The sequence below is a fragment of the Rhinoraja longicauda genome, chromosome 29, assembly GCF_053455715.1.
Source record: "Rhinoraja longicauda isolate Sanriku21f chromosome 29, sRhiLon1.1, whole genome shotgun sequence".
Taxonomy (NCBI): domain Eukaryota; kingdom Metazoa; phylum Chordata; class Chondrichthyes; order Rajiformes; family Arhynchobatidae; genus Rhinoraja; species Rhinoraja longicauda.
In genome coordinates this window covers 15,023,084-15,080,627 of record NC_135981.1, presented here as the reverse complement: position 1 = coordinate 15,080,627, position 57,544 = coordinate 15,023,084, and the positions used below count along the sequence as shown (strand labels likewise).

The 57,544-nt window shown below is 44.0% G+C and overlaps 1 protein-coding gene across 4 annotated transcripts; it reads left to right on the top strand.

Moving 5' to 3' along the window:
• Window positions 1-6,815: 6,815 nt before the first annotated feature.
• On the top strand, window positions 6,816-39,114 carry aarsd1 (alanyl-tRNA synthetase domain containing 1). Of its 4 annotated transcripts, none has more exons than XM_078424526.1 (12): window positions 6,816-6,904; window positions 14,680-14,808; window positions 16,841-16,996; window positions 19,768-19,825; window positions 21,812-21,968; window positions 26,509-26,625; window positions 27,391-27,521; window positions 28,511-28,577; window positions 29,826-29,917; window positions 32,626-32,680; window positions 33,994-34,088; window positions 35,133-39,114. In XM_078424526.1, exons 2-12 carry the CDS (start codon window positions 14,727-14,729, stop codon window positions 35,269-35,271), a joined length of 1,149 nt encoding a protein of 382 aa, XP_078280652.1. In that variant the 5' UTR covers window positions 6,816-6,904; window positions 14,680-14,726; the 3' UTR covers window positions 35,272-39,114. The 4 variants fall into 4 exon arrangements, with proteins under 4 accessions (XP_078280652.1, XP_078280650.1, XP_078280649.1 ...); XM_078424524.1 differs by lacking the exon at window positions 6,816-6,904 and adding an exon at window positions 9,643-9,734; XM_078424523.1 differs by lacking the exon at window positions 6,816-6,904 and adding an exon at window positions 9,649-9,734 and having other exon boundaries at window positions 16,837-16,996.
• The last annotated feature ends 18,430 nt before the right edge of the window (window positions 39,115-57,544 follow it).

Here is a 57,544-nt window from a genome sequence, read left to right as displayed (position 1 = left end):
TGCAGCACCGGAGACTCAGGTTTGATCCTGACTACGGGTGCTGCACTGTAAGGAGTTTGTACGTTCTCCCCGTGACCTGCGTGGGTTTTCTCCGAGATCTTCGGTTTCCTCCCACACTCCAAAGATGTACAGGTATGTAGGTTAATTGGCTGGGTAAATGTTAAAAAAAATTTTTGTCCCTAGTGGGTGTAGGATAGTGTTAATGTACGGGGATCGCTGGGCGGCACGGACTTGGTGGGCCGAAAAGGCCTGTTTCTGGCTGTATATATATGATGATATGATAGGCCCATCCTTCGCAACACAGGGGACAGGTAGAACCTCAGCAGGTAGTGGCATTTGGTGCCCACGTGTCTTGGCTCTATGCTCCGCCTGATGCAGTCACACACGAAGGTGGCCATCAGAATGAGGGCGACGTTGGGCACACTTTTACCCCCGTTGTCTGCCGACTTGTGCATTGTGGCTCGTCGTACCCGGTCCATCGCCGACCCCCAGATGAAGCAGAAAACGGCCCGGGTGATCCCCTTGGCGTAGGAGGGAGGGACGGGCCACACTTGCGCCAAGTACAACAGCCCCGAGAGCACCTCACACCTGATGACCAGGTTTTTCCCCGTGATGGAGAGGGAGCGCTGCTTCCACAGCTCCAGCTTCTTCCCCACCTTGGCTATCCGCTCCAGCCAATTTTTGTTACATGCCTCAGCCTTCCCGAACCAGATCCCCAGCACCTTCAGGAAGTCAGGCTTGATGGTGAAGGGGATGGAAGATCGGTCAGGCCAGTTGCCAAAGAGCATGGCCTCGCTCTTCCTGCGGTTTACTCTGGCCCCCGTGGCCAACTCAAACTGGTCGCAGATGCTGATCAGTCTGCGGACCGACCCTGGATCCGAGCAGAAGACGGCGACATCGTCCATGTACAGGGAGGCCTTGACCTGAGTGCCCCCACTGCCTGGCAATGTCACTCCTCTTATGCTCGCATCCTTCCTGATGGATTCGGCAAAGGGTTCAATGCAACAGACGAACAAGACAGGGGAGAGAGGGCAACCCTGCCTGACTCCAGACCTGACGGGGAAGCTGTCTGATTCCCACCCATTAATTTGGACTGCACTACAGATATCGGTGTAGAGCAGTTGTATCCACTTCCTGATTCCCTCCCCAAAGCCCATTTTGGAGAGCACGTCACTCATGTACGTGTGCGATATCCTGTCGAAGGCCTTCTCCTGGTCCAAGCTGACCAGGCAGGCATCCACCCGTCTGTCCTGCACGTTGGCAATGGTATCTCTCAGCAGCACCAGGCTGTCTGAGATTTTCCTGCCAGGTACAGCACAGGTTTGGTCCGGGTGGATCACCTGTCCCAGAGCAGACTTGACCCGGTTGGCGATGGCCTTAGACAGGATCTTGTAGTCTACATTTAACAATGTGATGGGTCTGCAATTCCTTATGTCATTCATCTCCCCCTTCTGCTTGTAGATCAGGGTGATGCTGCCCTTCCTCATAGAGTCTGACATGCTGCCGGCTAGAAGTATGTCGTTGTACACTTCCAGCAGGTCCGGGCCCACCCAGTCCCACAGAGCCGAGTACAACTCTGCTGGTAAGCCATCGCCTCCGGGAGTTTTACTCGAGTCAAAGGAACGGATGGAGCCAGTCAGCTCCTCCAGGGTCAGTGGTTGGTCCAGACTCTCCCGCTTGCTGTCGTCCAAGACTTCCGTGATGGAGGACAGGAAGTTCTGGGAGGCGGTGCTGTCTGTGGTCTTTTTATCGTACAGATCCTTATAAAAGGATCTGCAGATCTTTAGCATGTCTGTCTGCGAGGATGTTACCGAGCCGTTTCGCTGAACACTTTTTTTTTTTTTTTTTATATCAAAAAATACTTTATTCAAGTAATAAATATCATTTACAAAACATCATTTTTAAACAAACCCATCCGACATTTCCGGAGGTTACATATTCAATACAGGCATTTACTTAGACATTTACATACATATCCCTTATTTGGAGGGGCGTCTCTCTCCACCACACCCTGCCCCCCATGTCCAGCAGCGGAAGGGCCCTAGACTGTGGTCCTCCCCCACAATGCCTTGGCGTTGGCTGCACCGAGCTTCAGAGCGTCCCTCAGCACGTACTCCTGCAGTCTGCAGTGGGCCAGTCGGCAACATTCCTTGACGGACAGCTCGCTCCGCTGGGAGGTCAACAAGGATCGGGCAGACCAAAGAGCGTCTTTCACCGAGTTGATGACCTTCCAGCAGCACTCGATGTCAGTCTCGGAATGCGTCCCTGGGAACAGTCCGTAGAGCACAGAGTCCTCTGTGACGGAGCTGCTCGGAATGAATCGTGACAGGGACCCCTGCAGACCTCTCCAGACTCTCCTGGCAAATCCACACTCTTTGAAGAGGTGGGCCACCGTTTCCTCTCCGTAGCAGCCGTCCCGAGGGCAGCGTGCGCTGGTAGTGAGGTTCCGGCGGTGCAGGAAGGATCTGACTGGGAGGGCTCCCCTCACCGCCAGCCAAGCCAGGTCTTGGTGCTTGTTGGTGAGTACTGGCGATGAGGCATTTTGCCAGACAAGCTGGGCTGTCTGTTCTGGGAACCACGCCACAGGATCCATGGAGTCATTCCCCTGCAGTGCCTGCAGGACGTTCCGTGCTGACCACTGCCCGATGGACTTGTGGTCAAAGGTGTTGGTCCGGAAGAACCTGTCCACAAACGACAGATGGTTTGGCAATGTCCAGCTGACTGGCACATTGCGTGGCATCTGCGCCAGGCCCATCCTTCGCAACAGCGGGGACAGGTAGAACCTCAGCAGGTAGTGGCATTTGGTGCCCACGTGCCTTGGCTCTATGCTCCGCCTGATGCAGCCACACACGAAAGTGGCCATCAGAATGAGGGCGACGTTGGGCACGTCTTTACCCCCGTTGTCTGCCGACTTGTGCATTGTGGCTCGTCGCACCCGGTCCATCGCCGACCCCCAGATGAAGCGGAAGACGGCCCGGGTGATCCCCGTGGCGTAGGAGGGAGGGACGGGCCACACTTGCGCCAAGTACAGCAGCCCCGAGAGCACCTCACACCTGATGACCAGGTTTTTCCCCGTGATGGAGAGGGAGCGCTGTTTCCACAGCTCCAGCTTCTTCCCCACCTTGGCTATCCACTCCAGCCAATTTTTGTTACATGCCCCAGCCTTCCCGAACCAGATCCCCAGCACCTTCAGGAAGTCAGGCTTGATGGTGAAGGGGATGGAAGATCGGTCGGGCCAGTTGCCAAAGAGCATGGCCTCGCTCTTCCTGCGGTTTACCCTGGCCCCCGTGGCCAACTCAAACTGGTCGCAGACGCTGATCAGTCTGCGGACCGACCCTGGATCTGAGCAGAAGACGGCGACATCGTCCATGTACAGGGAGGCCTTGACCTGAGTGCCCCCACTGCCTGGCAGTGTCACTCCTCTTATGCTCGCATCCTTCCTGATGGATTCGGCAAAGGGTTCAATGCAACAGACGAACAAGACAGGGGAAAGAGGGCAACCCTGCCTGACTCCAGACCTGACGGGGAAGCTGTCTGATTCCCACCCATTAATTTGGACTGCACTACAGATATCAGAGTAGAGCAGTTGTATCCACTTCCTGATTCCCTCCCCAAAGCCCATTTTGGAGAGCACGTCCCTCATGTACGTGTGCGATATCCTGTCGAAGGCCTTCTCCTGGTCTAAGCTGACCAGGCAGGCATCCACCCGTCTGTCCTGCACGTAGGCAATGGTATCTCTCAGCAGCACCAGGCTGTCTGAGATTTTCCTGCCAGGTACAGCACAGGTTTGGTCCGGGTGGATCACCTGTCCCAGAGCAGACTTGACCCGGTTGGCGATGGCCTTAGACAGGATCTTGTAGTCTACATTCAACAATGTGATGGGTCTCCAATTCCTTAAGTCATTCATCTCCCCCTTCTGCTTGTAGATCAGGGTGATGTTGCCCTTCCTCATAGAGTCTGACATGCTGCCTGCTAGGAGTATATCGTTGTACACTTCCAGCAGGTCCGGGCCCACCCAGTCCCACAGAGCCGAGTACAACTCTGCCGGTAAGCCATCGCCTCCGGGAGTTTTACTCGAGTCAAAGGAACGGATGGAGCCAGTCAGCTCCTCCAGGGTCAGTGGTTGGTCCAGACTCTCCCGCTTGCTGTCGTCCAAGACTTCCGTGATGGAGGACAGGAAGTTCTGGGAGGCGGTGCTGTCTGTGGTCTTTTTATCGTACAGATCCTTATAAAAGGATCTGCAGATCTTTAGCATGTCTGTCTGCGAGGATGTTACCGAGCCGTTTCGCTGAACACCTTCTCTCAGTCCACTGGAACCTACCTCATCTCCCAGTTGCTAAACACTTTAATTCTCCTTCCCATTCCCACACAGACCTTTCTGTCCTAGGACGCCTCCATTGTCAGAGTGAGGCTAAATGCAAATTAGAGGAACAGCATCTCATATTTCGCTTGGGCAGCTTACAGCCCAGTAGTATGAATATTGATTTCTCTAAAGTCAGGTAGCCCCAGCATTCCCTCTCTCACTATCCCTCCCCCACCCAAGTCGCACTAGCTTCTCATTTCACCCAACAAACAGTTAACAATGTGTAAGACCCGTCAGAACAGCGAATAATGGCCTGTTTCCTTTATCATCATTACTTTTTTGCATATCTTTCATTCATTGTTCTTTATCTCCCTACATCATCGTCTTTATCTCTCGTTTCCCTCATCCCTAACCAGTCTGAAGAAGGGTCTCGACCCGAAACGTCACACATTCCTTCTCTCCAGAGACGCTGAGTTACTCCAGCGTTTTGCGTCTTTCTTCGGTTTAAACCAGCATCTGCAGTTCTTTCCTACACATACAGAATTTATAAAGGCCAATTAACCTACAAACCCGCACATCTTTGGGATGTGGGAGGAAAACAGAGCACCCGGGGAAACCCACCTGGTGACGGAGTAATCGTACAAACTCCACGCAGACAACGTGTAGGGTCAAGATCGAACCCGGGTCACTGGCGTGAGGCAGCAGCTCTACTAGCTGCACTACTGTTCCAGTCGTAGAAGGATGAAGGGAAACCGATATAAAACTTTATGAAAGACATGCAAGGAGGTATAAGAAAAAGGAATCACTATTGAAAGTCATTAGGAGTTAGACTTCAGTGTGTTGATGTAGTGGATACAAAACCAATCAGTCCCTTCAAAAGAGTACTGTATAAACAGTTGGAAGAAAGTAATTTGCTGGGCGGTGTGAAAAGGACAGGAGACTAGAACTGCTCTCCTGGGAGCTAGCATGGAGTCAATGTGTTGAATGACTACCTGCTGTAACAATCTTGAATAGATGCTTGAGTTTGTGGGCACTGAATTGGGAGTTGGAGTGACAGCAAAAGTCAGACTGGAAATCTGAAATAAGTGCTGGAGACATTCAGCAGATGACGGCAGTACAGAAGCTGCCTGATCTGCTGAGTGTTTCAGGCATTTTATGCTTTTTCCCGCTATTGTCTCCCTGACATCTTTTCTGATCACCGTCAACCCCAATTACCGGTATGATGTTCTTGTATCTTTCTAATAATCTGCTTTGGCTAGCACCATTTCTCAGCAAGGATTTATTGCTCCATGTGCACACTGGGGGAAGCAAAGGAACAGCATTTGTGACTGGTTCAGACCAAACAAATAAAAATAAATCCTCACCTAACTATGGCAGGAGAAATCTGTCCCTGAAAAACTTGGATAACAATTAGAATTGAGCATTACCATTGTTTAATTCATCGGCAGTAGAGTGAATGGTTGGCAGCAATGGACTGTCTTGATCTGCTTCTTCCATTCATGGCTTTCTGGTACAAAACACCCCAATCACTAGTTTAAACATTCACCTCCCCTCAAATATGTCTTACCTATAATATAAGGAAATAACTGCAGATGCTGGTACAAATCGATTTATTCACAAAATGCTGGAGTAACTCAGCAGGTCAGGCAGCATCTCGGTCTGAAGAAGGGTCTCGACCCGAAACGTCACCCATTCCTTCTCTCCCGAGATGTCTTGCCTATAAATTGCACAACCTCTTTGACACTACCTCCCAAACCCAAGACTTGTTTAAAAAACATTTGGAATTGATATATGGATACAAAGGTTTTAGAGGGCTGTGGACCAGATGCAGGAAAATGGGACTAGCCCAACTTGGTTGGCATGGTAATGTGGTCCAAAGGGCCTGTCTCTAGACTGTGCAGCGCGATAACTCTACCATCTGGAAAGATAAGGAAGGGGAAACCTGCGGATTCAGATCAAGTTACAGAGCTTGGATACACAATCACCATGCCATTATTGTCAATGGGTCAAGATGTTGGAACTACCCAATTTACAAAGCTGCTGGGTGATCTCCATCAACACATTAAAATTATGCTCCCTGAATACAATGATTGATTAGGAGAGCAACGTTTCCAGTCAATGAGATAAACACATGATTGCAAACTGGAAACTTGCACCTGTCAGCATTAATTGCATGTCTCGCTGGAAAATAATCAATCCATTGGCTGCAGTTGTCATCTCTCAGTAATTGTCTCAACATTATGTGCATGTACCCCTTGTTGATGTACATCAGGAGCTGATGGGCCTTAAATGTGCACTTCTGTTAACATCTTGTTTTTCATTAATGTTGTTGATACAGTTGAGAAAGGTGTAAACACGAATGTGCACGTCAGTGCCATCACTTTCCATAACAAGTTCTTAATATTCTCCTGGAGTGGCGCTGATTGCTATCGGCACACGTCATGTAATTCAGAATGTAATTTGAGGCTGCAGCTGGAATGAATTGCGCACGATCTGTGTCGCCAGCTATTCCCTGAGGAGTGACAAGTTCCCTGGGTCTGAGCTCACCAGGTCTGGCCAAGAAACTCAGCAACTGAACTGACTGACTCTTGGAACCATAAGGCAAGTGAATGAGGCAATCTCGTTGCGAATAATCTGGTTTTAAAATCCAGCCTCAGCTGGAGGCTATCAGCCTTGACATTAACCCCCTCGACTCCACAGAAAGACAAGAATTTGTAAATTAAGAAACAGTACCCAAAAATGTACGAACCAGCTGCCATTTTCGGAGCAGTTGGTTTTGTGGTCTTAAATCTCCACCCTTGGAAAATGTGGATGCTTCAGTAGTTAAATCCAGAGCAAAACACAAAGTGCGGAAGAGACTCAGGCAGCATCTGTGGAGAGAATGAACGGTCGTCCTTTTGGGTCAGGATCCTTCTCTAGAATGTGCAGTTTTATTTATGTCTCTCTGCTTAAATCCGGCATTGATTGAAAGTTTGATTTAAATTCTAGGATTCCTGAGCAAGTTGAGAAACTCTGCAGTAAAATGGAAGCAGAAACCCGTGATTTCACAAGCTACTGACTTTCCATCAGTCTCTGTGGACAGCGGCAGTAGAAGTGTTTCCCCTCAGTCCTTAGCCTTCCCTTGTCAATCACAGCCCATCTCCCCCAACCCCATAGACACAAAAAGCTGGAGTAGCTCAGACAGCATCTCTGGAGAAAAGGAATAGGAATAGGTGACGTTTGCCGTTATCCATTGACTTTATCGTTATACAAAAATACCGTTATGCATTGCTTTTCACAGCTGCTATGCTGCAGGAAATGACTGGATAAATACTCCAGCAATTCCTAACAAGGAAGAGATGTGGTGAGAGGCACTTGAAGGCAATGATAGACACAAAAAGCTGGAGTAACTCAGTGGGTCTGACAGCATCTCTGGAGAAAAGGAATAGGTGACATTTCGGGTCTTTTCTTCTATTCCTTTTCTCCAGAGATGCTATCTGACCCGCTGAGTTACTTCAGATTTTTGTATCTTATCATCAGTTTAAACCAGCATCTGCAGTTCCTTTCTCCCAGCCCATGATGGTTTCCCCTAACTTCCCAACAGGCATGTGGGCATGTGGGACCTCCTTCCCTCCTCCATCAGTTGCCCAGGACCAGCCATTGCCTCCCATTGCTGGTTTTCCTTCCCAATGTCTGAACAGGTATTATTTTTTGTCGCTTCTGGCCTTTGTATATAATGATCATGCCATTATAGCCCGGCAACATCTACAGGCCCTCGGACTTTACTGTGTCTCTGAGCTTTTTCTCCAAGGGAAAGTTATTTGTTCTCCGTGATGTTAAATTCATCAAAGAGCAGGAAGAGAAAAAGTAATCCACATTGCTTGTAGACACAGCAAACTCTGTATGATAATTCTTCAGCTAGTGAAAAGGAAATCTCTCCAAACCATTGTACTTTAAAATGGACATATTTAAAAATAATAAGGAAGTCTTAGCATCTATAAGGCATTTACATGACCCATGTCAACCTAAAGTGCTTAACAAATAATTAAATACTCCGTCAATATTTAAACCTTGAAAATCTGACGGGAGATTTGCACACAGGAACTCCCACAAGCAGCATTGCATCAGTGATCTGATAATCTGCTCCAATGATGTTAGTGAAGGGAAAACTATTGGCATTAACTCGCTTTTCTTTTAAATAGCATCTTGGGACATTCTCAGTCCAGCCAAGCAGAAGATGGGAACGTAGTTTAAAATCTTGTCCACAGGGCACAGGATGGCAGTGGTGCAGCTGGTAGAGCTACTGCCTCACAGCACCAGAGGTTCAATCCTGACCTTGGGCGCTGTCTATGTGAAGTTTGCACGTTTTCCCTGTGACCTGAGGGTTTCCTCTGCGTGTTCAGCTTTCCTCCCACATCCCAAAGACGGGGTTTGTATGTTAATTGGCCACTGGGTAGGAGTGGATGAGAGTGTGGGATAACAGGGAACTAGTGTGAATGGGTGGTCGGCGTGGACTCGATGGTCTGAAGAACCTGTCGCTAAAACAAAATTAAACTAAAGCCTAATTTCTAAGCTTGGAATTTTGTGCTCTCGAGAGGGTTATGAACTCCTCCTCCGACTCAGGCAAGGACACTTTTAATCATGAACAGATGATATTTGAACAATACAGTTTTGTGTTTGGATGGCTACTATTTTTTACGTTCTGAACAATCATATCAGTCATAAATAGAGCTTAAAGTGGTTATTGGTTTTGCACCATATCCTCATGCTGATTGTCATTGTACAAGCAGTTTACCTCTTTCACTCATACTAGGTGCAATAGTGTTCAGCTTTTAATTGAACTGCAAACAAAACAAATTGAATGTGTAGGAAAGAACTGCAGATGATTGAAGATAATCAGCCATGATCACAATGAATGGCGGTGCTGGCTCGAAGGGCCAAATGGCCTCCTCCTGTACCCATTTTCTGTTTCTATGCTGGTTTAAAGAAGCCAAGACACAAAATTCTGGAGTAAGAGTTACTCCAGCTTTTGGTGTCTATCTAAAATAAATCGAATGTTTAATTACAATGAGTGTCCCATGAAACATTGTCACACTGAAATATTACAACACAAGAGGCCATTCAGCCCATCAGACCCTTGCAAGTTCCCAGCCGAGCAATACCCATCAGTCCTCTATCCTTATTTCCCCATACTCCTGTAACCCGAGCCCAGTAACTCCCCAGGGGTTCCAGCACCACTCACTCACTCGCCCACACACACACACACACACACACACACACACACACACCCACACACACGCCCACACTGAGCTGCTTCACTCAATGGCAAAGGCAAAACCCAGGCTGCAGCTAGTCCGCGCGGCGACCCGTAGCCGGGGCCGCGCCTGCGCCCTGTCGCTCAGTGAGCGGCGCCATGGCGTTTGTGTGTCAGAGAGACAGCTACCTGCGGGAGGTAGGCGGACGGGGGAGGGGGAGGGGGAAGGGAGGGGAGATGGGGGGGAGGGGGAAGGGAGGGGAGATGGGGGGGAGGGGGAAGGGAGGGGAGATGGGGGGGAAGGGAGGGGAGATGGGGGGGAGGGGGAAGGGAGGGGAGATGGGGGGGAGGGAGACGAGGGGAGATGGGAGGGTGAGAAAGACAGGGAGGGAGGAGGGAGGGAGATTGAAGATGGAGGGAGGGAGATTGGGGGGGTGAATGGAGGGGGAGGGAGATGGGGGCACATGGGGGGAGGAATGGAGGGGGAGGGAGATGAGGGAGATATGGGGGGGAGGGATTTGAGGGGGAGAGATGGGGGGAGGGCAGATGGGGAGGGAGATGGGGAGAGGGAGACAAATAGGGAGGGAAGGGAACAGGTGGGGGAGTGGGGATGGGGGAGTGAGTGAGGATTTGGGGGAGTGGGGATGGGGGAGTGAGTGGGGATGGGGGAGTGAGTGAGGATTTGGGGGAGTGGGGATGGGGGAGTGAGTGGGGATGGGGGAGTGAGTGAGGATTTGGGGGAGTGGGGATGGGGGAGTGAATGAAGATTCGGGGGAGGAGAGGGGATGGGAGTGCAGAGAATGGATTAGGGGGAGGGAAGCAGGGAGGAGGGACAATAAATACTTGGAAAGAATGGATCGAGGCATAGGGGAGGAACAAGAGAAATGTGCAGGGGCTGTGTTGGAGCCAGTATCTACAATTATCACGACCTGGTCCGTCATAGTTATATAATGAAGGTGTTGCTGTGACTGGATCAATAATCCACTGCACACACATGCTAATCTCAATATTGGAGGGAATGAGACCACTCAACACCTATTACCTCACACTTTTGTGGATTAAACTTCATTTGCCACTTTTCTGCCCAATTGATCCTGCCTCTGCATATTTCTATCAAAACGTCCCTATTTGCCAGTCTATAGTGTTTGCAACTCTTGTTGATTTCTTGTTTCTAATTCCCAAGAAACGTACGAAAAATTTGAGGGACAGGAAAAGAAGGTTTGGGTATAGGGCCGGAGCTGGGAGCTTGTAGCACATCCTGGCCTAGGAGATGAGACCGTTGCGAGAATTGTGCAGAATGGAAGGACGTACCTTTAGAAAGACGATGAGGAATTTCTTTAGTCAGAGGGTGGTAAATCTGTGGAATTCATTGCCACAGACGACCGTGAAGGCCATGTCTGGGTATTTTTAAGGTGGAGATTGACAGATTTTTGATTAGTAAGGTTGTCAAGGGTTATGGGGAGAAGGCAGGAGAATGGGGTTCAGAAGAAATGATAGATCACCCATGATTGAATGGCAGAGTGGACTCGATGGCATATTATGGTGGAAAGGCATGAGTCTACCCCTATGACTTATGAATTTATGAACCTCTTATTCTTGCAGTGGATGAGCGGTCAATAAAAATCTATTTTTAAACGATTAATACTACAAATATAAAGCAAATCTATTACCATCTTTAGAGAAGAAATGATTTAATGAGTGGAGGCCTTTATCCAAATAGAAATGTTTGCCAGGAAGGCAAACAAAAATATCAATGCATTGTATCAAAAGAGTCAACATTCCAGTACTTGGAGTACTGTACAAAGGAGGATTGGCTGCTGTTCATCATCCCAGCCACAGCACATCAGTACAGGAATTTCTTGAGGCAGTGTCCCAGGCAGTTATCTTTGACTGCTTCAGCAATGAATAGCATTCAGCTATAAGGTCAAGGGTGAGGACTTTGCTGATGATTGCACAATGATCACGTCTATTTGCAGCGATTTACCAAATCCAGCTGTCCATGCCTGCAGGCCTGCAGGCATGGACAGAGCGTTCAGGCGTGGGTTCATAAGTGGCATGTAATAATAACGTCACAGAAATGCCAGGCGAGGATCATTTTCAGCAGGGAAGAGTCTAGCCACCTAGCCTCGACATTCAATAGCATTACTGAAACAGGCATATTAGAATGTGCTCCACTTGCTCAGCGAGTGTAACTCCTTTAGCCTTCACGAAGCTTGACAGCAAAGGAGCTGTATTCATACAGCACGGAAGTAGGCCCTTCAGCCCAACATGTCCATGCCGACCAAGATGCTCCACCTAAGGTAGTCCCATTTGCCCACATTTGGTCCATATCCCTCTAAACCTTTCCTATCCATGTACCTATCCAAGTGAATGTTGTTAAATATTGTTATAGTACCGGCCTCGACTACCTCCTCTTTCATTGCATTGTATCATTGCATAAAGCCAGTGCCCTCTGAGTGAAAATGTAGCCCCTCAGCATTCCTATTTAATCTTTCCCCTGTCATCTTAAACCTATGCCCTCTGGTTCTTGATTCCTCTATCCTAGGTAAAAGACTATGTACATTCACTCTCTAAATTCCCCTCTTGATCGTCTCTATAAGATCACACAGCCTCCTGCACTCCAAGGAATAAAGTCATAGCTTGCTCAATCTCTCCCTGGCAATATGCTTGTACACCTCCTCTACACTTAACAACGTCTTTCCTGTAGCAGGGTGACTAAAACTGAACACAATACTAGCCCCAACAATGTCCTGTACAACAGTAACACAACATCCCAACTTCTACACTCAGTACCCTGACTGATGAAGACTAATATACTAAAATCCATCTTTCCCACCCTATCTTCCTGTGACACCACTTTTCAGGAAATTATGCAGCTGTACTCGTGGATCCCTCTGCTTGACAATACTCCCAAGGGCCTACTACCTTTCCTGAGTCATCGGTGCCGGCTCTGATTTGTTCTGAACTTTTCATACCTTTAGTTTCCCTTTCCCCTGACTCTCAGTCTGAAGAAGAGTCTCGACCTGAAAGGTCGCCTATTCCTTTACTCCAGAGACGCTGCCTGACTCGCTGAGTTACTTCAGCATTTTGTGTCTATCTTTGGTGTAAACCAGCATCTGCAGTTCCTTCCTGCATACCAAATGATGCTGAGTTACTCCACCATTGAGTGTTACGAGCACTTTCTTTTACAGATATTCAGCATCTGCAACATTTTTCTTTTGTAACAATCTTGCAATTCTGCATGTTTGTGAGGCAATATTCTGTCTACCTGCATTTTTTAAAAAGCTTTACGTTTAATCGTACTGCTTCTCAAAAAAAAGGGAAAGTTTTCAGTTGCCGGATAACTATTCTTCACATGAGAAATGTGCGGGTATGGGGAAGGTGGTTTGAACACTCCATTTTCCCCGAAGGTTTGTAGGTTAATTGGCCTCTGTAAGTTGCCCCGATTGCGTAAGGAGTGGATGAGAAAGTGGGATAATATAGGAACTAGTGTGAATGGGTGATCGATAGTCGGCATGGAGTTGGTGGACTAAGGGGCCTGTTTCTGTGCTGTCAATCTAAATCTATGATTCAAGTTATGGTGTACCTCTTCCCGTGTGTGAGATGTGTTTAAATAAAAAAATCGAGGTTCTACTCATGTTGTACAATGTTGATCGTTCAATTGTAATCAACAAGGCCATGGGGTGCCAGCCTATCCCAATTTTCCAGGTTTAGGTAGTATCACTGTAATTGTGTAGGAGATTCCTAGGGTTTCTAAGGAAAGGTGGCATTCATCTTTCTTATTTATCTTTTGTTGGGGTCCTTAAAAAAACCTTGGCTTGATTTCAATCACATCTTCGCCCTCCTCCCACCCCTCTTCTCAACACACCTACAACATAAAGAATGCTTCCACCTCCCCTCCCTGATCTCTCTCCCCATGGACTGACTTCACATGTGCACTAACTGCAACATCATTCTAGGGCTGATATATAAAGCTCACCTATGGTGCTATTGTTGGAATTCCCTTTTAAAATGGGGCCTAAAAGTGATTAGCAGACAGGGCAAGCAGCGGGAGGAGAGGGTGGTTAGATCACCTACTGTAAAATTATAAAACTTGTCTCACACCGGGGTTTATGCTTCCACAATTTGTAGAGCTATCATGTTACACTTTCCGATAGTAATTTCATGTAATAATCTGCAACCGAGCATCTGAAGTCGTTCTTGTAGATTACCATACAATTTGGCTGCATTTGGACCGAAGTAATAAAAATATATTATTGAAGATCTCCAGGTTTGGTGTGGGTGGAGACGCATTACACAGTCCACTTTGACTATCTTTCCTATGGCTACTGTAGATGCAGAGCAGCAACTGTAATTTTATATTTAGATGTTTATGCACGATGATTGTATTATGATGGCAGATTGTTTTGCTACAATCCCTCTGTCATGTACGTGTCTGTTCGAGGTAACTACAGCCACACGTGGAGAAGTTTAAATTGTGCATCGTGTGGTCATATCTAACATGATTCCTGCGGATTCAGTTTAGGGAAGTCCATAACCTACATGGAAGATCGAACCCAGGGACCTTCAGCATCGGATGATGCCTTTTCCTGAGCTCCAGTCAGCTTTCGGGGCTTCGTTTGAATTGAACTTGCCTTACTGGAAGTTAAGCATATGGGTCGAGAAATTTGATGCAACTTCAAATAATGGCACTTCTGAGCTCCTGTTGATTCTACTTGATTTGTTGGGGCCTTGCTGAAATTGTCACCATTACAACAGATGGAGTGATGCTTGCAAGCAGGTGCAGCCAGTCTGTAAGGAATATACTTCATAGTTCCATCACAATGGCACTATTTTATGTCCTATTTGTCTCCATTTTCTCATAGATCTTTTACAGTTTGCCAAAATACAGCTCCTTAATGATGCTCCAGCTTTTCTCACTTTTCCAACTGCATCAAATGCCTGTTGGCTGATAGTTTAATGGACTGGACGGGCGAAAGTTTTTATTTCGCAAATGGTGAATGAGAAGAACTTTAAACATTTTTCAAATTTCAGGTTTTTGTCTGCAGATTAATCTCATTTTTACTTCACTAGTCATTGTACTGCTGTACCTTCCCAACTTCCCTTGTTCCATGTTTTGTTTATGCAATGCCTTTCATTGCAGTTTGAGACCACTGTGGTGTCGTGTACTCCAGCAGAATTGAAAACCTTATGTCATGGGAAAAAGGAAACTCTGAAAGGTTTCGACGTGATCCTGGAGGACACGGTGCTATTCCCGGAGGGAGGTGGGCAGGTCAGAATGGTTTGTTCCTCAAAGAGTTACATTGTTTATGCGGATTTAATGTTACATTGATGTGTGTGAACACTCGAAAGAAACAGGTCACACAACTATATTTGATGCTTTTTTGGAGATTGTATTAAATGTGCACAAGATTATTGTATTCTCCATTATCACCAAGTTCTCTGCCAACGTTTCATCTTAGAAACGTAGAAACATAGAAAATAGTTGCAGGAGTAGGCCATTCTGCCCGTCAAGCAAGCACTGCCATTCAATATGATCATAGACAATAGACAATAGGTGCAGGAAGAGGCCATTCGGCCCTTCGAGCCAGCACCGCCATTCAATGTGATCATGGCTGATCATTCTCAATCAGTACCCCGTTCCTGCCTTCTCCCCATACCCCCTGACCGCTATCCTTAAGAGCTCTATCTAGCTCTCTCTTGAATGCATTCAGAGAAATGGCCTCCACTGCCTTCTGAGGCAGAGAATTCCACAGATTCATAACTCTCTGCCTGAAAAAGTTTTTCCTCATCTCAGTTCTAAATGGCCTACCCCTTATTCTTAAACTGTGGCCCCTTGTTCTGGACTCCCCCAACATTGGGAACATGTTTCCTGCCTCTAGCCTGTCCAATCCTTTAAGAATTTTATACAATGCATTCAGAAAGTATTCAGACCCCTTCACTTTTTCCACATTTTGCTACGTTACAGCCTTATTTTAAAATGGATTAAATTAATTTCTTTATTCATCAATCTACACACAGTACCCCATAATAAAAAAATGAAAACAGGTGTTTAGAAATTTTTACAAAGTAATTAAAAAGAAATAACTGAAATATCACATTTACATAAGTAATCAGACCCCTTTCAGTTTCTTAAACTTGTCCATGATAATACTGCACCCTGAGTCTGAAGAACCGTCCCAACCTGAAGCTTCATCTGTCCATTTCCCCCCTAGATGCTGCCTGACATGCTTAAGTTCCTCCAGCGGTTTGTGTATTGCTCAATAAACCCAGCTCCAATAGGCTCATACAGTGTAGAAACTGGCCCTTCAGCCCAACTTGCCCACACCGTCCAGCATGTCCCATCTACACCAGTCCCACCTGCCTGCGTTTGGCCCATTTCCCTCTAACCTGTCCCATCCATGTACCAGTCTAGGCATTTCATAACATTCCTTAAAGTTTCTTAAAATTATGAAATGTTTTCCTATATCATTCCAATATGACAATTATTGTTGAGTCAGACAATTTATTGTAATTCCAATATATTTTGGTTTTGGGAGAGTTACGAACTCGTTTTGAAGTGTGCAGTCATCTAATGGTACTCTAATCTCTTGAAGTTTAGGTGATATGAAAATTTTGTATGATTGCTGACATTCCACTTCACAACATTATAAATTCATATTAAAATTACATCCTGTTTATTCAACGCAGGTTTTTAAATGTTATATTTTCGGTCGAGCATTGATCTTTCGATATTTGGCTGTGTCACCATACTGATCTTAACCGCTAGAGCTAAATTTGGAGTTGCTGAACACCACTTTGATATAATCCACTCAGATCAGTATATCCAGTGTTAACTGGTCTAAACATATCGTCATTGAGGTTACGGTTCACAAATTTGATTTGCTCTCGAACAAGTATGAACAGATTATCTTGAACAGATAACAAATGGCTGGTTTGAAACCAGCAGGTGGATGAATTTTATTTCATCGAATAAACTAAAGGCAGAGCCAGGAATGGAAAATCTGACTGCCATGACCTAATTGAAATGTGGATAACATGAACCAATTTTTCCCTCGGAGTAATATAATGTGCACCAATCTGCAAAATAGAATTTCACCACTGTGTTAAGGACATTTAATTATGTGAATAAATTAGCTTGATTTTATATATTATTAAAAGTATCAATCCGAACTGCAGGTGCTGCCTGTACGGAGTTTGTACATTCTCCCTGTGAACACGTGATGTATCGGTGGAATTGAAGATATTTGAACCCAGTGAAGACATTTTTCACTGAACTACTATGATCTATTTCTTAAAGCCAGATGACCATGGGTTCATTAATGATATCCCTGTGTTAAAAGTGATGCGGAATGGAGCTGAGGCAGTTCACTTTGTGCAGTCACCCTTGGAGCCGTTGTCCAAGGTTCAGCTGAAGGTCGACTGGGAGAGGAGATTCGACCATATGCAGCAACACTCAGGTACTCATGTTAAACCCTCTCTAATATTTTAAAGGTATTTATGTTTTTCTGAAATAAGCCATTACATTTTTCACTACTAAAATTTTCATATGATTTTACCAATTATAGAGATTGCTTGAAAATCAAAAATTGTCGATTAACTATTTTGTCATGTGTTAAAACACACAATATTAAATTTTAAGTTTAGTTCAGAAATGTTGTTTAATCTTCAAGTCCATGTATCAAGGGAGGGTGATTTACAGCTCCATAATTTCAGGGAAAGATGGCAAGCAGGACAATAAAGAAATTTATTGCAAAAACACAAAGTGCTGGAGGATCTCAGTGGGTCAGGTGGCATCTATGGAGGGACCGTATGTGATATTTCGGGTTAGGATCCTTACCTCCAGTATCTTCACATTGTGTAGGAAAATAACTGCAGATGCTGGTACAAATTGAAGGTATCACAAAATGTTGGAGTAACTCTGTAGGTCAGGCAGCATCGAGGCGAGAGGGAATGGTTGACGTTTCGGGTCGAGGAAGGGTCAGTCTGAGGAAGGGTCTCGACCCGAAATGTCACCCATTCCCTCTCTCCTCGATGCTGCCTGACCTGCTGAGTTACTCCAGCATTTTGTGATACCTTCCAGTATTTTCACAGATATACATTCTATCCATTACCTTCACAGATGCTCCCTGACCCGCTGAGTTCCTCCAGCACTTTGTGTTTCGCTATACGTTACTGTCTTGGAGCACCCAAACTTTAGAATTGTCTTCTAAGGAGTCCAGTGAGGCATTGGCAGTTTAAGGGAACTCCTACTGGAGTTCTGATGTACCAAATTTCTTTTCAGGCCCATTTTCACATAGTTGCCCACACTCCTCTTTATGCATACCATCTGCTTGCCTCAGGTGGAGACACAAGAGACTGCAGATGCCGTTATCTGGAGCAAAAACCTTAGCAGGCTGAGCAGCATCTGTGGAGGGAGAGAAAACATCGGCATTTCACATCGAGATCCTGCATCAGCTTCAGGGTCTTGACCAAAAACTTTGACAATTCTGTTCCATCCATGGACACTGCTTGACCCGCACCAGATATACACTTACGATTGTAAGGGTCATTGGAGAATTAATTGTCTGGGATACAATAAAAATATTGTTTGCATTCTATCGAGGTAAAACATAGAATAGTACAGCAGACGAACAGGCCCTTCACCGCTCAATGTCTGTGCTGAGCATGATGCCAAGACCAACTCTATAGAACATAGAACAGTACAGCACAAGAACAGGCCCTTTGGCCCACCCTAACCCAAACATAATGCCGAGACCAAACACTTTAGTTTTGGCCCAGTGAGTCCGCACCGACCAGCGATCCCTGCGCACGAGCACTATCCTACACACTCGGGACAATTTACATTTATGCTGTCAATTAACCTACATACCTGTATGTCGGAGAAAACCCATGCAGATCACAAGGAGAACTCTGCATAGACACCCATAGTCAGGATCGAACATGGGTCTCTGGCGCAGTAAGGCAGAAACTTTACCACTGCACCACCGTGCTATCCACTTACAGGAGGCGACACCCATGGTTGTCACCAAGCTGCGGCATGGACCGGGTGTGACGCAAGCCATTCTGTGATGGGACTGTCTCCGCCTGCCCCGCTGCACCCCGTGACAGGCAATCAGCAACCCACACCAGTAAATCCAGCTGCCCAGCAGAGGGTGGGGACCATTCAGGAGGGGGAAATGCTCGCAGCTATGGCAGCTGGATGGAGAAAGAGCACAGAAGGGTGGGTAACCCAGATACAACGGAGGCCTATCTAAATATAAATATGAAATAAATCATATCATATTTGAGAGGATATTCAAGACGTACACAAATACACCACTGCTTGGGCTAAAAGAAAAATAGCAGAGGGCAGAATCTAGTGTTACAACATGTAATACCCTCATGGCAAGACCCCATTTTACCAGTCAGTCTTTAGAAGTTGGAGTTTTCCCTAACACCAGAGGGTAGGTTAGAGTTTTCTGAAACCTTTGACATCTCAAGATCAGGCGCTATTTCTGGGATCTTTAACAAATTTACAACGGGGGTCTGGGCAGGCTCTTCTCTCCAATTACATCTTGAAAGCTTCACCCTCTAGACGTTGGGACCTATTTCTTAAATACATGACCTTTGATTACTAATTTTTCATTTCATATGTTGAAAGACTGGAGCGACTAGGCTTGTATACACTGGAATTTAGAAGGATGAGAGGAGATCTTATCGAAACGTATAAGATTATTAAGGGGTTGGATACGTTAGAGGCAGGAAACATGTTCCCAATGTTGGGGGATTCCAGAACAAGGGGCCACAGTTTAAGAATAAGGGGTAGGCCATTTAGAACTGAGATGAGGAAAAACTTTTTCAGTCAGAGAGTTGTGAATCTGTGGAATTCTCTGCCTCAGAAGGCAGTGGAGGCCAATTCTCTGAATGCATTCAAGAGAGAGCTGGATAGAGCTCTTAAGGATAGCGGAGTCAGGGGGTATGGGGAGAAGGCAGGAACGGGGTACTGATTGAGAATGATCAGCCATGATCACATTGAATGGCGGTGCTGGCTCGAAGGGCCGAATGGCCTCCTCCTGCGTCTATTGTCTATTGTCACTGCACATTTATGTGTATGTGACGAATAAATGACTATTGACTATTGATCAAGTGTGACAGTTAATGTTTTATTTTAACTTGGTCATTTTTGTACAGAATTAAGAGTAACATATTGTAATAATGCTTGTGATTTTTTTATTGTGTTATGTTTTAGGGCAACATTTAATTACACCCCTAGCGGAGTCGATGTTTGGGTGTAAAACAACCTCATGGTAAGCACAAGCTGATAAATTGTAACTGTGCATCAAACAAACAGCTGGAGGAACTCAGTGGGTCAGGCTGCATCCATGGAGGGAATGGACAGATGATGTTTCGGGTTGGGACCAGGGCCGTTTTTACAGCATTATGGGTCCCCGGGCAAAGCAGTGTACTGGGGCCCCTACCGTTACTCTCCCCCACCCCCCTTTCCCTACCAGCCCCCCCCCCGTCGTGCCGGCGAAAAGCACTTACCTGAAAAGCACTTAACGATGGACTTAGGGTGCTACATTGTTGTGAAAAGCACTTACAGATCGCTGTGAGAAGCACTTAGGGATGGAAAATGTTGCGAAAAAAGCACTTATTGAACCTACATTTTTAAAGTAGTATTTATTTATTGCAAGTCACTTAACATACACAGATCAGCATGGGGCCCCTATGCTCGTGGGGCCCCGGGCAAGTGCCCATCAGGCCCATGCGTTAAGACGGTCCTGGTTGGGACCCTCCAGTTTGACGAAGTCCCGGAGCAAAAAAAACATTTCCTCCACAGATGCTGCCTGACCCACTGAGTTCCTCCAGCTCTTTGCTTTTTCGCTTTTTCTTGCATCTGCAGTTTCTGTGTCTTCATTAAATTGTCAATGTGGACAGAAGCAATTTCTTGATCGCTCCTAACTTGTTTATATGGTGAACCGTTTAATATCCCTTTTTTTAAGATTGGCATGAAGAAACCCATTCACCTTGCTCATCATATTATTGTGTATCAATGTGGTAAATGCAGGGTCAATGTCTGAAGCTAAGATGGCCTTTATTCTGATCCCATTTGTTGTTCCCATATTTTGAGGAGCTCCCTGTTCCTTCTCCAGCTTCCCTGCATAAAATCGAGCTGTGTTGCAAATATTTTATTCCTCAAAAGTTGTTGATACTGATCCCTTTTTAAACACACCAAGGTAATTCTGAGCTAGCTCCCAATATGCTCTATTGGAATAATGGTCATTTTTCTATTCTTTCTCCTTGGTTATGAATTGTCATTCGATTTTTACTAGCAATAATAGATAGGAAGTATTCATTAATTCACTAGGACATTCAGGAGAAACATGTATTTAAAATATGTAACTTTTTTTGCTACGGTGTGGTTGGAGTAGATAAACTAAATGTTTTAAAGGGAATCTGGATAAACCACGAGGGAAAAATGGGTAAGAAGGATATGTACAATGTCTTACATAAAGAGGTATGGAAGGAAGATCATATTTTTCTATATTTCAAAAATAAACTGAAATCAGAATTAAAAATATATACAAGACAAGAACTGTGCAAAAACTATTCTGCCACTCTCAGCGGCTACACATACATTCATTAGCCGGTAGTTGGTAGTTGGTATTTGGTAGTGTTCACAGAATTATCATTATACTTGGCCTTTGCCACCCACGTGCCCCCTGGGGTAATATCCCTTTCTCAACAGCCAGCAGCGACAGGTTGGACGGTATGACATGCATCTGTTTTTGCATTCTGTTTAAATCCATGAACATTCGTTTGCTGTGTCAGACTTTCCTAAACCTCATTCACGCCATTCATTATTTACAGACTTGAGTCATGCCTTTTTTCAATCTTTTCTCCTGATGTAAATAACAATCTTTGGGGTTTTTTGTTTGCAACACCAAGGACTGAAACTATTCATGTGTGTCTGGGATTTGTATTTTTTAATTTTTTTCCTGAAAGGAGCAAAAAATTGTAAAGTAAAGCATCAGATAAGAGAACGAATAAAAACATGGAAAGGTTTCTGTTTGCTGCTTTCAGGCGATCATTTGGACTATGCATTTGCTATCATAAGTTTGCATACCTTCTATTTGATATTTCTTCTTCTGTCCTGCATTAGTCTTGATTTGTTCAGTTGATAGATAATCTGTTAACAAAATCTCCAGTGATTTTGGTGAAGGCAACAGAGGTGCTTCATTTTCCATTGCTGGTAATTGTGAGAGAATAGCTCTGTGATCTGTGTTCTGCAGGGAGCTGGGTCGGCAGCGTGGTTACATTGAACTGGACACACCTTCAATGTCCGCCGAGCAGATCGAAGCTCTGGAGAAGGCAGTAAATGAGAAAATAAGACAGCACATTCCTGTCAATGTACGAGTCCTATCTTTGGATGATCCAGAGTTAGAACAGGTAAATGATTGAGAAAGATTTTGGTCGTCGTTGTTGCTGCTTTGCTTGCTTCACCGGTGCCAGGTCCAGTTTAATCCCTGCTATTGTGTAATTTTGATTCCATAACGGCCTGCACCTTGAACAAGGGGCGACAGTTTAAGAATAAGGGGTAGGCCATTTAGAACTGAGATGAGGAAAAACTTTTTCAGTCAGAGAGTTGTGAATCTGTGGAATTCTCTGCCTCAGAAGGCAGTGGAGGCCAATTCTCTGAATGCATTCAAGAGAGAGCTGGATAGAGCTCATAAGGATAGCGGAGTCAGGGGGTATGGGGAGAAGGCAGGAACGGGGTACTGATTGAGAATGATCAGCCATGATCACATTGAATGGCGGTGCTGGCTCGAAGGGCCGAATGGCCTCCTCCTGCACCTATTGTCTATTGTCTATTGATGAAGTGACATTTTTCACATACTCGCTTGTCTCTGGATTGAGTATTGCCAGGCTTCTGTAAAGAGTAGGAATGCCCACATTTTTGTGCTGTTTGGGACGTTTTCACATCAGACATTTCTCACCCTTTTGTCAAATTTCTACAAGCCAGGTGCTTGAATTTTTTGTTACCTGCACTGCACTAATATTTGCTTTAACAGAAATGTTATAATATATTAAAATAAACAAAACAGATAAAATTTGGGTGAATTGGTTTCTGTAAATTGTGCCCAGTATATTCGGGTGATAAGAGATTTGGGCCTATGTGAGAGAAAAGGTGATAGGAAGAAAAGATGGGGAAATGGGATTGATAGGACTGTTCTGACTGACTACTGGTGTAAACTCGATGGGCCAAATGGTCTCCTCCTATACCATGATGGAAGTCAGAGATGGAGTTTGTTTTTGCCAGGCAGTGATTTATTTTAACATTTGTATAGAAATCATTGTGGAAATGCAGACCACAACTATCTGGAAAGTGGATGACCCTGTCAATAGGATACTCTTCTCACTGTTTCTCCCTTTGATCACACTAACTAGACTTCCACACATGCTCAGACTAACAACTTGTAACTATTATTTAATAAATCCAGGGAAATAAAACTACAATACCACAAATTATATTCTAAAAATGTTTTGGCAAACAAGCTTTATTTTAAATGTGGCTTTATAGTTATTTTTAGGAGCGTATGCCCTCACCACTCCAAGCCACATGTTGTGCTGGGTCAGAGTTGAAGGGATGTGCTTGATGTAGGGAATCACCACCAAGTTTAATTCTGAACTTTACAAGGCGGAGAATTGGTAGAAACGGGAACAGAAACCCCGGTTATTTTTCTCTTTCCTTGCCAAGTCAATCCCTGCTTGTGTTGCCGCCAAGTATTGTTCTCAATTGTTGCAGTCACTTGGAACTATAATCTCTGGGAATTGAACCCCTGACGTCTCGGGGTGCATGGTTTGGTGGAGGAACGTCTGGTAGATAGTAATTGAGGGCCCTCTGTCGGTAACATGCCTCGGCTCCAGAAGGTACTAACTTTGCAATGTTGTGTAAACAATGAGGTCACTGAGTTACTTCATTATTCAGGACACACACATCTCAAATATTATCTGCCATTGGTATACAATGGTGTACACTAACCTAATGCCGTATGCCACTTAGAAAGTGGTATAAATTCACAATATGTTTATTCAAGTAGTTACTAAGAGGTAAATTCGTTAAATCATTCAAGCAAACATATTAATTTCCGTGTTTATAACATGCATTTTTAAAATGCCCCTTTTAAAAGCAGTCAAATTTAATTCCCTGCCAGTGCAATTTCAGATACTATTTTAAGGTGGGGGACCATACCGAAGAAGTTATGGCACAACTTTAACTCTCGATTGTATTACAGTTGTCGACTCATTCCAGATTGGTTACACCTGGTAATATAAGATATGGTGCTGCAATGTCTCTTGCCATTTCTGGATGTCCCACTGCATTGATCTGGTTGCTTAATCAGTTAACGAGTTCCGCATCAATTGTGATGAAGTTCTTCATTTCTATCTGGTTGTATCTTGAAGAATGATTAGTGTAGTAGCAACTTACTGCACTGACAATGGAATGACCAGAACGGTGGCGCAGCGGCAGAGTTGCTGCTTTACGGTGCCAGAGACCCGGGTTCGATCCTGACTATGCATGCTGTCAGTACGGAGTTTGTACATTCTCCCCGTGACCTGCATGGGTTTCTCCGGGATAGCGTTAGTGCGCCGGGATCACTGGTAGGCGTGGACTCAAGTGGGCCGAAGGGCCTGTTTCCGTGCTGTCTCTCTAAAACTAAAACTAAAACTAAGAATTATATTACTTACCAATATTATAAAGGAGGCCATTTAGCATTTATACGGTAGACACAAAATGCTGGAGTAACTCAGCAGGTCAGGCAGCATCTCTGGAGAGAAGGAATGGGTGACGTTTCGGGTCGAGACCCTTCTTCAGACATTTCTTCCTAACATTTATACCGGATAGTTGTAAGTGCAATTTATTTGTGCACCATTCTAATTGTAGCCGAACCATTCTCAGCACATGTACCTTTGTCCTTGACTTTATACACTTAGTGTGGACAGATTTATTTGTGCAGGAGAAACAGGTGTTGTCAGTTTTGCATCTTGCTCTTGTATTAACTATAATATGTAAGGTGCAGTTGGAGAAAATTGTCATTGAATAGCCAAATAACATTGAGAATGAAGAGGGAAAAGATCTCAATGTTGCCAACATTTTATAAATCTTCAGTTCTTATGAAGAGGTGGATTGGAAGGAATTTTAGCTCTTGCTTTACTGAAGGAGATTGGTGTTGTATGGTTGGTGGGAGTATTTATCGCACTGAATATGGATAATATGTCACTGGGTCAAGACTGTGACAATTCACTGTTTGTGTGGTGTACTACTGATTAAAGTCTAGACAGTGGGGGAGGAGCTGATATGGGCAATACTGTATTCAAGATAGCTCCATCAGTGAAGCAAAGGGGAGATGAAAGCATTTTTGTAGTGATAAATAGCTGAGGGAGAAAAAGAATAAAATAATAAACAAAATAATATCAGTGTAGTGGGAGGTGGGATGTTACAATTCCACGAACTGTATAAGAGAAGTGAAATGTGAATAGAAATACAGTTCTTACATTTGTGCCTCTGAGCACATAGAGACAAATCAGGGGGTGTACATTTAAAATAGGTACATAAAAATTTCCTCCTGCAGAATATGGGGAATCTCTGGACTTTATCCACCTCTTTATAAGAACTGAAGATTTATAAAATGTTGGCAGAATTGAGATATTTTAACTAACATTCTTTTGTATTTGAAGAGGAGTAGATAGATTTTTTGAAAGATCGTTGTATTGTGGCCCATGGGTAGGTGGTGGGGAAGAGCTCGAGGGAAGGTCAGCCGTGATCGTGTTGAGAGGAGAGACAGGCCTGGGGGCCAGCCGGCTTAATCTTTTGATCAAGTGCTTCTTTCACTTCCAGCAAGTTGAGTAATATAAGAAAATAACTGCAGATGCTGGTACAAATCGAAGGTATTTATTCACAAAATGCTGGAGTAACTCAGCAGGTCAGGCAGCATTTCGGGAGAGAAGGAATGGGTGATGTTTCGGGCTGAAACGTCACCCATTCCTTCTCTCCCGAGATGCTGCCTGACCTGCTGAGTTACTCCAGCATTTTGTGAATAAATACCTTCAAGTCGAGTAATATGGTTAGTTTTTGTTAAATGTACCAAAAACCTTTTTGGTAGAAAGAAGCTGAGTATTTGTCATGCTTTAAAGCTATAAGAAGATAGACACAAAATGCTGGAATAACTCGGTGGGACAGGCAGCATCTCGAGAAAAGGAATGGCCGATGTTGAGACCCTTCTTCAGACTGAGAGTCAGGGGAGAGCGAAACTCAAGATGTAAGAAGGCGTCGGTGAAGCTGCATTTGGAGTATTATGTTCAGTTTTGGTCACCCTGATATAGGAAGGACATCATTCGTTGGAAGGAGTGCGGAGAAAATTTACAAAGATGTTGCCTGGACTCAAGGGCCTTGGCTATAGGGCAGGCTAGGAATTTATTCCTTGGGTGCAGGAGGCCAAGGGGTGATCTTATAGAGGTGCATAAAATCGTAAGGAGAGTAGATTGGGTGAATGCACAGAGTCATTTACCCAGAGTAGGGGAATCAAGAACCAGAGGACATAGATTTAAGGCAAGAGGGGAAAGATTTAATAGGAACCTGAAGGGCAATTTTTCCACTCAGAGAGTGGTGGGTATATGGAACAAGCTGCCAGAGGAAGTAGTTGAGGTGCAATAAGAACACTTAAAAGACATTTGGACAAGTGCATGAATCGGAAAGGTTTGGAAGGATATGGGCCATGCACAGACGAACTTAGATGGCCAATCTTGGTTGGCATGGACGAGTTGGTCTGAAGGGCCTGTTTCCTGCTCCATGTCTTTAAAACCTCAGAAAATCCCTTTAAGTCCTATGGTGTCAATATGCAATTTATTAAAGATGTGCCATGTTAATAATGATCACAGAACATTGCACTGTTTGTTTTAAATTCTGCTAATAATGTTTCCTTTGTAGGTTAGAGGTGGGAATTTACCAGATGATCATGCAGGTCCAATCCGAATTATTGATATTGTAGGAATTGATGCCGATAAGTGTTGTGGAACACACGTATCGAATCTCAGTCACCTACAGGTGAGTAAAGACTCTTCATTTGTTTTTGGTAAATAATAGAGTAAAGATTTACTTTCTTGCTTGGAGGCAGGAAAGATTTCTTTGATGTGGTTCAGGCAAATAATCCGTTAATGTGGAGCAGTTTTACAGTGGGTAATGATGAGTAATCATTCATCACATTAACGTGCATCGTTTTATGTCCAAATGATTCCTAGTTTACTACTGTTGTCCTAAATTACCAATCAAAAGTTGTCTGTTTCTGTGCAAGTATCTCTAAGCTAAACAGTCACCATACATTTCCTATCCATTCAGTGAACAGAAGCTTTGCACTGCTTTCTTTTTCAGTTAAATTTATTTTCCATTCATATTAATAGGTTAAAGCTATTTTACTTGTATGCCACTTATAGCAGAACCAAGTGAATTGAACAATTTATACGCATGTGGTAGATATATAACAGTTTTTGTTTTGCTGGACTGAGCTGTTTATTAGGCTCCCTCTCTCATTGTTGGTGACTGAATGTGATGCACTGTCTTAATGCAATTACTTACGCCTCAATCACTGTTCTTCCACAGTTAGTGACACCTCTCAACTGATGAAAATCTAAAGATCATAGATTAATTTTTGTTACTCAAAAGCAAAATATTGCAGAAGTTGGAAATCTAGAAATAAAAACAGAAACCTTGGGAAATGTTTAAGGCTGCATCCATGTGGAATGACAGAATGGATGCGGTTGTTGCTGATCCTGTTATAACCTAATTAATCGTGTGTCTTGGTTCATTATTCAGGTTATTAAACTGTTAGGGACAGAAAAAGGGAAGAAGAAAAAAATTAACTTGGTTTTCCTCGCTGGGAACAGAGTGCTAAAATATGCAGAGAAAAGTTTTACAATGGAAAAGGCATTTACATCACTTCTCAAGTAAGTGGAATGTTCTTCCCAGTAAGTTACAATGTAAGGTAGCAAGAATTACTTTTGTACTGTACTGGTCTATTTAGTTTAGTTTAGTTTAAAGATACAGCACGATAACAGGCCCTTCGGCCCACCGAGTCCACACCGACCAGCGATCCCTGCACATTAACACTACCCTACACACAATAGGCCTAATGTTTACATTTATACCAAGCCAATTAACCTACAAAACTGTACATCTTTGGAGTGTGGGAGGAAACCGAAGATCTCGGAGAAAAACCATGTGGTCACGGGGAGAACAAAAAGATAAAGAGTTGATAAAGGGTTGTGAAGCTCAGGGTTAGTAAATTTGCGAATTGTGTAGTCGGAACAAGGTTGTAGATGGAGGGGGAAGGGCAAGGTCAGCCAGGGCTTGGTGGGGGGAGGGGCCAAGATGGGGAGGTGGGGGGTTTAAATAATTTTAAACAATCAATTGAGGTGAAGTTCCCTTACATTGCAGATATTATACAAAGAATATCCACTTGGTGATGACACTAGCCACCAAATTCACCAAAAGTTCAAGGATTAAGCTGGAAATTATTCTGGCCATATTAGCCAAGTATTTTGTAGTTAAATAATTTTGTAGATTTGCAGCAGAGGCAAAACCATAAGTTTAGTTTATTGTCACGTGTGCAGTGAAAAGCTTTTTTGTTGTAGCAGCACTCAGATAAAGCTGAGTAACAGTTGGCATTGACAGTGTGAAAACCACCTGTCAAAAACTGTTGGAACGAGACCGACAAAGCACAAGATTCGAGCACAGACATTTAGCCCACAACTCAGTAGTATCTGAAATAGTAATTGCTCTCTGGGCTGTGTTGAAAGGGAGAAACCTAATTCGGTTATTGTTAATAAAATGTAGCACGAATATCTTGGGCTGTTCCAAACGTGTGATATTTATGATGTGTAAGATTTCTAATGGCAGCTCGGTTGATGCAAATTGTTTTCGCCTAACTTTGCAGAAATGGACCAGAGGAGCATCTTGATGTTGTGGAGAAGCTGCAGAAATCTGTCAGATTGCTACAGAAGGTCTGGCATTTCAGTCTGATTATCCATGTTTCCAATTGAGGATTTTAGTTACCGCAATGTATCCTGAAAAAAACAAGTGAAAATGCGCTTTAGAAATAACTTTAGGCGAAAGAATGTCCTTTTGAAAGCTTGTTAGTTACGATGTTGTCTCGGAAAATGATATTTAGTCATTTTTGAACAGTGGGATTGGTTTACATCCAGAATTTTAACATTTATAATCGAGTTCCACAATGGACAGAGGTTAGCAATTCTATTATGCTTAAACCATATAAAATAATTGGGACTAATGCCTGTAGGAGATGTTAGAATATTAACAAAATGGCTAATATGGCCAGAGTAATTGCCAGCTTAATGCTTGAATTTTACAACATGATAACTTAATATTTTGGTGAATTTGGTGGCTAGTGTCATCACCAGGTGGACATTCTTTGTATAATATTTGCAACATAAGGGAACTTCACCTCAATTGAATGTTTTGAATTTGTTCAGACAGCATCATTTAGAAGAGAAAATGAACTATAAATTATTTTGCTGAGGGCAAAGTAGAAATATTGCCTGCTCAGATTTACCTCCAAACTCCGAAGAATTGCAGCTGAAAACTAGATTCCATTTGCCTCCAACGCTATTGAGTGGCATGCACTTTGAACTCTAATGTTTACCAGTTAGTTGCAATGTATCTACTGAATGATCATTAAATTTATGCAATCACTTCCAATGTTCTTGTCCTATTGTGAAAAACAACTCATGAATTACTTGTACTTAACATCATGTATTTTCTTGCCATATGAACATACTGGCAAATATATGTGGGATCTGGATATAAGGTCAATTGGATTTTAAATGATTTATTGAATGTAGTAGGTGTTGGTATCTAGACTATTTTTGGACATCCTTAATAACCTTTGAGAGGATGTTCTTAAATCATTGCAGTCCTTCTGGTGAAATATTATAAATATTGAAATACAAGGGATTTTGACTTGAAGATCTTAAAAGTTTTGTACCAATTTACATTTAATAAATAGGTTTATTTTGAGGCCCGGGGTTACCTGCTTCTAAAGTCCCAGTGTGAACCTTCTGGACAAGCATGTGTACAGGGAGAAATCCTCATTCATATTTATGGTTATACTGTTTATTCTGTGGCTGCCACCACAAGCTGTGCTCTGGCACGTAACTGTACATGTTTAATCAATGTTTGGAGGAATTTAGTTCTTGGGTCTAATATTCACAATGTTTTTTTTTAATCTGAAGAATAACGTGAGCCTGCTGAAGGATTTGGCTTTGTTGACAGCTCAGAGCTTTAAGAGTGATCCAAATAAGGGCAAGATATTTATTTTGCATAGGTGAGTAACTGGATGTTCTACTGACATTCCTAGTAACCTCACAGGGGGTTACTTTCCTGAAAAGCAGTGCGTAATTCAAAATTGTGTGAATTAAACATATAAATTTAAATAGTTATAAATTTGAACGTGTCATTTTAAAAATACATTGTGTAAATTAGGTTTTGGCATTAATTAAACAAGCGTTATTTAAAAAAATCATAAATTACATCGTTATACAAGAGGCGTCTGCACATATTAAAGATTATTTGGCCAAAGCTCTATTATTTCCTTGAGAACAATGAAGGTTCCATCCCCTTGCGGGGTCTGTGCGGGTCAGTCGGGGACGAGCTGTCTGTCTGTGGGCGTGGGGAAGAGAGTGGAAGTTTTGTTGCCTCCATCACAGTGAGGGGGTGTTTGGAGTCACTGTGATGGACGTTTGTGTTGGGGTCATGTGTCTTGTGTTCTTTTTTGTGTGTGACTGCTATGTAGTTTCGTTCGGTACCTTGGTACCGAATGACAAATAAAGCTCTGTTGAACTGTTTATTAAGTAAAAATGTTGCCAAGTTCCCCTCCATTAATTCTCCCAATGGCTGGACAGATCATGTAGAAGGGCAAAGGCAGCAGTCAGCAGCAACATCACCAGCTACAGATTCCACTCCAATTTATGGCCTAATCTGACCTGCGTGGGTTTTCTCCGAGATCTTCGGTTTCCTCCCACACTCCAAAGACGTACAGGTATGTAGGTTAATTGGCTGGGTAAATGTAAAAATTGTCCCTAGTGGGTGTAGGATAGTGTTAATGTACGGGGATCACTGGGCGGCACGGACTTGGAGGGCCGAAAAGGCCTGTTTCCGGCTGTAGATATATGATGATATGATATGATGATAATCTGATCAGCCTTCCCTTCATTATTGGTGTCATTAACATTAGAATGCCATATCTCACAGTACAGTGGGTACCTCTTCATACACACTGCAGTGGATGGCACTTTGCAGATGTTGGAAACATGTCTAGCTGCTGGATGATTAAACCAATGTTGCCTGGTGCTGACTGTGCAAATCTGAACTTGTTGGGGGGAAGAGGAGAGAAATCTGGGGTCTGATCGTGGTTGATAAGAATGGAACCTGTAAGGTGGTTGTGAAGATGGTGGAATGTCCAGAGGTTGGCTGGCTGATTGACTAGACCAGGCAGAACAGTGAGACAGACCTACATTGCAGACCTATTACCAAAAAAAACATATTCGCTGTTTCCTTTTGGTAAATTCTTCTGTTTCCAGCCTTACATTCCCTCTTCCTTCAGGAACGTTTTGTGAAAGGTTTAAGACCCATAATCCAAGTGTTCATTGCCATCATTATGAATTATGGGTGCTGAAACATTGAACAAATGAAGAAAGGTTCATTCTAGGAGTCTTACAGATGGCATACATCTGGAACGCTTTGAGTAGATCAGCGCATTAGGGATTGAAACTATTTAATTGGTTATTACTTACTATGGAATTGTAGATTTAAAATCTGAACAGGGAGCTTCACTGCGTGATCATGCAGTAATAGGGCGGCACGGTAGCGCAGCGGTAGAGTTGCTGCTTTACAGCGAATGCAGCGCCGGAGACTCAGGTTCGATCCTGACTACGGGTGCTGCACTGTAAGGAGTTTGTACGTTCTCCCCGTGACCTGCGTGGGTTTTCTCCGAGATCTTCGGTTTCCTCCCACACTCCAAAGACGTACAGGTATGTAGGTTAATTGGCTGGGTAAATGTAAAAATTGTCCCTAGTGGGTGTAGGATAGTATTAATGTACGGGGATCGCTGGGCGGCACGGACTTGGTGGGCCGAAAAGGCCTGTTTCCGGCTGTATATATATGATATGATATGATATGATAAACGCCAGACTCTGAGTGGAATGTAAAACACATCCTGTTAACGTTTTCCATAATAAGATCTCTCTCCTTTTAAAAAATGTATTTTGCTCTGATTTAAGTTAATGATTGTTCAGTTCAACGTGTTTGAATTGTCGAAAACATCTTTTCCTGATCATAAACCCCTCTCCCCCCAAGTTTTGCAATAAATTAATTGCCTCATTTAAATTGCAAAAGGGGATCTTCCCCCTCCAAAGTGAATCGAGCAAAACCATGATCCGTTTGCACAACTAATGGTCTTCCTGTGGGGTGCATGAAGATGTTGTGGTGACAGTGGAAGTGCTGTTCTCCGATTGCTCAGGAGCATCGTATTCATGCAGTATTGCTAACGCCAGACTTGCATTTATGTGCTGCTTTTCTCACCTTCAGGATAACTCAAACACTTTCTAGCCCTTGCAGTTCCTTCTCAAGCTGTTGTAAAGTAACCTGTACTGCTCTTAGCTGATACTGGCCACTCTGAACACTCAAATTCATTCGAATGTGGAGGAAGGAACTGCAGATGCTGGTTACACCAAAAATAGACACAAACTGCTGGAGTAACTCATCTCTGGAGAGAAGGAATGGGTGATGTTTCAGGTCGAGACTCTTCTCCAGTCTGAAGAAGGGTCTCGACCCGAAATGTCACCCACTCCTCTCCAGAGATGCTGCCTGTCCCACTGAGTTACTCAAATTCAGACAACAGGAATGTTTGATAAATCCTACTTGGCCAACAGGTGCTGTGCAGAGAACAGTCCATAATTGTACATTTCCATTGTTTGCACACCATATTATCCTATATTAGTTGGATCTTTTGAAACTCATTTTGTTTTATTTCAGGAAAGAAGGGGACAGTGATTTTATGAACATTATAGCAAATGAAATTAGCACTGAGGTAAGACAGAGATCCTTACTAAAGTAGTCTAAAATGGAAATTATGAAAGATACGTATGAAATTATGAAACATACTCCAAAGACGTACAGGTATGTAGGCTAATTGGCTGGGTAAATGTTTAAAAAATTTTTTTTTTATTTTTTTAAATTGTCCCTAGTGGGTGTAGGATAGTGTTAATGTGCGGGGATCGCTGGGCGGTGCGGACTTGGTGGGCCGAAAAGGCCTGTTTCCGCGCTGTATATATATGATATGATATGATATGATATTCTTTCACTGTATGTTCTCAACCTTTGTCTTGATTTTGCCCCTTTCATTCTTTATGTCTGTTCGAATCCTCTTCTATTACTTATATTCTTTTACAGTTATTCTCTGCAGAGCTACAAGTATCAGTAAACCAGCTATTCCAAAACAAAGTGCTGGAGGAACTCAGCGTGCCAGGCAGCATTTGTGAAGGGGACTGAGCAGACGACGTTTTGGTTCAGGACGTCTTCTTGTTGAAGAAGGACCCTGATCCAAAACGTCATCTGTCCATTCCCTCTATAGATGCTGCCTGACCCGCTGAGTTACTCTACTAAGCTCAAGATCCCAACATCTGCAGCGCTTGTGCCTGCTGTTGAAACAGTGCTCCTAGACCACGTGAGATGGTGATCTCCAAGTTCCCATTTGACAGAACATACTTCTCTTCTATTGGTGGCACAGTTGAAGAATAAATTGCGTTTGGCAGTTCCAATAAACATATTCTTTCACAGTTCTTGTCACAGAACTCCAAACTTTAAATTTTCTGGTCCTGATTCATTCGACATATTAAAGATTAATATTAAAGATTACACCAGTGCTAAATCAGTAAGGCTACTCTGCATTGGGGAGTAGAACTATGTCACACCATTGTAACTCTTCGCCAAATCAAATCAAAAAGAGAGACTCAAGGAACTGCAAGTGGTGAAATTTTGAGCAAAACACCATGAGCTGGAGGACTCCAACAGGCCAGGCAGCATCTGGGGAGGGAGCAGTCAAACAACATTTGGTCCTTTCTTCCAACTCAAAAATAAGTTATGGACCCAAAACATAATTTGTCCATTCCCTTCGCAGATGCTGTCTGAAGCACTGAGTTACTCCAGCATTTTGTGTGTTGAAAGCAAATTGAGTTGTTGGACCAAACTAATTTTTTTTTCACATAAAATTCTCCTAAAACTGAGAAGTAAACAGATGCCAAATCCAAAAGCAGAACATGATTTTGTGGCTCAGTGTGCAAAAGAGATTCACTTTTAAGTACACTTGAAAGATCACTGCTGTTTATTGTATTTTATCTTCAGGTCGTGCTACTGTTCCTAACAGTTGGAGATGAAAAAGGTGCAGGATTATTCCTGTTAGCAGGTCAAGTGGATGCTGTTGAAGCATTAGGGGCAAAGTAAGACATTATTGCCTGATTTCTTTGTGTTGAGTTAACTTGGAAAATGGCTACTTTAAACATTGCAAACTGTTTACGCTGCACTTTGCTCGTTTATCAAATGATGCCAAAAATGTCTCATCACCTAATTTTGCAGAAGAAAGAACATTCTGTAACTGGGTACAGCAAATATGGGCATTTTGCTAGTTGCACCAGACTTTCTCAGTACTCAAGTAATTAAACCTTTCTGATCTTCTCTGAGCATTAAAGGCAGTCATATGATATCATCAGCATTATTTCCTTCTATAGAAACAATTTTTTAATTACTCCTTAAATTCTTCTGGGGAAATGTGCAACAGTGCTAATTCCATGGGTCTGTTAAATTTAGCAGTTTTTAACCTTTTGACTAAAGAACGTGGGAGTCAGCAAGAAGCAAAGGAATAGGAGGCAACTAATTTTATTTTTTTAACCGGATGGCAGAATTGTTATTTCTAAATAACCTTACAAACCGTACCTTACCTTATGAAAGGTAGGAAAGGCTCAGAAACATATGGGACTAACTGAGATGGGGCATCTTGGTTGGCATGGACGGGTTGGACTGAAGGACCTGTTCTGTCCTGTATGACTTAAAGCGTATGGTTTAAAGCTCATGTTTCAATATCGCACAACATTGGCAAATAGTGATTAGAAGTATGATTAGAAGCCTGTCCTTTTGCATTGCCTAGTGGAGACTTGGTTCTCCTTTTAAGGAATTGAAACTGATACATCATTCCAGTAAATTATTTAGAATTGGCCGTGGGGTGAGGAGGTGGGGGAGGCTGGAGTTTCTATCTCCATTAGGTTATGAATTAAGAGGGAGAGAATGAAATGGAGAAAAGGTGGGGAAAGATTATCAACACAAACTGTATCTATCATAAACTGTCCTCCATGTAGTGAACACAGAGTTGTGAGACACTTTGTTTATCTGGGGAAAGTACTTATTAGAAAAGAGTGACAGCATGATTTTAATGAACTTGTTCCTGGCTGATGAGTTAATAGGTACTTTGGTTTGGTTTTCAAATGCAGAGTTGCTGAAATCCTTGATGGAAAAGGTGCTGGAAAACAGGGTCGATATCAGGGGAAAGTAAACAAGATGAGCAAGCGGCCAGCAGTGGAAGCCCTCCTGCAGCAATACGTGTGCAAGTCGGACACAAAAGAGGAGTGAATTTACACACTGGGCATTGTTGTAAATTTAAATGTAGCGTATTTTAGGTTTATTTTAAAATTTCCTCTTCATAGCCATGCTTGTAAATTTGATGTTAGTACTAAATTGGCCCTGGCGGCAAGTGAGGTTACCTTGGGACAGTGCTGTCTCCTCCCTGGCCCTGGATTCAGGCCTTGTTTACACTGTAATTACCGGTCAATGTGGCATGAACTTGCCTTTGCACCAGAAATACAATGCGAATGAGTGTATCTGCAATCAGTCCATTCACCGCTGAACAAAAGCGTTTAATCTTGATTTCTGGTGCAGTAAATAAAATGTTTCTTTCACATGGTGAAACTGGAATTGTTTTGTTTTACACTTTAACTGTGAGGAAATTTTGTTCAGCACTGCACATATTTCTGAAATATTCCCTTTAAATGAAAAATGACTGTGGTAACAGCATATTTGATCCATCGTGTTCTCCGATACCCTCTGCCTGTATCCAGTCTGATCTGTGTGGGACTCCAAACCCTTATTCATATCGCGTATGAGAAGCTTTTTGGAGTTTTGAATAGCCATGTTTTTAATATTTTCTAGGTTGTTCTCCAGTAATATGATGCTGACTGTTCTAATATAATTTTGAGCCCAATATTTATTTCTGTATAGCTAACATCATGCTGCTAATAATAGTATTTCTAAACACTTATGGTCCTATTTACAACCAGAATTCAATTTTAAAGGATGGACGAGCAGAATGTCTGTTGACAGTAACATTATCTGTTAGCTTTAGACTTCACCACGTGGAGATAGGAAAGATTACACATGGAAATGACGAGGGAGCAGAGAAAAATGAGCAATGAATTTCTTTCTTCCTGCAGCTTTATAGGCCCAATAAGGCAAAAAACAGGCAATAAACATACAATAATCAATAATGCAATAAATTAATAATGGGCAATAATCATGTTTAAGAAACATTTGCAACTTTTAAGAAACATTTGCAACATATAAGAAAGATATCGACAGGAACATGGATAGGGTAAAAAAGCAGGCAGGTGGGATTAGTTTAGATGGGGCATGTTGGTCGGTGTGGCCAAGTTGTCCAAGGGGCCTGTTTCCATGCTCCGTGCCTCTGACTCCATGAGTAATACTCTGTAATAGTGAATAGTGCAAACCAAACTGATGCAACCAAAACAAGATAGGTCATAGTTGCTGAGGTGCAACACTGTCTGTATTCAGTGTAACATCTCAATCTCTCGCACTGCTTTACATGTTTTTCCTTCCATTTAATACCCATGGCTCCAGTAACAAAATACATTTGAGTACTTTCTAGAACGGTTCTTACTTGTCTTTGATATACTCTACACCTTTATTTATCTGTGAGATACGGGTGTCATTGCAACGGCAGTTTAAAATGTCCATCTTATCTACTTTTGAGAAGGCACGATGAGTTACAGGAAACAATGCTGAAGAAGGATCCTGTTGGCGCCATCAGCGATGGCAGCTTCGCCAACAGTCTGTCCGTTTTTCCTCTTTTTTGTTATTCTTTGTATGTTTTAAAGGTTTGTGTTAATGATCTCTGGTTTGTTTTATGTGGGGGGTGGGGGAGGATCGGGGGAAACTGTTTTTCAATCTCTTACCTTGCCGGCGATGCGATTGTTTTCCGGATCGTATCTCCAGGCGCTCTGCGGCCTAACATCGTGGAGCTGGCGGCCTCGCTCGAGACTGACTTTGAGCCCCACTGCAGGGCCGTGGACTTACCATCAGAGCGTGCGATCCCTTGCCTGGGATAGACGTTCCAACTGCGGCCTGCGGACTTTAACATCGAGGAGCCAGCAATCTCGGGTAGAGACCGAGGTCGGGAGCTCCAAATTGCAGAAGGTTTTCCATCAGCCCCGACCCGAGTCCGATCGCTCGGCGCGGGGGAGCTGAGATTCACCCGACGCAGGAGGTTGATCGTCCCAACACGAGGGCCAAACGGCGCCGGCTATGGGAGTAAGATCGTCTCGTCAACGGAAGGCTCGAGGCCCCCGACTGCGGGAGAACAAAGAAGGGAAGAGATTGAACTTATTCTTGCCTTCCATCACAGTGAGGAATGTGGAGGAGTCACTGTGGTGGATGTTCATGTTAACATGTATTTTGTGTGTTCAGTTGCTTTTTATTGGTATGACTGGATGGCAAATGAAATTCCTCGTATGTTGCAAAACATACTTGGCTGATAAAGTATGATTATGATTACTACACGGAAACGTCGTCCATTTCTTCCTCAGATGCTGCCTGGCCTGCTGAGTTCCTCCAATACTTTATATTTTGCTCATAATTCCAGCATCTGAGGTTTCTTTTGTATCTAAAATAGTTTCTTGTAGATTCATAGTTTTATTGTTCCTTTGGCATTTTCAGTCCTTGCACAATATTGGACTGCTATTTGTGTTCCAATCAATGTAAGATGTTTTAAAAAAAATATTCAGTCCAGTTGGACTCCAATCTTTGGCATAACATCGTCGTCAAGTTCCAAAGTTCAGCGCCCCATAGAAATGACTGCTTTCTCCTCTTGAATTAAAGGATTAGATCATTATGCTGGCACCCGGCTGGGAAGTAGCATTTATATTTGAGTATTTGAAAGGCAAATCTTGTTCAATTGTAAGAGGCAATGTTGTTGAAAACATTTTTTAAAAATTCAATTTGCAAAATAATAGACAATGCTGGTGACCTCTAAGAATATCTGGTGTCATAAACAAAATGATTGTCCTTTTGTGCCACGATACTGCTGGAAAGGGATGACGAAACATTGAGGGTGGGAAGGAATTTTTGCTTGACTGAGTTGGTCTTGTGGGGGTAATTGTGGTTTACCCGACTGATGTAGAACTATGGTGAGTTTGTATGCTCTCCCCGTAACCTGCATGGGTTTTCTCCGAGAGCTCCAGTTTCCTCCAAAGATGTAGAGGTTTGGAGCTTAATTGGCTTGGTAAAATTGTAAATTGTCCCTAGCGTGTGTAGGAAAGTGTTAGTGTGCGGGAATCTCGGGTCAGTGTGGACTCGGTGGGCCAAGGGGCTTGTTTCCGCACTGTATCTCCAAACTAAACTAAATAAGGTACAGGACCTGTTTGTCAGATACATTCTCCAGCAAGTCCTACTTAACTAACTTGGTGGAGACTGGCAAATTATGCCACTGGAAATGAATCAAGTAATATAGCTTACTGAGGTTAGCTCATTTGGCATTTCTGAGAATTGAACTAGAAGGACAGCATTGGAAGGATTTAGGGCTTTCATCTGCTAACCATGGTCTCAGTGAATAATGGAGCAGACCCATGGGAGTTAAAGTTATTTCGTCTATTGCTTTCAGTACATTTCAATGGTAGGACAGAAAGTGAATTGAGGTTTTTGTATTGCCCATGGTACAGCCGTGGTACAAACCATGATACGGCTTGTATGTGTTGCACCTTGCAGAGTTAATGCACCATTGCTTAAATAATGACAGTGCCATTATCCTCTCCATTATTTTGACAGTAGGATATCTGACAATATCACAATATCTGGAGACACGAGGAACTGCAGACGCTGGTTTCTTGAGCAAAAACATGAAGTGCTGGAGCTAGTCAGTGGGCCAGGCCGCAGCTGTGGAGGGAATGGATGGGCGATGTTTCGGGTCGGATCTGAAAAAGGGTTCTCTCCACAGATGCTGCTCCACCTGCGGCGTAACGCCAGCATTTTGTGTCTTGATCACTCTGTGGAGCAGTCATCCACTACACCAACAGAGAAGCTGCTGGCATCACACAATATCCCTGAACTGGGATATTTGAAGATTTGTTCCATGCAGGTAATTCATTCACGTATGACCTTGCTTGTTTGTCTGCTGTCTGCATTAAATCCCATCATTCTGTGACAAAAACCAATGTGAAAGATTGTTTTTCTTTTCATTTTAACGGTGTAAGTCATTGAAACTCAATTAACGAGTGTCTTGACACTGCAGTCATTAGTGCTGCCACTTCACAGCTTCAGAGACTCAGGTTCAACCCTGACCGTGCCTTTTGCCTCATCGTTCTCTCCACAACTGACTGTTTCAGTTGAATGCTCCAGTTCCCTTCCAAAAGACAGTGGTTTATTTGGCGACTGTCAATTGGAATAGGCAGCTGGTAAAACAAGGAAGATGACGTGTATGTGAGAGAGGATAGGTTGCAGGGCAGCAGGAGAAATAAAAGTGGTAATGGGACTGCTCTACAGGGAGCTGTCATGGACCCGATGAGCCAAATGGCCTCTTTATTGTAATGAAGTAGGCCACTTTTTTGCCTTTGAGACGCACAGAATAGTCCTGTGTTAATTGTAACATTTAGGATCTAACTAATCTCATTTAAGACAGAGGATTTAAACCCCAGTGTTCTAATGCACAAAGTCCTTACACTGGAATTGTCTTTAGCACTTCCATCTGGATGGTTGATTTCAAACAATGATTATAAGTATGCCCTAACATTATTTCCAAAGCTGACAAGCTGGTTAGTTAGACATGCACGGCAGCAGATTTTGATGGGTTATCACAGACCATAGAGTTGAGGACAATCATTCTCCCCTACATGTTGAGACACAATTGACTGCAGATGCTGAAATCTTGAGCAAAACACAGTGCTGGAGGAACTCAGGCAGGTCAGGCAGCATCTGAGGAGGAAATGGACAGGTGATGTTTCGTGTCAGGACCCTTCTTCAGTACTGATGTCGGTCCCGCTGAGTTCTTGCAGCACTTTGTTTCTTGCCACTTCATATTAAGCCTGAAGCTTTTTTTCTCCACTCATCAGCATTCAAGCCAAGTTCGAATGCAGCACCCTTATTCTGGGGCAGGAAGGCCATCATATACCCAAAGCTCTGATCCACACTGTAAACAGAAACTTTTAAGTAGCACACTTTATTTGAAATCTCACGGTAATTTGGTGCGTGATACTTTGCAATCTATTTACTTTATGAACAGATAATATAAACTGGTGTGCAACATGAATGAGCAGTGACTTGCTTCACAAGCAGGTGGCAGCAGCCTTCTCCGTTGGTAGTGCTTGTGCTCAGCTGGGGAGGGATTCTGTAGAAAAAGACAAAGAGCTGGAGTAACTCAGCAGGTCAAGCAGCATCTCAAGAGAATATGGACAAGCGTTTAGGGTTCAGCCCTTCTTAAGACTCATTTTAGTTGGGGGGGGGGGGGGTGGGGGGTGAAAGAAAGCTGAGAAGGGAGTTGGGGCAGGACAAGGCCTGGCAAGTGATAGATGGAAGATAGACACAAAATGTTGGGACAGGCAGCATCTCTGGGGAGAAGGAATGGGTGATGTTTCGGGTCGAGACCCTTCTTCAGTCTCGACCCGAAACGTCACCCATTCCTTCTCCCCAGAGATGAGTTACTCCAGCATTTTGTGTCTTTGCTTTAAACCAGCATCTGGAGTTCCTTCCTACACTAGTGATAGATGGATACAAGTCTTGGGTTTTCTTCAGGTTGACCGAGATAATACACTGACTTTATTGGTAAGATGTATTTAATTGGAGACTTATTTACCCGATCCATTACAACATTGCAGTGTTGGTTTTAAATGTCTTTGTCTTGAAAGCAGTTTCGCAGCAGAACTTTACCTTTTTCACATCTCCAGCTTTTCTTTCTTCCTTGTATCTACCTCTCTGCTCCCCTGACATTCCTGACATACAGCTTTTTCCTCTGGGAGGTTAACCTGAGGTCAGTGATGAAGTATTTGTAAACAGTATATATATATCTGAACATCCTGTGGGTATATTGTCATGTTATAGAGTCCTATAATTGCAGTGTAGAAGCTAACTCATCCAAGCCAACTTATGGGACTTGTCCCAATTCATCCCATCTCCCAGCACTTGACCCATAGTCTTCTATACCTAGGTGATACAAATGCTCATCTAGTCACTTCTCAGCAACCCAGCATCAGCAACTCTAAGGCAGTGCATTCCAGGTAAAACTCTCAGGGTGAAGGTACCTCTCATATCTCCTCTGAATCTCTTCCCACTCACCTGCAAAAAGTACCCTCTAGTATTATCTACTTCTGATATGGGAAAGGTTTCCTGTTATCTACCCTATCTATACTCTACATTATTTTGTGCTCATCAGTCATGTCCATGTTACTCGTCTCTACTCCCTAGGGAATAGACTTGCCTTCTCCAATCTCTACTAACCGAACGGCTTCATCCTGGTGAATTTCTTCTGCACCCTCTCCTGTACTGCCGTACCTTCCCGTTCCTTGGTGACCAGAACATCTCTTTCACTGTTGTCCTTGTCGACTTTCACTGATGTATAACTCGTTATCACCTACACCACAACCAACAATGGACCATTGTGGGCTCCACCTTTCCTTGATCATCATTGCTGTTTGCATATCTTTCATTCATTTGTCCTATGAACCTTCTTTATCTGTTGTTTCCCTTTCCCCTGACTCTTAGTCTGAAGAAGGATCGAGACCTGAAACATCACCCATTCCTTTTCTCCAGAGAGGTTGCCTGGCCTCCTGAGTTACCCCAGCTTTTTGCGTCTATATGAATTTGACCAAATGGTGATTGAGTAGATTATTATGTACCAATGATTTTGCTGTTATTTGTAGTTCCATCGCTCGGCCATTTTTGCCTGATTAATCTGTGAGCAGCTTGTGACATTTTGATTCTGAAAGGGTTACAAATGCACGTTGTGAAATTGTTGCTGGAAGAGTATTGTTGCAAAGGCAAGATAAAGAGACAAGCCAAATAAAGAGCACTGCCACTGTTAAAAGAGTGGCAATAATGTAAAGATAAGTCAGGCATAATCATGTACGACCTGCGGTTTTAAAGCTATCGACTGTACAATGACAATGGCCAGGGGCCTATGAAGTACACGGTAGACGTTTGACCCAGGTCATTTACATTGTGGTTGTGGCTTGCATTTTTGCTTCTGAAATTTGATTCATGGAAGAATATAACATGTAGCATGTGTTGTACAGACAACCAAGAATAACTCTCTGAAAGGCACAAAATTCTGGAGTAACTCTGTGTCAGGCAGCATCTATTCCTAGAAACCTATTCCTTTCCTTCTCCCCTGAGATGCTGCCTGACCTGCTGAGTTACTCCAGCGTTTTGTGTCTATCTTTGGTGTAAATCAACATTTGCAGTTCCTTCTTGCACACGAGTAACTCTCTGTCAGCAGTCTGAGGTCTTCAGTGAGATCTGTTTAGAGTAACACACTGCGGTGGCAATGCTGTGGGAAAGTACACCGCATCATGTTGAACACAACCAACTTCAAAGTTTTAATTAAGCTCTGATTTGGAGCACAGAAATCTGCAGAGAATGATTTCACGTGGTAATTGGCCTCCTTTGTATCACTACTTCCCGTGTAATCATTCACTGCTATTAATTGGACAAGTCATACATGGTGAACAAGTCTCCTATTGTGTAACAGATAACACAACATCCTGCGATCACACTGTAAGCACGCAGCAAATGCATGCACTCTATGCACCCGCAGATCCTTGCAGGCTGCGGTTGTCATTCCTGAGGTTTGCATCTCTTGGACAGCGGGGAGACCCCGGTCAGGCAATTAGTTCTCAATGATCTGCAATCCTGCTTTTGCCGCGGAACAAAAATCCAAACCTTTTCAGAAATAGGGTAAAGTCTAAACGTCCGAAGTACAAAAAAATACAAGGACGAGAAAGCATGGCAGCTTCTGAAAGGGAAAAGGCAGGCTAAGGTTTTATTCTGAGGGGGAAAAAAGCATTTTAAACAAAATGTCGTAAATAATTTCAGCATGGCCTAGTCCCAATCCCAGTTTCCAACCACCTACAATATAGCCACTTTACAATATAGCCACTGCTACAATGCAGGGATTTTCAGGATTTTATGTTATTTCAAATATTTCAGGTATGAGTTTGCAGCACTTTCATCAGAACCGTTCTGACAAAAGGGTCTTTAATTCATGTTTCTCTTTCCACGATCGCTGCCTGAACATTTCCAGCAGTGTTTCTTTTGCTGTTTGCACTGCAGTGTTTACTCGGACTGATCTGTTGGGATCAGCTTACGAGAGTTCAATGAACTGCTGAACGTGAAGGAGACACGCGTCACAGACTCGATCAATCCGAATGTTCTCAGGGATATTACCAGTGCTGCTAACATAAAAATAGATCTACGGGTCAGCACGTACTTTTTCACTTCTTTTCGGTTTTGTCCAGTTGCAATAGCGGTGATTTCAACAGCAAAGGTTTGCAGTTTGAGCTGCTGCCATGCACATGAACACACAAACTGGGGTTAACTGCAGCGGCCTGCTGAATGTGCTGACGTGTGTTGGAATTTAAAGCAAATCCCCACATGACTAACCCAGACAGTGTCAAAGATACGACAGCTTTTTTTAGTTAAAAAAATAAACCTTAATAATAAAAAAATACAGAACATAAACTGCAAAAACTCTTAATATGCTCAGTGCCTGTACTCTCAATATTGCTGTGTCATACCCAGTAGTGTTTGTACCTTTTTTAGAGATATCACATGGAACCAAGCCCTCTGGCCCATCGAGTCCACACCAACCATCCATCACTCATTCACACTAGTTTTACGTTATCTCACTTTCCCTTTCACTCCCTACATATTTTAGAGGGTAATTAACCCACAGACTTGCTCGTCTATGGGTTGCGGTATGAATCCGGAGCACCTGGAGGAAACCCACTCGGTCACAGAAAGAGCTTGCAAACTTCGCACAGATAGCACCCAAGGTCAAGTATTGAACCCGAGTCTCGGGCGTTGTGAGGCAGCAGCACTACCAGCTGCACTACTGTGTCCTCACACCAAGCACCATTGCCACTTGTGTGGCCCCCTGGGGTGGTATCCCATCACTTGTTTGTGGGGTATCCCGACCAGACTCTCACCTCAATGTCCAGCACCACAGCTTATTTCGAAAAGAGGGAAGAAACAATACGATACGATACGATACAACTTTATCCCAGAAGGAAATTGGTCTCACACCAAAGTTAACATTCCTCCCACATGGAGCTCCCTCACCGGGTGGCGCCACCTGCAGTGGCTGCCTCGCTAACAGTCTGTCTGTCCTTTCTTCTTTTTTGTATTTTTACTATCTGTTAAAAGTATGTTTTAATGTTCCTTGGTTTGTTTTATGCGGGGGATGGGGGCGGGGGTGGTTGTGGGAAACTTTCAATCTTTTACCTCCACGGAAAAGTGATGTATCGTATCTCCGTCCCCACTGCGGCCTAACATCGAGGAGTTGGCGGCCTTTCCTGGAGACCGACGGGCGCTCCGAGCCGCGGGGGTCTGCGGGACTTTAACATCACGGAGCTCGCGATCCCTTTGCCGGGACAAAAGCTCCAACCCGCGGGGCCTGTGGACTTTAACATCGTGAAGACCGCGATCTCTGGTAAGAAGAGGCTGACTCAGGAACTCCATGCCGCGGAGAGAGTTTCAACCGCCCCGACGGTTGAAACTCTTATCGAAACATATAAGATTATTAAGGGGTTGGACACGTTAGAGGCAGGAAACATGTTCCCAATGTTGGAGGAGTCCAGAACCAGGAGCCATTGTTTAAGAATAAGGGGTAGGCCATTTAGAACGGAGATGAGGAAAAACCTTTTCAGTCAGAGAGTTGTAAATCTGTGGAATTCTCTGCCTCAGAAGGCAGTGGAGGCCAATTCTCTGAATGCATTCAAGAGAGAGTTAGATAGAGCTCTTAAGGATAGTGGAGTCAGGGGGTATGGGGAGAAGGCAGGAACGGGGTACTGATTGAGAATGATCAGCCATGATCACATTGAATGGTGGTGCTAGCTCGAAGGGCCGAATGGCCTACTCCTGCACCTATTGTCTATTGACGCGGGAGTTTCGATCATCCGGACGGGGGCTTAGATCATCGGCTGCGGGGGCTTTAATCGTCCCGACTGTGGATAGTTTGACTGCCCCGACCGTGGGAGAAAAAAAGAGGAAGACGATTGAACTTTATTGCCTTCCATCACAGAGAGGAATGTGGAATCCACTGTGGTGAATGTTTATGTTATCTTTAATGTGGTCGTGTGTCTGGTTGCTTTTCACTTAGTATGGCTGTATGGTAACTTAAATTTCACTATACTTTAATTGGTACATGTGACAATAAATCGACCTTGAAACAACACCAGCACAAAGACAAATGGGTCACACACCATAGTGGTTGTCAAACTGTGAGCATTTGCACATAACTCACTTCATTCTACAGCAATTTGTTTTCATGTTTAAGTGAACATTGTTCAGACATTTCTCAACGATGGAATAAGGCACTGGCATCAGTTTTTGGAATAGTTACCTGTCATGCCAAAGTAAACTGCCATTGGTACCAATTCAGTTCAGATTTCAAAGATACAGCACAGAAACAGGCCCTTCAGTCCACATTGTTAACCCACTTTCTCATACAGTCATTTCACATTAAGGGCGTTTTTTTTTTTTACAGAGGCCAATTAACCTACAATCCTGCACTTCTTTGTGATGTGAGAGGAAACCGGGGCCCCTGAGGAAGTCCCCATGGTTACAGGGAGAACGTGCAAACTCCACATAGACGGCACCCGAGGTCGGGATTGAACCCTGAAACTGGCGCTGTGAGGCACTGTTGGATTAGTCGGCACAGAGGACTTTCTGCAAATCTCCCCGCAAGCAGAGATGAGCTTCTGTGGATTTGATGTGTTCAGTGGAGAATGCTGATCATGTTTTCAGTGGGATTACTGAGCCTGTCTGAGAGAGAGAGAGCTCTGCTGTAGAGGGGCCCATGCACCCAGTGACAACTCCCTGGGCTTTCAGCGTAAACGAGTTCAAATTAAATAAAGACAGATGTTTGTAAAACGTTCAGAGGCCTCGGCAGAGGAGATAGGAAGCAGCCCGTTACTCTCAGCAGACATGTTAGTCAGCAGGGCGATTGAATTTCATGCCGGGTTAATGATGAGGGGAGGGAGAATACTTATGTCCCTAAAAGAGGGGGAGGTCAGGAACTCGCTGCAAGGTGGTGCAAACAAGAATTTCGTCTACCTTGATGAATTCCTGATGCATGAAGGAATAAAAAAGCAAAGCAGCTTTGAGGTTTTTTTTTGAAGATCAGGTCACTGTGGCTCAACTACTAGATTCAGAAAAAACGACTCCAGGAGAACAGCGATCTGGCACATTCTTTGCTTTTGCCACCTGCTGCTTCAAATATTTGAAATACCTCTCTTGCATGGAAATCTAAGTGCTGGTGACATCAACAAAGAACGTTCTGAAAGGATTCCAGCAGAGCAGTGATGGGAACTCCTGATGTGATCAATTTCCAGCCACTTTGCAAGTTGTGTTTCTGGCACCACCCTCGAGAATCTTCTCTGCACCCTTTCCAGCTTAGCTCTTTCCAATTGGGTGGTAGTCGCTGGCTGATTATTAAGGGTGGCACGGTGGCACAGCTGGTGGAGCTGTTGCGTCACAGAACCAGAGACCTGGGTTCGATTCGGACCTGGGTGCTGCCTATGTGGAGTTTGCATGATCTTTCTGTGACTGTGGGTTTCTGGTACTGTGTCCTCCCATATCCCAACGGTGTGTGCAGGCTTGTAGGTTAATTGGCCCTCGATAAATTGTCCCTTGTGGATAAGAGAGTGAGGGACAGGTGTCAGAGGTTATTTTAGATTTAGATTTTATTTTAGATTTTAGAGATACAGCACGGAAACAGGTCCTTCGGCCCACCGGGTCCGCGACGCCCAGCGATCCCTGCACATTAACACTATCCTACACACACTAGGGACAATTTTTTTTAAACATTTGCCCAGCCAATTAACCTACATACCTGTACGTCTTTGGAGTGTGGGAGGAAACCGAAGATCTCGGAGAAAACCCACGCAGGTCACGGGGAGAGCGTACAAACTCCGCACAGACGGTGCCCTTAGTCAGGATCGAACCTGAGTCTCCGGCGCTGCATTCGCTGTAAGGCAGCAACTCTACCGCTGCGCCACCGTGCCGCCGGTTATGGGGAGAAGGAGGTAGATCAGCCATGATTGAATGGCAGCGTAGACTTGATGTTCCAAATGGACGCACGCGACAACAAAGCTTTTCACTGTACCTCAGTACATGTGACAATAAACTAAACTAAACTAAATCTTTAAACTTTATAAACAATATGCCCTGTCTGTGGAAAGCATTTATGGAAATGGTACTTTCTCTGAGTTGAACAGGCAAAAACATTTCTTTACGTAATGTTTAATCCAATTTTTAAAGAGACATTGTCCCCATGAAAATGTTATTATTTTTCACATAAGCAAGCAAATTGAACGTGAAAATAATGCCATTTGTCAATCTTTGGGGAAGTAAAGTTCCTTAATAAAAGGTCCATAGCTTCTTAATGTCAGAATGGTAACAGCGCCTAAGTGGGGAAGGAGTTTACTGGAAGCTTCACATAAAAGTGCTTCTCATAATATTATGCCAAAGTACTGCGTGTGTGTGCTTTTCATATCGTTTCGTAATACTATGGAGACATCTTTTGGCAGTAAGGGTTCTGTGTGGGGCCTGGAAGAGGCCAAAGTGGCTCAGTTTAGCTCACTGATGCATGACAGGACTTGGAGACCTTCACCAACCTTGCTGTTGACATTAAAACAAAACACAAAAAAACGCAAAAAATGTACTAAGTAGCTGGGTTAATGAATAACGTTTGTACTGAGACCACAAATTAATCACAGGGCAGCAGCCTGTAAACAGCGACACCGTGCCAGCCGTATTTCTCCAAACCATCGTCACCCGCGTATCCACAACTACAGAGTCCCTCTGCACCACCTGTAACCTTAACACCAGCCCTTCACACACATTCAACAGCAGGTCCTGGGAAATAACCTATACCGTCCCACCCTAACACCAACCCCTTGCACACGCTGAATACCAGTCCCCACACAACCATGACACCAGTCCCTGCACACACACCAGTCCCACACACACACACCAGTCCCCGCACACATACAAGTCCCCGCACACACACCAGTCCCACACTAACACACACACACAACCACACAAACACCAGCCACGGCACACATACCAGTACCCACACAGATACACAAACATACCAGTCCGACACTAACACACACCAGTCCCACACTAACGCACACACCAGTCCCACACTAACACACACACATCAGTACCCCCACACACACGCACCAGTCCCCGCACACATACCAGTACTCAATAGTCAATAGTCAATAGTCGTTTATTTGTTACATACACATAAATGTGTAGTAAAATGAAACATTACCCGCAGTTGAACAATAAGACCAATAAGATTAATCAATAAAAATGCAATAACACATACAATCACAACTAACACCAAACAAAAAGAAACATCCATCACAGTGAGTCTCCTCCAGTCCCTCCTCACTGTGGTGGAAGGCCAAAATGTCTTTTTCTCTTCCCTGCCGTCTTGTCCCGCGGTCAGGCTGTTGGAGTTGCCACGTCGGGGCGGTCGGGGCTCCCGATATTGAAGCCCCCGCTGGGCGGTGAAAGGTCAACGGCCTATTTCAGGCCGCGCCGGACGGTGAAAGGTCCGCGACGGGCCAACCCAAGCCCCGCGATTCGGGGCGGGCGAACACGCTGCCTCTGCCGTTGCCGGAGCTCCCACACGTGCACACACCAGTCCCACACTAAAACACACAGACACACAGACACACGCACCAGTCCCCGCACACAGACCAGTACCCACACACACATACACCAGTCCCACACTAACACACACACACAGTCACACACACACCCCACTCCCCGCACACATACACATACACACACACACACACACACACACACCAGTCCCACACTAACACACACACACACACAGACACACACACACACCAGTCCCTGCACACATACACGTACACACACACACACACCAGTCCCCGCACACGTACCAGTACCCACACACACACACGTATACACACACACACATACACACATACCAGTACCCACACACACACACGTATATACACACACACACACATACCAGTACCCAAACTACCAAGGCCTTTCCCTCCTATACATGCCCAACGCCAACACCTCCAAAAGCAACTCTCCACGGATCCTCCTGCACACATCCCCAACACAACGTCTCGCAGGCAATTCCAACACCAACCTCACTACAGACCCATAGCAATTGTTCAACTGCTAACTGCCTTCAGAAATAGGAAAATAACTGCAGATGCTGGTTCAAATTGAAGGTAGACACAAAATGCTGGAGTAACTCAACGGGTCAGGCAGCATCTCAGGAGAGAAGGAATGGGTGACGTTTCAGGTATCGCCCCAAACAATACAATACAATACAATACAATATATCTTTATTGTCATTGTACCCAGGGGTACAACGAGATTGGGAATGCGCCTCCCATACGATGCACTAATTTAGGTAATTTAGACAGCAGCAACCCAACGAAACGAACAGTTGTAACAGTTTTGGACAGGGTAAAGTGCAAGTTGATCTATGCGTTGTGGCCATCCGGCTCAGCAGGACCGGTTCATAGCAGCTATGGCCCTGGGGATGAAGCTGTTCCTGAGTCTGGAGGTGCGGGCATAGAAGGCCTTGTATCGTCTGCCCGATGGAAGGAGTTCGAACAGACTGTTGCAGGGGTGTGAAGAGTCTTTGTGGATGCTGGTGGCTTTTCTGAGGCATCGTGTGTTGTAGATGCCCTCCAAGTCTGGTAGCTGTGTTCCGATGGCCCTCTGAGCTCTATGGACTACCCGCTGTAGAGCTTTCCTTTCTGCCTCCGTGCAGCTGAGGTACCACACAGGGATTCCATGCGTTAGGATGCTCTCTATGGTGCAGCGGTAGAAGGTCGTCAGCAGCTGTTGGGGTAGACCAGACTTTTTCAGTGTTCTTAAGTAGAACAGTCTTTGTTGTGCCTTCTTGACCAGCGCAGCAGTGTTATTGGACCATGTTAGGTCCTCCGAAATGTGAGTGCCCAGAAACTTGAAGCTGGACACTCTCTCCACACTGACCCCATTGATAGAGATCGGGGCATATTCCCAAACATCACCCATTCCTCCTCTCCTGAGATGCTGCCTGACCCGCTGAGTTACTCCAGCATTTTGTGTCTGCCTTCAGAAATAGTGTATCTGGACACCCAGTTTAGGGCAATGCTCATAATCCTACAAACACTTGAGAACAAAGAATTGATATTTCATATTCTGTATAATAATTTTTATGGGGTTTTCACATTTCTATTCTGGAAAGCATGCAGAGAGGATTTACAATGATGTTGACAGGACTCCACGGTCTAAGCTACAGGGTGATGTTGGGCAGGCTGGGACTTTATTCCTTGCAGCCTAGGAGGCTGAGAGATGATCTTATAGAGGTGTATAAAATCACGAGAGAAATAGATAAAGTAAATGCGCAGAATCTTTATAGCCCAGGGAAGGGGAATCAAGAACTAGAGGGCATAGGATGAAGGTGAGAGGGAAACATTTAATAGAAACTTAGAGAGCAGCCTTTTCACACAGAGGGGGGGGGGGGGGGGGGGGTGTGTGAACAGGAAGGGAGAGAGAGGTAATTGGAGGTAGCTGCCCCTATTTAAGATGTGTTTAAGATGGCTGGATAAATAAGTTTTTTTTTAGTTCAGAGATACAACATGGAAACAAGCCCTTCAGCCAACTAAGTCCACACCACCCATCGATCACCCGTTTGCAGTAGTCTTCTGTATGATCCCACTTTCTCATCCACTCCCTACAGAGGAGGGGCGATTTACAGAGGCCAATTAACCTACAAACCGGCATGTCTTTGGGATGTGGGAAGAACCCGGAGCACCCGGAAGAAACCCCGCAGTCACTCATGGAGCATGCAAACTCCGCACAGACAGTGCCTGAGGTCAGGATTGAACCTGGGTCTCGGGTGTGCGAGGAAGCACCAATGTGTTGCTACTAGTGTTAACAGGGTCATTTATATAAGGGGATGCCATTATACCTCAGAACCGCATGTGCAGATGTAGATGTGGTACCGGTTGCAGCTTTACTCAGGACTGAGTGGAGATATTTCTGTGCAGACCTCTGCCAATGTTGGAATCATTTTACAGCGCTGAGTATACGTGAGGAATGAGGCTTGACGCAGTCCATCAGGTTTGTGTAGATTTCTCCCTCAAGGCTATTGAGACCTGCACATGTTTTGCAAGTCACACATTAACTTCATGTACTGAAGTCCGTGAATTTCAAATAAACAATCTGTACAAGATAAGAGGAGCTGAGTATGCGAAAATTGTTCATTGTACCTAATCAGTGAAACGTTAATGAAACTTTGATTAACACATTTAGGGAAGATTTCGCTCATGATTATCTCAGATATTTTTCTTTATTCTTTCTCCAGGATTAAATATGTGGATGAAATTTAATCACAGGTATATTGCAGGAGACAAACTGAGGCCATTCTATTCCAGCAAGACTTCAGATGTAGTTACATTGACTCATGACCCCAGACATAATGGAACTCTGCATATGTCCAGCTACTTATTAATAATGAGCAAAGCAGCATGTGCTGGAAGAACTCAGCAGGTCAGGCAGCATCTGCGGATGGAATGGACAGGCAATGTTTCGGGTCAGGATCCATCTTCAGTCCGAACCCGCTGAGTTCCTCCAGCACTTTGTGCTTCGCTCAAGATTCCAGCATCTCATGCACCGTTTTGGCTGCAGTTCAGGAACAAACAAACAAACAAACAAACAAACAAACAAACAAACAAACAAGAGTTTTAGTATATAGATGCCACAAACAATGATCACATTGAACATCGCTGTAATTCCATTGTATGAGCCAGGGCCGTCTTAACGCATGGGCCTGATGGGCACTTGCCCGGGGGCCCACGAGCATAGGGGCCCCATGCTGATCTGTGTATGTTAAGTGACTTGCAATAAATAAATACTACTTTAAAAATGTAGGTTCAATAAGTGCTTTTTTCGCAACATTTTCGGTCACTAAGTGCTTCTCACAGCAATCTGTAAGTGCTTTTCGCAACAATGTAGCACCCTAAGTCCATCGCTAAGTGCTTTTCGGTAAGTGCTTTTCGCCGGCACGACAGGGGGGGGGGGCTGGTAGAGAAAGGGGGTTGGGGGAGAGTAACGGTAGGGGCCCCAGTACACTGCTTTGCCCGGGGGCCCATAATGCTGTAAAAACGGCCCTGGTATGAGCTAGTTCACCTCATAACCCTTCAATAAATGAATAGTATTATAATGTGCAAAGAGGTACAACAGTGAAACAGGTACAGAGTGAGTAGGCAAGTGGCTGTAACCTATTGCAGAACAAATCAAAAATAGAATTTGTGTTTTTGAAGAATGCATGCATAGAGCAGTGAGAGTATAATAACTGGTCGGATTGCTCGGAAAGGGTTGGGGAATCTAGTGTTAAAATTGAATAAATAATTTAGGGAGTTGTTGCAGGAGGTGAAAACGGAACCCTCGACTCGTTCTGCAACACAATATCGTCCTATTGTTTAGGAATCTGCCATCACTCACGGCATGGTCAGTAACATGAGCCTCAGTATTAGGTGGTGTGACATTCAAAACAAATGTATGGACATGTTTGAAGGTAATTTATCAGAAACATTCTTTGATTTATGAATTCATGTTTCATTGCTAGGATGGCTCACAGTGGCGCAGCAGTAGAGTTGCTGCCTTACAGCGCCGGACACCCGGGTTCGATCCTGACAATGGGTACAGTCTGCATGGAGTTTGTACCCCTGTGACCACGTGGGTTTTTTTTTGTTTCCATGCTGTAAGGGGCTGTTTCTGTGTTATATCATTCTATGACTCTATGACTAGATTTAAGTTCAGTATTTCTCAGTTAGGCTGGCTTGGGGATTGTCTTACTCCTTTTCCCATCTGGGCCACTAAAGGCTAACTGATTTCCCAGTGTCTGGATAAAGAGCGCTGTGTGAGTCACGAAAAAACAACTTTGCCCCATTAATTTTGAAAAGCAAGTAACTGTGCAGTTGCTGGTTTACAAAAAAAGGACAGAAAGTACTGGATTAACTCAGTGGGTCAGGCAGCATCTATAGAGAACATGGTTAGGTAATGTTTCAGGTCGGGATTCTTCTTCAGACTGATACTTTCTCAGATGCTGCCTGATCTGCTGAGTGTCTGAAGAAGGGTCTCAACCCGAAACATCACCTATCCACGTTCTCCAGGGATACTGCCTGTCCCGCTGAGTAACTCCCACATTTTGTGTCATTTTTTGCCTCAGTAATTTACTGTATGGTGTAAAAATACGAATTAAAACAATGTTGCCCCTTTTATCAAATGCAAGTAAATTCAGTTCTATACCATCAGGTATCTGGAATAGACAATGGACACTAGGTGCAGGAGGAGGCCATTCGGCCCTTCGAGCCAGCACCACCATTCAATGTGATCATGGCTGATCATTCTCAATCAGTACCCCGTTCCTGCCTTCTCCCCATACCCCCTGACTCCGCTATCCTTAAGAGCTCTATCTAGCTCTCTCTTGAATGCATTCAGAGAATTGGCCTCCACTGCCTTCTGAGGCAGTGAATTCCACAGATTTACAACTCTCTGACTGAAAAAGTTTTTCCTCATCTCTGTTATAAATGGCCTACCCCTTATTCTTAAACTATGGCCCCTGGTTCTGGACTCCCCCAACATTGGGAACATGTTTCCTGCCTCTAACGTGTCCAACCCCTTAATAATCTGATATGTTTTGATAGTAGTTGTCTGATCTCCAGAAAACAACGCTATATCTAAAGATGAGAACATCCTGTGACCACATTGTACCAAGTATTGGTACGTATTTCATCATCTCTCTTCCCCATCTCATATTCACCAAGAACAAAAATTTGCTAATACAAGCAAAGGAAAGTTGTGCAATGCAATTTATAGTCTGTTTATCTGCAAAGTTGCACTCCCAATTGATCAATTCCCCTGCACTAGTTAGCCAGTAACATTTAATGCGCTAATGGCAGTAATATCAGAATGCGTGTGAATTAAACTCTGCTCTGCTTTTATCAAGATAATGGACCCACCCTCAATTATAACTCTGAGTAAGAAACTATTAATATTGTGGCCCTGGTATTTGCAAGGAGCCAGGGAAGATTTCTGAAGTGAAAGCAAAAACTGTTTGAAACACTCAGCACATCAGGCAGCGTCTGTGGAAAGGAAATGTGAGTTAGCATTTCATCTTGAAGATAGACACATTTTGAGTCCATCTTCGGTGTAAACCACCATCTGCAGTTCCATCCTACAAATTTCATCTCGAAGATAATTTTTCAAAATGGAGTTTGGCTCTTCGACCTGAAATGTTCATTTTGTTTTTCTCTGTACAGATGCTGCCTGACCTGCTGAATGTTTCCAGCATTGCTGGTTTTTTAATTTCAGATTTTCAGCATCTGTGGTTTTTTGGGGGTTGCAGGGAAGGAAACTGTTTGTGGCTGGGAATCTCAAGCTGCTGAGAATCATGCTGGATTTGATAGTGTGACCCCCTCTGAGTTATGAGTTCTGTTTGAAACCCAATCATACAGAGGCTGCCTGGTTATCGGGAGAGGGTGCTGTGATTCTGGGGATCATCTAGGCTGCGATCCACCGATCAATTAACAAGGGAGATCCTCGGATGGGCTCAGATCACAGTGGTGAAGATTAGGTTGTCTTGGTTCTTGGTTCTTGGTCCTCCAAAATATTCCAAATGGAATTTAAACTGGAGGTGTAGCTCATGGGCCTACTCTTGTGGTGGGTTGGGGTGGATTAGTCAAGAGTCAAGAGTGTTTAATTGTCATGTACATTGGCAACAGAACAATGGCAGCAGCGAAACAGGTCTGTAAACACTATATACATGGATAAAGGTATCACAAAATGCTGGAGTAACTCAGCAGGTCAGGCAGCATCTAGGAGAGAGGGAATGGGTGACGTTTCGGGTCCAGACCCTTTTTCAGACTGAAGGGTCTCGACCCGAAACGTCACCCATTCCCTCTCTCCTAGATGCTGCCTGATCTGCTGAGTTACCCCAGCATTTTGTGATACCTTCGTTTTGTACCAGCATCTGCAGGTATTTTCCTATATACATAGATAATATACAATTTACTAAAATTCAATAAACTTATAATCCCGTAATCTTTGACACCCTTTAATTAGCATTGCTACAGAGTAAGCAGTGCTCTAAAACCTTCTCGGGCTGAGAGTGTCACTGGCAGCTCCATTATGCAGAGCTGCAGATGAGGGTTGCGCCATTCCAATGCAGCAAACACTCTGCCCATCCATGACAGCGAATGCCCTATCAACACTATTGGGCAACACATGGGACAGCTGGTAGAGCTGCTGCCTCACATTACCAGAAGCCCAGATTCGACCCTGACCTCGCCGCTCTCTGTGTGGAGCTTGCACGTTCTCACTGTGACCATGTGAGTTTCCTATGGTTTCCTTCCACATCCCAAAGACATGTGAGTTTGGACGTTGATTGGCCTCTGTTAATTGCCCCCAGTAATGTAGGGAGTGGATGAGCAAGTGGGATAACAGAATTAGTGTGAACATGGTTAGCATGGACTCAGTGGGCCGAAGGGCCTGTTTCAATATTGCATCTAGAAAAAAACTAGATTTGAAAGCTATGTGCCATTCACCCAAGAAACTATCAATGTCGTGTTCCATATTTCCCATGACAATGTTACTCAAATTAAATCACCACTATAGTATTGAATTTCCCAGCTTTGGTCCATTTAGCTGATGTGTGAACTTTTTTAGGAAGGCATATTTTATATTTCCCAGGGTCACAGTTTTGTTCAACATGGAAAATCCCTGCATGTGACGTGTGTGAACACAAACCAGCATCTCATTAAACATTGGAGTCTGCAGATAACTGTGTTACAAGTCAGAACATTGACTTTACATTACTCTGAGAAATTAATTTATTGAGGGCCCTTACAGCAGATAATTTCTGTAATCGTTATAATTTATGTCATAACAATTCCATCAATTAGATTGAGAATTCCATGATGTAAGCAAATTAGCAATAGAACACCAACATGGACTTTTTCTTTTCTTATTATGTTTTTGAACTAATGTGTTATTTTTTTGCACAGTCTTTCTTTTGGAATTTTACATGTAATTTATGTATAATTTGCTTTTTGTATCTTTGTCTGAGTTCACGTGAGGCACAGGAACAATGAAGTTCGAGCTTGCAGAGCATCACAGCAATGTAAGCTCAGACAAACGCACACACAAATTGTACCGAGATTATATGTGAGATTCTATGCGAAAGAAGATTGTGCAAAAAGAAACAACAAGTTAGTTCAAAAACATAATGAGGAAAGGAAATAAGAAGTCCACGGTAGTGCAGATGGCAATACTATTGAAATGGTAGATGGAGTTTGTGTAATAGGTAGAGAAACTCTAGTGATCTTCAATCCAATTAATAGTTCATAGCCTGTATGTGAAAGCAGTACTCCAAAGATAAAAGGTAACTTTAGGTTGTTGTTCTAATCCAATGAATTAATTATAATGCAAAGTGTATCTGAACCATGATAAAATAATTATGCTTTGATCAGGATTATTAATGATATCGTTTATTAACAGTATCGTGGTGCTTCTTATTTTCAAAACACGGGACAGTTTCTTCCCAATTGTTATCTGGCAACTGAACCATCCTACCAACAACTAGTGAGCAGTCCTGAGCTGCCATCTACCTCACTGGAGACCCTCGGGCTCTCTTTAATTGGAGAGGAGATGTTTAGAGGAATGTGGGCCGAGCAAATAAGACTAGCTGAGATGGATCATTTTAGTCGCATGAACCAGTTGGGCTGAAGGGCCAGTTTCCATGCTGTGACTCTGCATCTAATATAACAAGCCAGTTTATCCAGGTGCTGTTGGGAATCGGTCGCAAGTAAAGACCTGCCACTTGCATTTGTGTATGAACTAAATAACTATTCTACTACCAGCCACATCCTCCGATCCCCGTCCCTTTCTGCTTTCTGTAGAGACTATTCTCTCTGCTACTCTTTGGTTCACTCATCCCTTCCCACCGAACCCATCCTTTCCCTGGGCACTTTTCTTTGTAACTGCAGGAGATGTGACCCATGTCTCCCATGCTGTTCTCTCACTTCCTTCCGGGGGACCCCAGCAGCCCTTAGAGACGAGACAGAGGTTCACGTGGACCTCTCCAAACCTGTCTAACTGCATTTGGTGTTCCGATGTGACCTCCTCTACATTGGCGAGACCAAGCGTCGACTAGGCGACCATTTCACCAAACACCTGCACTCGGTCCGTCAAGGCCTGCTGGATGCTGACCATTTTAACTCCCCTTCCCATTGCCATACTGACCTTTCTGACCTGGGTCTCCTTTACTGCCAGATTCAGAACACACGCA

Coding starts and splice junctions, on each gene's coding strand:
- aarsd1 (XM_078424523.1), top strand. CDS start 9,696: ATGGCGTTTGTGTGTCAGAGAGACAGCTACCTGCGGGAG. Junction 14,809..16,836: donor TCCCGGAGGGAGGTGGGCAG/GTCAGAATGGTT, acceptor TATTTCTTAAAG/CCAGATGACCATGGGTTCAT. Junction 29,918..32,625: donor AAGATATTTATTTTGCATAG/GTGAGTAACTGG, acceptor GTTTTATTTCAG/GAAAGAAGGGGACAGTGATT.